Source organism: Lolium perenne, chromosome 1 (genome assembly GCF_019359855.2).
Source record: "Lolium perenne isolate Kyuss_39 chromosome 1, Kyuss_2.0, whole genome shotgun sequence".
In the NCBI taxonomy this organism is placed as follows: Eukaryota; Viridiplantae; Streptophyta; class Magnoliopsida; order Poales; family Poaceae; genus Lolium; species Lolium perenne.
In genome coordinates this window covers 249305024-249365971 of record NC_067244.2, presented here as the reverse complement: position 1 = coordinate 249365971, position 60948 = coordinate 249305024, and the positions used below count along the sequence as shown (strand labels likewise).

The window sequence follows — 60948 nt, the reverse complement described above, 5'->3', positions numbered from 1 at the left end:
GAAAGTGTGTATCAAGTATTATCAAGAGATGAAGCATCGACATCATAATTTGTTCTAATAATAGAATCATAAGGTAACTTCATTCTTTTTCTAGGGAAGTGTTCCATACCTTTCTTGAGAGGAAATTGATATTTAATATTACCTTCCTTCATATCAATAGTAGCACCAACGGTTCGAAGAAAAGGTCTTCCCAATATAATGGGGCAAGATGCATTGCATTCAATATCCAAGACAACAAAATCAACGGGGACAAGGTTATTATTAACCATAATGCGAACATTATCAACTCTCCCCAAAGGTTTCTTTTTAGCATTATCAGCGAGATTAACATCCAAATAACAATTTTTCAATGGTGGCAAGTCAAGCATATCATAGATTTTCTTAGGCATAACAGAAATACTTGCACCAAGATCACATAAAGCATTACAATCAAAATCATTGACCCTCATCTTAATGATAGGCTCCCAACCATCTTCTAACTTCCTAGGAATAGAAGTTTCAAGTTTTAGTTTCTCTTCTCTAGCTTTTATGAGAGCATTTGTAATATGTTTTGTAAAGGCCAAATTTATAGCACTAGCATTGGAACTCTTAGCAAGTTTTTGTAAGAACTTTATAACTTCAGAGATGTGGCAATCATCAAAATCTAAATCATTATGAGCTACAGCAATGGGATCATCATCCCCAATGTTGGAAAAAATTTCAGCAGTTTTATCACAGCGGTTTCATGAGCTTTAGCAATTTCAGTGCTTTTGTACGCTTTGCACTAGGAGTAGAAACATTGCCAACACCAATTATTTTACCATTGATAGTAGGAAGTGTAGCAACATGTGAATCATTATCATTACTAGTGGTGGTAATAGTCCAAACTTTAGCTACATTATTCTCTTTAGCTAGTTTTTCATTTTCTTCTCTATCCCACCTAGCACGCAATTCAGCCATTAATCTTATATTCTCATTAATTCTAACTTGGATGGCATTTGCTGTAGTAACAATTTTATTTTCAATATCCTTATTAGGCATAACTTTTGATTTTAAAAGATCAATATCAGAGGCAAGTCTATCAACCTTAGAAGCAAGAATATCAATTTTATCAAGCTTTTCCTCAACAGATTTGTTAAAAGCAGTTTGTGTACTAATAAATTCTTTAAGCATGGCTTCAAGACCAGGGGGTACACTCCTATTATTGTTGTAAGAATTCCCATAAGAATTACCATAACCATTACCATTAGCAGAAGGATATGACCTATAGTTATTACCAGAATTGTTCCTATAAGCATTGTTGTTGAAATTATTATTTTTAATGAAATTCACATCAACATTTTCTTCTTGAGCAACCAATGAAGCTAAAGGAACATTATTAGGATCAACATTAGATCTACCATTCACAAGCATAGACATAATAGCATCAATCTTATCACTCAAGGAGGAGGTTTCTTCGACAGAATTTACCTTCTTACCTTGTGAAGCTCTTTGCGTGTGCCATTCAGAGTAATTTATCATCATATTATCAAGAAGCTTTGTAGCCGCCCCCAAAGTGATGGACATAAAGGTACCTCCAGCAGCTGAATCCAATAGGTTCCGCGAAGAAAAATTTAGTCCTGCATAGAAGGTTTGGATGATCATCCAAGTAGTCAGTCCGTGGGTTGGGCAATTCTTTACCAAAGATTTCATTCTCTCCCATGCTTGAGCAACATGTTCATTATCTAATTGCTTAAAATTCATTATGCTACTTCTCAAAGATATAATTTTAGCAGGAGGATAATATCTACCAATAAAAGCATCCTTACATTTAGTCCATGAATCAATACTATTCTTAGGCAAAGATAGCAACCAATTTTTAGCTCTTCCTCTTAATGAGAAAGGAAACAATTTCAACTTTATAATATCACCATCTACATCCTTATACTTTTGCATTTCACATAGTTCAACAAAATTATTAAGATGGGCAGCAGCATCATCAGAACTAACACCAGAAAATTGCTCTCTCATAACAAGATTAAGTAAAGCAGGTTTAATTTCAAAGAATTCTGCTGTAGTAGCGGGTGGAGCAATAGGTGTGCATAGAAAATTATTATTATTTGTGTTTGTGAAGTCACACAACTTAGTATTTTCAGGGGTATTCATTTTAGCAGTAGTAAATAAAACAAACTAGATAAAGTAAATGCAAGTAACTAATTTTTTGTGTGTTTTGTTTAAGTGCAGCAAACAAAGTAGTAAATAAAATAAAGCAAGACAAAAACAAAGTAAAGAGATTGGGAAGTGGAGACTCCCCTTGCAGCGTGTCTTGATCTCCCCGGCAACGGCGCCGAAAACATGCTGTTGGCGTGTAGTTGACGTGGGAGATAGAAATCTTTGTGGTGTAACTTTTCTTCAGTTCCCCGACAACGGCGCCAGAAAACATGCTTGATGGCGTGTAACACACACGTTCGTTGGGAACCCCAAGAGGAAGGTATGATGCACAAAGTAGCAAGTTTTCCCTCAGAAAGAAACCAAGGTTTATCGAACCAGGAGGAGCCAAGAAGCACGTTGAAGGTTGTTGGTGGCGGGATGTAGTGCGGCGCAACACCAGGGATTCCGGCGCCAACGTGGAACCTGCACAACACAACCAAAGTACTTTGCCCCAACGAAACAGTGAGGTTGTCAATCTCACCGGTTTGCTGTAACAAAGGATTAGATGTATAGTGTGGATGATGATTGTTTGCGAAGAACAGTAAAACAAGTATTGCAGTAGATTGTATTCGATGTAAAAGAATGGACCGGGGTCCACAGTTCACTAGAGGTGTCTCTCCCATAAGATAAATAGCATGTTGGGTGAACAAATTACAGTCGGGCAATTGACAAATAGAGAGGGCATGACAATGCACATACATGATATGATAAGTATTGTAAGATTTAATTGGGCATTACGACAAAGTACATAGACCGCTATCCAGCATGCATCTATGCCTAAAAAGTCCACTTTCAGGTTATCATCCGAACCCCTTCCGGTATTAAGTTGCAAACAACAGACAATTGCATTAAGTATGGTGCGTAATGTAATCAATAACTACATCATTGGACATAGAATCAATGTTTTATCCCTAATGGCAACAGCACATCCACAACCTTAGAACTTTCTGTCACTGTCCCAGATTTAATGGAGGCATGAACCCACTATCGAGCATAAATACTCCCTCTTGGAGTTAAGAGTAAAAACTTGGCCAGAGCCTCTACTAATAACGGAGAGCATGCAAGATCATAAACAACACATAGGTAATAGATTGATAATTAACATAACATAGTATTCTCTATCCATCGGATCCCGACAAACACAACATATAGCATTACAGATAGATGATCTTGATTATGTTAGGCAGCTCACAAGATCCAACAATGAAGCACATAAGGAGAAGACGACCATCTAGCTACTGCTATCGACCCATAGTCCGGGGGTGAACTACTCACTCATCACTCCGGAGGCGATCATGGCGATCAAGAGTCCTCCGGGAGATGATTCCCCTCTCCGGCAGGGTGCCGGAGGCGATCTCCAGAATCCCCCGAGATGGGATTGGCGGCGGCGGCGTCTCGATGGGTTTTCCGTATCGTGGCTCTCGGTACTGGGGGTTTCGCGACGAAGGCTTTAAGTAGGCGGAAGGGTAGGTCAGGAGGCGACGCGAGGGGCCCACACAACAGGGCCGCGCGGCCAGGAGGTGGGCCGCGCCGCCCTGGCGTGTCGCCGCCTTGTCGCCTCACTTCGTTTCCCTTTCGGTCTTCTGGAAGCTTCGTGGCAAAATAGGACCCTGGGCGTTGATTTCGTCCAATTCCGAGAATATTTCCTTTGTAGGATTTCTGAAACCAAAAACAGCAGAAAACAGCAACTAGCTCTTCGGCATCTCGTTAATAGGTTAGTGCCGGAAAATGCATAAATACGACATATAATGTGTATAAAACATGTAGATATCATCAATAATGTGGCATGGAACATAAGAAATTATCGATACGTCGGAGACGTATCAATGATCTGCCTCACCTCCGAAATGATTGCCTTTCTTTCTGACGGGGTGCCTCTTTGGAAGAAATCGACGATGCCCCAGGTACACAACCTTCTTACATTTCTTCAAATAAGCACCTTCGGTCTCATCTAAGCAGTGCGTGCATGCATTGTATCCATTGTTTGTCTGTCCAGAAAGGTTACTAAGAGCAGGCCAATCATTGATGGTCACGAAAAGCAACGCTCGTAGGTTGAATGACTCCTATTTGTACTCATCCCATGCAAGTACACTTGGTTTGCTCCACAACTGTAAGAGTTCTTCAAATAATGGCCGTAGGTAAACATCAATGTCGTTGCCGGGTTGCTTTGGGCCTTAGATGAGCACTGGCATCATAATGAACTTCCGCTTCATGCACAACCAAGGCGGAAGGTTATAGATACATAGAGTTACAGGCCAGGTGCTATGACTGCAGCTCTGCTCCCCAAAAGGATTCATTCCATCTGTACTTAGACCAAACCTTAAGTTACTCGCGTCATCTGCAAAGTCCGGGAACTCTCTATCGATTTTCCTCCACTGCGACCCATCAGCGGGGTGTCTCAGCTTCTCGTCTTTCTTACGGTCTTCTTTGTGCCATCGCAACAACCTGGCATGCTCTTTATTTCTGAACAGACGTTTCAACTGTGGTATTATAGGAGCATACCACATAACCTTGGCAGGAACCCTCTTCCTAGGGGGCTCGCCCTCAACATCACCAGGGTCATCTCGCCTGATCTTATACCGTAGTGCATTGCATACCGGACATTTTTCCAAATTTTCGTACTCAGCGCGGTAGAGGATGCAGTCATTAATGCATGCATGTATCTTCAGCACCTCTAATCCTAGAGGGCAGAGAACCTTCTTTGCTTCGTACGTCTTTATCGTGCAATTCGTTATCCTTTGGAAACCTCCTCTTCATTATTTTCAGTAACTTCTCAAATGGCTTGTCACATATACCAGCCTCTGCCTTCCATTGCAGCAACTCTAGTGTGGCACCGAGCTTTGTGTTGCCATCTTCGCAATTTGGGTATAACTTCTTTTTGTGATCATCTAACATGCCCTTTAACTTTCGCTTCTCGTTTTCAGTTTGCATCTCTGTGTGCATCGGCGATGGCCCGACGAAGATCATCATCAACGGGCTCATCTCGATGCCTCTTCATCTTGATCACCTCCACCGCCTCCTCATCTTCATCATGCCCTGTTGCGTATCACCGTAGTTAGGGTACATATCATCATCCTCTTCTTCTTCGTCGTCGTCTTCCATCATAACCCCTCTTTCTCCATGCTTGGTCCAACAATTATAGCTGGGCATGAAACCTTTCCAAAGCAGGTGGGAGTGAATGACTTGCCATTCAGGGTATTGCTTTAAGTTCCGGCAATCAACACATGGACAACACATATAACCATCCGCCTGTGGGTTTTCCTCAGCCACACGGAAAAATTCTTTCAGGCCCGAAGTGAACTCGGGCAGACGTCGGTCAACGTACATCCATTGTCGCCGGTTCATCTACATCAAATATTAAGTTTATCAAAAAACCATTACAAAACATCATAATATATATAGTGGATATTAGCACCGTACAAATGAAAGGGTAAAGTTGTTTAACCTTGATCGAGGAGGGAAAGAAAGAGGAGAAAGCTTAAGTGTCGCTCCGGCACCTCATCTCATTTTTATTTTGTGTAAAATCAAGCGAAATCATTCTCTCAGACATTTCATCGAGCACCTTGTGTGCATGCCAAAGAAATGCAAGGTAGCACTCAACACACACACCTTCTCCTAGCAAAAATGAAGTGAGTGGGTTGTTTGGCCGGGTAGCTGAGCTGAAATAGGGCTGGGGACCTTTAGCACCGGTTCGTGTTACGAACCGGTGCAAATGGTCTATCTTTTGCACCGGTTCGTAACACGAACCGGTGCTAAAGGTTCCTCGGCTGACACGTGCCTGGCGACGAACCTTTTGCACTGGTTTGTGTTACGAACACGAACCGGTGCAAAAGGTCTCTCGGCCGGCTGCGCACCATGAACCGGTGCTAATGACCCCTTTTAGCACCGGTTCGTGCCAAATCCGGTGCAAAAGCCATTTGGGGCAAAAAAAACCAAAGCCCTTGTTTCTACTAGTGAATCTCGAAAGAATGGCTGAAGGGCCGTTGGACTTGTGGATTGACTGGGCGAACCAGATCGGGGTACTCTTAAGCCTCTTCTTCCAGGTCGTCCTCCATCTCTTCGCCAACGTACGTCGGCGTAGTAGCTCGATTTGGCTGAGGGTTCCTCTTTGGCTGGCTTACCAGCTGTCGGACATGACCGCCACATATGCTGCCGGGCAGCTCCTCTACAGTAGCTGCGCACCGCAAGACCACCAGCTCATTGCCTTCTGGGCGCCATTCCTCTTGCTGCACCTTGGCGGTCCAGATAACATCACCGCCTATGCAATCGAAGATAACAAACTCTGGGCGCGACACTTGCTGACCCTTGGGGTGCAGGTTCTGGGAGCCGGATATGTCCTCTACAAGTATATCACCGGCAGTGGTATCTTTCTCACACTGGCCGCCATCTTGATATTTGTCGTCGGTGTTACAAAGTATGCCGAGAGGACATATGCGCTCTGGTTCGCAAACTTCAGCACCCTCCAGAGGTCTCTGAAGGTACTGGCACGCGACAAGCATCGCAAATATTTTTACATTGAGCATCAAAAATGGTGCAAGTGCAGTGACTTGGAGGAGGACGAGCTTGTCCTGCAGCGTGCTCATTCCTTGTTTCATATCTGCAAGCGTGCGATAGTTGATTCGGTGATCATGACTGAGGAGGATTCAGGGGTGGATTCTGAGGAAAAGAAAATAATCGAGGGCCTTAGGAAAAAGCCGGTGTACATGTGGAGGGTGATGGAGATGGAGCTCTCTCTTATGTACGACATCCTGTACACCAAGGCAAGCGTGACCCACTCTTGGGTTGGCTACTGCATCCGTATCATCTCGCCGCTTGCAGTGGCCGCTTCACTCGTGTTGTTCCAGTTGAGCAGCAAATATGGTTACAGCCGAGTTGATGTTGACATCACATACACCTTATTGGGTGGCGCATTGGTTCTGGAGATGAAATCGCTCCTTGGCACACTAGGGTCGATCGAGCTGGGTGTTTGCTTTCTTATGTGTCACGCAATGGGACTGGCTTCGGCATTCAGCTCTGCGCAATGGGAGATGGTGTCGGCTACGGCGTGCACTTCATTCTCTTCGCAGGTCCTGGCCTGGCAAGATGATCATGACAGGAACCACGAGGAAGTGGTCACGTACCATGGGGCAGCACAACATGCTGCGGTTTCGTGCCGGGCAGATGATGGACAAGAAGAGTCGCCTACTAGGTAATCTGTTGGGGATGCTGGGACTCCGTGACTGGTGGGAAAGGAGGTACTACTCATGTACTATCATTGTCTCAGATAATGTCGTGAAGCGTGCACAGGAGCTGATCGACTGGGTCTCACGCGATGACATAAACACACTTGGCTTGCTCAGGCATAAGTGGGGCAAAGTAGCACTGAATCACGTGAAAAAGGATCTGTTCAAGACGTTGAAGGGCTATTGTGGAGTTGACTTCCATGAGAGCATCATCATCTGGCACATTGCCACAGACTTGATCATTGCTGCAAGGGAAGCTGACCCCAAGGTTGAGACTGTTAGGGCGCTGTCCAACTACATGATGTTCCTCCTCGTCAACCGCCCCTACATGATACCAGGCCTTCCTCAAAACTGGCTGTACAAGCAAACCTGCAAGAATCTGGACAATTTATGCGATCTAAACTACCTCGTCAGATCCTCTGGCGACAGCTTCTGCACTGTGCTAAAGAAATTTTTCCAACCGCGTCAGCACTGGGAGTTGAAATTTTCCGGGCTTGAGAAGGAGCTCGCTGATCTCGTAAGGGATTTTAAGGACCCTACAGCCGCTGACTCTAAAAATCCTCGGCTCAAGTATGCGCGCAAAATTGCTTTGGCAATTGAGCATGAACGTGACGTAAAAGATAAGCTGGGTCTGTTAGAAAACCTGTGGATCGACTTCCTAGCATACGCAGCCAACCGGTGCAGCCCGGAGTCACATGCCAGGAAGCTTAGCAGCGGTGGTGAGTTCACAACCATTGTGTGGCTTATGATAGAACACCTCCGCCAAATTAAGGAAAAATAGGGGAAGATCCAGCCATAATTCATTTTACTAGTTCATGCGTCCAGAACCGATGGATAATGTTGATCATTCCTTGTAATCTCTCAGCAGCCCTGTTTGTGCCAACGAAATTATTGCATTTGGACTTTGAGTGACGTTTGTATGCGATGGAATCTCGAGATATGCTCTTGGAAAAGGCTACACAGGTCCTAAGGGCTGAAATCAGGACGGGCTGGTATTACCTCAGGTTTCAAACAAGCTTGACCTGATGGTTCCCTTAAGCAAGGAAGGCATACGCATACCTGTATCAAGGCTATCAATCTTGTATTAAGATTAAGCATTACTAATTGCATTTAACCCTGGCTTTCAGGATTGTTACTCCTGAGCACCTCATTGTGCAGGTGTCGGAAAGGCCTGAAGAACATAAGAGTATCTCCAACAGGCGCGGTGAGGCGCTGTAAATAAACCGCCGATATGCAGCGCGCGGTAGGAAAACAGGCGCTCCAACAGGCGCGGTAAACGGCGCGGCGCTGCAAAAAAATTTGGGCGCGAGGCGTTTTGCACAATCCGGAACGCCATATGTGACGCGTCGGCTACAGCGCACGGCAACGCTATGCGCACGCGCGAAAAGCCAACGGCAGAAAATTTCCCCTCCCCCGCGCCCGCGCCCTCATTTCCCCACCGCCCGCCGCCGTGAAATCTAGCCGCCTCCGGTCGATTCCGCCGCCGCGGCGTAGATCCACCTTGCCCGCGCCTCCTCCCGGCAGCGGCGGCCGCTCCGCCGCGCTGTGCCGTCAGCGACGCGCTTCTCCTCCGCCTCCTCCTCCCCGGCGCCGTCGTGTTCTCCTCCGCGCCACCGTCGCCATGTCGTCGTCTTTGTCTTCGAGCTTGCTAACAACATGGCGCGACCATGGTGCTCGCCGATTTGCTCGCAAGGTATGCACCTCCGCCGGCTGGCCTCTATTAGCATATGATTTTACTCGCCGATTAGCTACTATAGTTAGTTGTAGTTAAGTAATTTCATATGTATGTTTGTAGAGTTCATCATACGATTCATCGGATGACGAGTACGATCAAGAGGAAGAGGAGAACATATCGCTACTATTAGCATACCGCGCCGTTAAGAAGCCAAAATTTGGTGGATCGGTGTTTGGTAGACAGAAGTTGTGGAGAGAAAGGATTGAAGGGCATGAGAAGTTGATGCGGTCGTATTTCAATGAGAATCCGATATTCTCCGAAAGCTATTTTCGGCGGCGTTTCCGAATGAGTCTCAACTTGTTCAAGCACATTGCAACAGAGGTGACCAAGTATGATCGCTTCTTTGAGCAAAGGAGGAATGCCGCCGGAGAACTTGGTCATAGCACATATCAAAAGGTGACCGCCGCCTTGCGTATGTTGGCATATGGTATACCGGCGGATCTTATTGATGATCATTTGGCCATGGGAGAGAGCACTTCTATCTTGTGTGTGAAGCACTTTGTTGTTGCAATTGGCAATGTCTTTGGCTCCACATACTTGAGAGCCTCCAATGCTCAAGACACGGCAAGGCTTTTGGAGATCAACGCCAACCGGGGTTTCCCGGTATGCTTGGTTCCATTGATTGTATGCATTGGAGTTGGAAGAATTGTCCAGCGGCATGGCATGGACAATTCAAAAGGTACAAGAAGGATGCCACCATAGTCCTTGAAGCGGTGGCCGACCAAGAGACTTGGATATGGCATGTTTTTTTTGGAATGCCCGGGTCTTGCAATGACATCAATGTTCTTCAACGGTCACCACTAATGACAAGACTTGCAATGCGGGAAGGTCCATTGGTGGAGTTTGAAGCAAATGGCCACAAGTACAACTATGGCTACTTCCTCGTCGACGGCATATATCCAAGGTGGCAAACATTTGTGAAGCCGATTATTCAACCAAGAGGTAAGAAGTAAACCCAATTCCACAATGCACAAGCGGCGGCTAGGAAAGATGTAGAGAGAGCATTTGGGATTTTGCAAGCCCAATTTGTCATTGTTAGAGGACCAGTTAGATTTTGGGACCAAGAATGCCTTTGGTATATCATAACCGCGTGTGTCATCATGCATAACATGATTATAAAGGATGATCGCGGGAAAGATGTGGATCATACCCACTACGATTTGATGGGGGTTCCCGTGCAAGTGAGGAGGTCCGCACATAGGATTGCCCGGTTCATTGCCTCATACCATGCCATTCGGTGCAACGACACACATGATGAGCTTCAAAAAGATCTCATGGAAGAATGGTGGAATTGGAATGGACAACAGTAGTTGCATACTTGTTGTATTTGTTTGAAAACTATGTGTTGTATTGTCTCAAAACTATGTGTTGTATTATCTCAAAACTATGTTGTATTGTTGTATGTTGGACGTGTTGTATTTGGTGTGAACAATGTATTGTATTTGGATGGTACATTTTATTTGTGAATTTTATATGGTTGTTTGATCTTGTTCGATGCATACTTGTGTTTGTTTGTTGTTTGCGTCGCGCTCGCGTGCTGCAAAATAGAGCGTTCGGTGGCGGTGTTTTTTTGCGCGCCAACGCGCGCTGAAAAATGGAGCATCCGGCGGGGGAAAAATCGCTCCGGAGCGCGCCATCGGTTTACAGCACGGCGGCAGCGTGGTATAGCGCGCCGATTTATAGCGCACTTATCGGAGATGCTCTTACTGCTAGATTGTGCAGGTGTCAAAAAGGACTGAAGAACAATAGATTGTGCAGGTGTCAGAAAGGACTGAAGAACAATGTAATCTGGTTGCTGATCTCAACGGGGAAACATTACGCCGGCTTCGTCTGATGGGTCAACAATTGTCTTAAGCTTTCAGCCGACTTGTGTAGTGGACCACATCTTGGGATCATAGGAAGGAGTTGATTGATCAAGAAATCAATATTGATGACTTTTACTCAAAAATTGTGTACTACTCATGCCTGGCACAGGGTATATATATTCAACGTAGGATGTTTCTCCTTACAAAAGCACTGAAGATGGGCGACAAAATATGGACATCAAACCAACAGCGGTAAAACACAACTCTATTAAATAAATCTGATAACAGATCCAACGACAAATATTGAGAAACAAATGACGGATTACACATGTCTCATGAATAAATCCTGCGCTCAACAGGTTACTCAACAAGGCTATGACTCACAGAAGTTCAATTTCGACTATAACAGCAAACGAACCGACGACTAAAGAACATACTATAACAGCAAACAAACTGATTTAGCAAATGCTTAGGAGGCAATGCCTGCCCAGAAACTCTTGGGCATAGATAGAGATCACTTCTTCTCCTCCCGCTCACGGTTCCACTGCTCAATCTTCGCCCTACGCTCCTCACTGTTTTCCCTGACTGGGCTCCTTCCACGCCTCGGTGGGCTGCCACCATACCTGCGCCTGTCTCCACCATCGTGCCTGTCATACCTGCCACCTCCACCTCCACCCCTCCTCCCACCACGGTAGCCGCCATCGCCACCACGGTAGCCGCCATCGCCACCACGGTAGCCGCCGTCACCACCAACACGGTAGCCACCTTCACCACCACCTCCACGGTAACCACCACCATCACGACCATCACGGCGGAAGTCACCACCGCGATCACGGTTGTCTCTCCTGTTCTGTGGGCTTGGGCTGCGGCTTCTCCCGTGGCTCCTCCTGGAACGCCCCCCATACAGCTTCCTCCTAAGCTCTCTGCCAATCTGCTTCACATGCATGAAATTACAGTAGCCACCACGGTTGCAGCTGTTCTCCTCATACTGCCTACAGGTGGCCTCACGGAAGTCTGTCACAGGGGAGTACTCCACAATAATAGGGCGGCCAGAGTAAAAGCGGCCCTGAAGGGCATTGTGAGCAGCCACTGCCTGCTCTTCCTCCCTGAACTGGACATAGACATTGCCAATCATGTGGTCAGCAAGGTTGTCACATACATTCAGGGTCTCAACCTCACCAAACTTGCTCAGCTCCTCGTAGATGTCCTCATAGAAGTCCTCAAAGTGCTCCTGCATCTTCTCAGGAGCAATAGCCTGGCCTTGGGCATCAACTCCAGGGGTGATCATATCAGGTCGCTGATACATGTTAGCAAGCACAATAGTTGGTGATGTGGTTGGCCTGTTGTGCAGACGGGAGCAACGATCCCCATGACGGCAAGCTCCAATCTTGAAGTAAAAGGGGCAGTTGACCCTGTCCTTCTCAGTGCCAAATATTGAAGCCAAGTGCTCCGCCATGGTTTTGAGAGCACTTCAGGTGACACCTGTACAGAAACAAAATAAGAAACAACGTCAAAAATCATTATCAAAATTACAGGAAACCATGTGCTGACATAAACATGATTGGATTCTCGGCAAAAAAAGGGAGCAAGGAATACTGGAATACCTTGATTAAGGTCGTCATAGTGCATTACAGAAGACAAAATATGGAAGGGGATATATAGGATTAAACCAAACCAGGTTCACAAGACCTATGTATATCTTTTAATATCACCAACAGGTACAATTCCTGTGAATTTACCCCTGTAACACTCACTGTGTGATTGGAACATTATAAAGCTCAAGCTCTTGTACAAAAACCCTAATCGCAGTTCCTTTTTAACCTAATCTGCACACTTATTCAAAAGTGTTAATATTAAGAGAACAAACTGAATAGAAAGAAGGCCAAAAGAATTATTATCTACTAAAGGCCTCGTCAGGACAAGATCTTGCTCCTATATTGATCAGTTTTTTAACCTAAATCTGCACACCGCTCAAATCGGTTAAAGCCAGAAGGAAAGAGATGAATGTGTTTCTGCAACTAGAATGTTAGTGTTTCTCCCCCTGCAACTGCAAAAGAGACCAAACAACATAGAACAAAAAGAAAGAACTTTTTGCCTGTTGCACGAGGGCACTCCTGGGGTGGTGGTAGGCCTTGTTATATCCGCCCGACAAAGATTATTATTTGATCCGTTTTAAAACCTAATCTGCACACCGTTTTAGACCATTAATCTTTGATTGAAAAGAAAAAAACCCAAAACAAACAAGAAATAAGTACGAACAAGATCGGCATAGATGCACACATAATTTAGACTGATGCATACATGTTCACAAACCTCTTGCAATCCAGCAAAACATGCCTTAATCATAATTCCCAACTTGCTCTAAACGGAGGCTATTGGTATAGATCTGGCCTAAGAACCGCCCAGGTGTCCCGACAAACAAGCTCTACTATCCCCACACCAAAACGATTCAACAAAGCACTCAACAGCCATCAATAGCTGAGATTGGGCTTATTTTGATAAAAACAACAGCATAGCTTCAAATCCCTGACAAGTTTTAAGTATCTAGTGCTTAACCATAAATTGAATTTCCCTGTTAGTTAATATATCAACAGAATTTCAACATGGAATTTGGAAAACCGTAGATTCAGCTCCCATATTAGTTAAACTGACAAAATTTCAGCACCAACTTCTAAGCCATAAATTCGATTTCTCTATTAGTTAATATCAATAGAGTTCGGAGAGCCCTAGATTGATCCCAACATAAAATCCTGAGCCAGCAACAAATTTTGGCAAACGTGGGGGGCCTTATTAGTTTACTTCCACAAATTCCCAGCACAGAAGTCGCACAACCCTAATTCAATCCCCTAACACCTAATCCCAACATAATCCCGGCGCAAACTCCCCAATCTGCAAGAGAAGCGATATCCTCTATTTCCAGGAAAACTATAGTTTGCACAATCCCTAGCACATAGTTTGCACAACCCTAGATTCAATCCCCTAAAACCTAATCTAAACATAACCCCGGCGCAAACTCCCCAATCTGCAAGACAAACGATCTACTCTATTCCCAGGAAAACTATGACATCTAAAACCGCATCCGACATCTATCGGGCACAAATCATCGAAACCGACAACACATGAAATCCACCGCGAAACATAGATCGGTCGCTGAGATCGAGAACGGGGATAAACAACCTAGGGTTCGGGCGGAAGGGCACGCACCTCGGGAGCGAAGAACCGCGGCGCTTTCGACGATCGATCCTGCGGGCGTGCGTGCGCGGACCTGGTTGAGGCGGCGCGTTGTGGTGGAAGAGAGGGATCGGAGGAGGGGGAGGGCACGCGTAGATATAGGCTGGTGGGAGGGCACGGGAGGCCGGGGTGTGGGTGGTTTTGGGCCGTCGATTGGGTGCCGATGGCTGAGATTAGCTGGTAGATTTATCTATTTTTGGACTCGACTCGATTATGGATATGTACTTGAGTCGGTTAAGGAAAACTTACTCCGTGTCGATGATGGAAATCAAAGTTGAGTATGCCGCAGGAAAAGATAGGGCCGTGGCAGATTGGTAAACCGTGGCTCCTAAAAACGAGTTTACATGCCAGTTATTCAGCTCCGTTTATGTTGGTGCGGAACAAATCCCGCAAAATTAAGTTTTGCGGGTTGAGTTCGCGGGATTTGTTCCGCGCCAGCTTAGACGGAACCAAATAAAAGTTTCGCACTATCATTTTGCACATCAAATTTAAATATGACTGGAACATAGGTTAGACAAATGAATGTTTAGAACGTCGGAATATTCTTCACGTAAAATTAAAACAATAGTATAAATCAAATAATTAAACAAGTACTGAATGGTTTCGATAGCAAATAGTTGTTCATCTCACAGACAAATAAAAAGAAAATGAAATGAATGAAGAGGAGACATCACTTTCTTCCATGTATCTGCCACTAGCGCTCGATGAGATCAAGGGTGAGCTGCGTATGTGTGACCGAATCTTCAGTTTGCCAATGCGACTCAAGAAATGCTTGAATACGATTGGGGTTTCTTTTTTGTTTGCAAGAGGCTACCAACATTTTCATAAAAGAACTCCGAGTTTAACCATTTCTCATCTTCGATTATCATATTGTGAAGAATCACACAACATGTCATGATGTTTTTAATGATTTTTTTGTCCCCAAAAAAAGCAGGACCGCGAACAATGGCAAACTGATCTTGCAAAAGACCATGTTTACGGATCTCATCCGCGCCCTTTTTTGACGAAAACTAAAAACTAACCATTATTTTACAGTTTCCGCATGTTTACGGGATCCCATAGAGATGCTCTAATCCAAGGAACATTCTCAAAAATAATGGGTTTGTCTATTGATTTTTTTAAGTCTAAAATAAAATTACAACCCTAATTTAAAGAAAAGTGCAACTTGTATTGTTATACTAGAAAAGTGCAACCAAAAACGAGTTGCACTTTTTCCCACTATGGTAGCACACTTTCTTTTGGCTGAGACATAGCAAAACCGCAAAATAATACTTTCTCTTTTCACTAATGAAAAGGCCATTGAAGCCAATAAGGGCCCTGATATAGAAAAAATGGGAAAAGATTGTCCTTTTATTCTCCCCAAAAAGGCGATCGAGTTTGAGAAGGAGATACATAAGTTCCCACCCCCCTTGCATTGTCAGAATCCATGTACGATATTTGAAGCGGTTTGACCTCCATGCAACAGATTTTCACGAAATACCAATTGTCTTTCTTTCAAGAAGTTCCTTGCCTTATTAATGTAATAGTTATAGAATGTTTTTCCTTCTCCATCAGCCCTTTTTGGTTTAATTGAATAAGATTGGCCCAAGCCATACCTCTAATTATCGAGGATACGTAGATGGGTGCTGCTTTTATTTTCACCTTCGGTTCTTCTTATTAAATGTAAGACCTCTTGGCTAAAATATTTAAAAGGTCTTAATTAGTGAACGGAGCGAGTAACAGTAATCAAGCAAGAGGTCGTAAAACCCAAACAATTTAAATCATTCATCTAGCCATGATCAGGTTAACGGTTTCATATCTTCTCTTTCTTAATAGATGGCCCCATTTTGCTGGTCTCACAACGAGCCACGTCACCTGATTAAGAATCTTTACCTTCCCTCATTGTTCCCAGCTGTAGGCCACGTTTTTTATACCCAGACGACACGGCACGAGCCAAACCACAACAGCTTCATCGCCACACCCACGGGAGTCGGGAGGAGCTGACCGACAGTACCTGTCGCCAGACCCACGCGCCTCCACAAAATGGGCTCGCAACCTCGCTGGCCCACTCGCTGGACATTGTCCCAAAAGAAGATGAACATCTCTGTTCCTCTTCCTCCGCCACCACGACCGTTCGTCGTCGTCGTCCCCACGAGGCCACCAATGTGGAGCGATGGCTTAATAGTCATAAAAACGCACTAATCCCAACATTCAAAGAGTGGAAAATGCTCATTGGAACTCATCTGTCGTTGCCGTCCCTCCAGGTTAAAAATCAGGCCATGTTGCCATCCGCATCCGCATCAATCAAACGACCTCCAGGGTTGCATCTGGCCGCTCCCCGTTCTAATTCCTCCTTTAATTTTCCAATCCCTCAACCCTCCATATATATTCCCAATTTCGAGGTTGAGCTCCCGCTGGAAATATGCTCACAGTTCTACCCGTACTCCGGATTCAATTGGATTATGTCTCCTCTCCTGATTTCTTTGGATTTCTTCGCATTGTTGTCTGCTCGCGGGAGATTTCTTTGAGTCATTGACTTCCCGGTCTGTTGGCCATCATCACGTCAACTGACTGCTGATACTGCAGAGCGCCTACTCATTTCCAAGTCCCAATCTTAGATTCGTGCTGGAGTGTCAATGGATTGTTTTGCTGCCTAAGCAAGTATTGCAGGTCAAGTCATGTGCTCTGGTTTTGTCGCTACAAGGCATATCTGATCGTGGTGTCACTCACAGAGCAGCAACAGCCGATCTTACACAGGCCTCGAGTTTCTTCTACACAATTTATCTGAGTTAAATTTGTTGGTTTCTCTTCTAACATTTTAATCTTTCTCGCAGGATGCAAACTTCTTATAGATAAATTCGTCCCGTTTGGACCTGTACCGTGCAACCTATCTTTGGAAGTCTTGGGAATTGAGATATGAAGCGTTGATTTATCCATGCATTTAATTTGAATAGTGTTATGTCATTTAGAAGTAACAGAAGAAACCGTCCTGGTAAATAAGATATGGGAAGTGAGATTCGTAAAAAAGACAGTGGTAATCAGGAGTTGCTCAATAATGACTGTAGTACTTCCAATTGTTGTTTATCTGATCCCTACTGTGATTTGTTTTCATTGTCAGCCTTGCAGGTGCCTCGATGGGTCCATAGTGCAGGCAACAACTAAACGTGTGTTTGTATTCCATCGAATATCAATGGTTCACGCACGAGCAATCTCTCTTTCTTCCAGCAGCATAGGTTAGCAAGAAGATGTACTTTAGTCTATCACAGATTCGCTTTTTTTTCATCCTGATTTTTTCTTGCTGCATGATTATCAACACATACTTTCAGTCCATGATCGTTTGCTTCATACCTTGATACTTCTATAATTTTGCACAGCCTTTTCCATGATATTGGTGATCTGATAATGCCTCTACCTTGCTGCAGGGCTATTGTTGTGGTAAATTGGATTGATCATTTTATTATTACCTGATACTTAGTGTTGTGTCTCTTAAATTATATATCATGTTAACTTTATTTCTTATTCAAGTCAAGATGACTATGAAGTTCTTGAGGATTCCTATTGGCATGCTTCTGCCAACTCTGTGCAATATTGTTCATGCCATCCCTGGAAACGGTCCATCCCTGGATACTTCTTCCGTATCTTGATATTTGTTTGGCTTCACAAAACACATGCGCAACCCAATCCGAGTATCAACTCGATTGAGTTAATAAACGGTATCACACATGTATACTGGACGTGGCGCATTGGGGTCAAAAACTCATGTCAGAGGTTATTTCTTCCCATGTTTCTGAACATCTGATTTTGCTATCATTCATATACAAAGCAACTAGGTATGTAGCTGTAAAAACAGTAACTAGATATGCCAGGTCCCGTCTTTTAGGTCTCCAACAAGTTATGTAATCTCCCTGCAAAAAAAAACAAGTTATGCAATCTTATGCAAGGCAGATTTCACGGATTAACTGGCTCATAAATGTATTTTTCATATAGACTTTTTCTACTAATTAAACCTACGATGATGTGATTTTAGGAAGGAAAGTGCAGAAATGTGGTGTACAACCATCTGATTTTAGAGATAAGGGCGTCAGATTCTGCATGTTTTGGGCTCATGAGATGTAAACAATTGACATCGCTAGCTACTCCAGTTTGTATAATTGTTCTCATAGTTCCGAAATCTGGCATGCATTCAGATGCGTGTTATATTCTTTATCTTGAGAGCTACCTTTCATTTCCCATTTCTGTGTCCTAATTTGGTTCAGACATGCATTTTGCATGATTTAGGATGCTTTATTGTCTCTCTTTTTTATGTATCTCAGAACATGCTTCTTTGATCTGTAAAATATCTCAAGTGAATTTGGCACTCTTAATTTGAATGTACATATGTGCAAAACAGATTAGAAAGGAGCTCATCCTTAGTAAAAGAAAAAATATTCACTTACTGTGAGTCATTCGTAATCAACTTCAAAGAATCTTTGTTCTTGCCTGAAATCAGTGAAATCCTGTTCAAAGCAATCAAATGTACAGGTGCTGGTGACATGTGACTTGATCAGATGCAGTTAGAGGCAGTTTCATGTGACTGGTCTACAATGTACCACTCAATATTTGAGCTTATCATGTTCTTTTTCTTTAGTCCCATTAAATTATTTCTCAATTTCCCGCTGCAACGCGCAGGGTATCATCTAGTTAACTCTGTTAAGCAACTCATATATCGATACTTTTGACAGCCGCTCATAACCTGCCTCATTCCTCTCGGTTGAAAATAATAATAATGCAAAACCTTCGGATAGAAACAACATGCTTGCTGCATTCGTCCTCACTCCTCTAGGTTTACTGTACAGCATCCTGGGTTAAGCCAGGTTAGCTAGTGGAAGCTGGTTTCGAATGTTTGTTCACAGTACCTAGTGAGCAGCTCAACATCAGGCTGACCATACAGAATGCTACAAATATATCAGGAGGTCTACTCAAGAGGGAAACATGTTTCATCATCTGATTCCTATGTGGTATACAGCTCCCCAAGAAAAATCACCTAAGTAAGAGATACACTTCATGCTGGACCTATGCATATGTGCAAATCAACTCAGCATTCGAGTTTGTTTCACGTTTCAGTGGCACATCCAGACCTTTCCAGTTCGTTTCACGTTTCAGTGGCACATACAGACCATGATGGACAATCGCCCTCCCTTGAATTCAGTCCTCCCTTCACTTCAACACCTAACAGTAAAAAGAAGGCAAATGAGATTCAATTAGTATCATTCAAGGGCACACCTGGCACTCAACACTATTTCGAGAGGGCAAAGGGACATGTCCACATTGACAGAAACACAAGCAGAACATGATATCTAAGTTCAACCTGCTATAAGCATTGCGATTGCAGGAAGGCCAAAAATAGCGGTGTTTTACAATTCTTATCAGGTAACTGGCAAAGTGGCAACCAAGTTCAACCATCGTTCGACGAATATGTCATGAGCCATAATGGCAACTAATTTGCTTTGAACAACACAAGACATGAGAAAAAAATCATCTCAGCCTACTCAACTAGATGAGTATGCATACTTGTGGCGTGGCCAGTCTCAATTTAAAGTAAAATCAACTAATATCCTAGCTAGGAAAAGGGAAACTTCCAGTTTTCCATCAATTCATATACTCTCTCCATCCACAAAAGGATGTCTCAACTTTGTCTAGATTTGTATGAATCTACACCCTAAAACACGTCTAGATACATATAAATTACATAAAGTTGAGACATCCTTTTGTAGATGGAAGGAGTAGTAACCACAGAAAGCATAAAGTTGAGACATGCTTTTGTGGATTTATATAAAACAAGTCTAGATACATATAAATTTACTCCCAGAAAAGATTTGATTTCAACACAAAAGTTAAGGATTAGAATGCTTAACGACCATAACAGGATTAGAATGCTGAACGACCATAACACCATCAAGTCTACACATATATTTCCTTATCAATCACACAGTGCAATAAATAAAAATTATGACGAACATGAAAAACCCAACATGTTTACAGCACAAAACACCTGAAATTTTATTCTCCTGCATAATGTGGTTAAAGGAGTGCCCCAAGCTTAATATATAGCAATGACTCTTCATAACTTATTACAGAGATCGGCTCATCAACCTACTCCCTCCGGTTCAAAATAACTGCCCAAAAATAGATGTATCTACACACTAAAATATGTCTAGATACATCCATTTTTTTATTTTGAACTGGAGGGAGTATTAAACTTACGACACAAGTAGAAACAAAGTCATGATAGTTAAGTTCAAAGCTGCTATAAGCATCATATTTCCCAAAAGGCCAAAATTAGTTGTTCTTTCACAAATTTATCAGATTAATTGCAAGCAAGTTAAACCATAGTTATACCAATAGTCCAATACTGCATAAACCAGAAACACATCTGATTTAAACTACAGAAGACATGACACAATCCTCAGCGTACTCAACTAGATAAATTGCATACTTGAGGCATGACCAGGCCCAATTGAAAGTAAAATTCAATTATCTCTTATTCAGTTTTCCATCTCATAGTAATCCGAGAAAGCATCCTGAGTTGTTTGTTACTCTCAGAAAAGATTAGATTTGAACACAAAAGCAGAGTACAAATTTAATTTGTTGCATCAACTCTAGCAACAACCAGCATAATGTCGATTAACAACGTATCATACTAACACATGAAGCTGAATTTCTGACAATTTCTATCAGATATCTTTACCAGCCATCCCTACTGAATGCTCATACATTTGAACTGAATAAGCAATTATTGCAAACCTTCTCTGTAAGTGACGAGCAAAATGCTTCGCGATACAACAATCTCACTGCCTCGGCCTCCTGCGGAGTATGAACACATCGGATTCCTCAAAGGCGTAATCCGGGTCGAGGTGCTCACGCGGCACCTTCTCGATCACCGGGAAGGCGGCGGGCACAGCTTCCCAGAACGCCTGGTGTGCCTCGGGGGACCGGATCTGGTAGCCGAGGAGCACGACGCCGCGCTCGGCGTCAGCGAGCGCGTCCATGGCCGCGACGAGGTGGGGCACCGACTCCTGGACGTAGACGACATCGGCGGCGACAACGAGGTCGAACCGGCGCGGGGAGGCGAGCTGGGCGAGGTGCGCGGGGCAGTTCCAGTGGAGCTGGGCGAGGCGGGGCGCGCGGGCGAGGTGGCAGCGGTTGCGGCGGAGGTTACGGCGGAGCGCGGGGAGCACGGCGGCGATGTCGGTGAGCACGAGGTCGGCGAGGCCGAGGCGGGAGAGCCCCATGCCGGCGGGCCCGCATCCGGAGCCGAGCTCGATGGCGCGGGTTCCCGGGAAGCGGAGGGCGTCGGCGAAGGGGAGGGCAGGGTCCCTGAGGCAGCGCTCGGCGAACTTGACGAGGACCAGGGAGGAGTTCCAGACGGAGGTGCCCACCTCGAAGGAGTCGTTGTCCTGCTCGAAGCTCAGCACCGCGCCGCCCACCGGGAGCTCTACCACCGGAGACGCCGTGAAGCGCATCGCCGCCGCCGCCGCCGGGAGTGAAGCGAAGGGGTTTTGCTTGGGCTGGTCTGTGGAACTGTCCTGAGGTCGTAGAAGCTTGAACGCCCTTGGGAAAGTACACAATTATAGAAACACCCCTGTTCATTTACAGATCAAACCTTTATGAGCTTTGTCTCATCTTCTTGTGTAGAGTGTTGGGGGTTAAACTGCAAAAAGAAGAAACACACCACCGAAGCCGAAGCGCACCGCGAAACCCTCCCCCAATGGATCCCAAGGCGGCGGCGAGGTCGAAGCGCTCGCACACGGTGCACGGCCGCCGCACCCACCAGACCCCCGCCGCGGCGGCGGCGCACAAGCAGAAGCGCGCAGCTGCAGCCAGCGGCGGGTCCTCCACCTCCGCCCCTCGCAGCCGCAACCTCCCCTCCAACTGGGACCGCTACGAGTCCGAACCCGAGGCCGAAGACCCCGCAGAATGGACCGGCGAGGTGGCGCCGCGCAGCAAGGGCGCCGACTTCTCCTACCTGCTCGAGCAGGCGCGGGCCCAGCCCCGCGAGGACCGGGGCCTCGCCGCGGCGGGCCTGCTCGCCTCCCAGGATTCGTCATTTGGTAAGGCAGCCCCGCCGAGCTTCGTCTGGGACTTCTAGTCTCACCTATCTGTACATTGACTAACCTCATTCAGTTGATCGTCTCAACCATGCTTAGGCCAATTTGGTGATCCCTGCGATCCTTCCTCTAAACATGATTGAAATCGTACTATGAACACTTTAAGAAAATCTTCTTACCTCCAATGCCAACTTAGAATCGAGTATGCCAAACATCAGAAGGTATCCTTTGCATTTCAGTAGGAAACTAGTAATTACATGCTCCGATTAGCACTTGAGTTGAGCAGATGTCCTGTGTTGGTCAGGTTCAGTGTTAAAAATTACTACCAAAATAATCACTGGTCACCGTTTAGTTCCATTGGCAAATTGATATGTGGATTCTCAGATTCATTTCCGTGCTGAACATAACAGATGTTGAGTGAGAAGTGGCCTATTGTGTATGATGAGATTGCTTTGTTCTCAGTGCTGCTAATGCTGTTTGATATTTACTGTTTGTTTTTAGGTTTTATGCAGGCTTCTACCTCTATGCTTGAAGCTAGAGGGGAAGGGATTACGTCCTGGTTTGAAGACGATAATTTCATTTTAGATGATGACCTGGCACCTGATTTTGAGGTACAGACCTGATACTATGCCTATGCTCTATGCCATCTTTGTGAAATGTATTATTCTGCGCAAATTTGTACAAAACAGCTTTGGAGCTTATTTGGGTATGTGAGGTTTACGCCCAATATTTGCCTTTCCATACAAAGCCCTTAGGGTCCGATACTGTCTGAAAAGTTGGTATAGATAATTTACTGGGAGCAAACTCTTTTTTTCAAAAATGCTTGGGATCATGGCAGGAGTAGCCCTTGGTCCCTTTGTCGAGTGTCTTGTCAAAGTTTGTGGAATGAAATTTTTCTTGATCAAATAAACAATAGATAGTGCATTAGATTATTGAACAGAAAAAGGATATGAAGTAATGCGCAGATCTATTAGGATTGCTAGAGCCTTGTGGTTGTTGACTTACCATCCATATAGAAATCCTGGAGCCATTGTTGTTTAGGATTTGGCGCCTTCTTCCCTCCAGTACCATCATTTCTTTTTCATATTCATACATGATTAAATTTTATCCTCATTCCAGGTGCCGTTTCTCTCCATGGATCTCCATGCATTGGCCACCCAGCTTTCGAAAGTTAAGCTCTATCAGAGGCTTTTTATAGAAAAAGATCTACTGCCTGAAGATCTGGTACATTCCTGGTTTATGGCTATCGTATTCGGTTACACAATTGCCTTCTCTTTTTAATACCTGAACTGCAATATTAGGTTCCAGTTGGTAATTTGTAAGTAACAGTCTATACTCGGTGTTTAATTTCGGAATATGCTAATGCAGTACATTAATATAGGCAGGTCTTGGCATCATGTGCAGTAGGAATGTTGACAGATAAACTCATGACAACATCTGTTATCATGGAGGTGTAAACAGATTTATGATGTTTTTGAATTAGGAGAGGTCCAACTGATATAAAACTAGAGTGGATGATGAAGTCTAATCCAATCTGTACACAAAGAAATTATGCAATCCTAGTCCATATTTCCTGATAAACACAACCATAAACAGATCCATTTGTTATGCAAACCTAATTTTCCATAGCTGCAATCAAAATATATGCCTTTGTTTTCTTGAATGTGACTAGTAGTTGCCAGCTCCTAGCTAGTGCTGATATCCGGCTGCTTTGTTCTGCGATAATTTATTCCACCCATCACTCAATTTTCTGCCACAAGGACATGGTAGTTCAGTATCTGACCTTTTGACTATTGTGGCCACTGCTTGCTCCTACATTCGCTATCATGGGAATTTCCCGCACTACATAAATCTATCATCATGGAAGCAATAAAATGTCTATAAAATTTTAGTTGATGTCTTTTTTGTTGGTGGATGGCAGTTTTTTTTCCTTCATTGGATAAGCGGACATTTGATCTCTATTTATCTGTTTAAGCCACTATATTCGGGATTGTTAACCCCTCCATCCTTAATTTATCTTGCATGGTTCATAATATAATTTGAGGTGGATAATGGTGAACCTGCTACTGTGGGTTGTCGTTGTTCATCGAAGCAAATGACCCCCCCCCCCCCCCCCCACCCCCCTCCATTGCCTGTGTCATATAGGGCCTACTTTATTAGTATTAGTAAGTACCACGTGCTTTGCATGTTGTGGCATATGAGTAGAATAGTATAGCTTCAAAAGAGAAGATGTAAGGAAATATATTACAAACTGGGATCCTTACAGTTAAGTTGTTTCATATATATGAAGTAGATGTATTCTCTTTTACGAAGTAACACAAATTTAATATGGATAGCTCAATATGTGCGCGAAAGAATTAAGGTTTTGTTTTACGCCTACTAACTTTTATTGAATTTGATTTCTTACTCTAGGTGAGTTTCAAATAGGAGACAAAAGTGGTCGGTCAAACAATTCAGAAAAATATGGAGATTAAAACTTATTTGAATATAACCATGTCAGATGGAGACATTTAGATTATCAATATTATTGATTATTGTATATCTCTTTCATTTAGCACGTATCTCTTTTTCATTTAGCACATATCTATAATCGGTAAGTTCTTGTCCCACAAGAAAGATGAATTTTGATGGTTTTTTAAGAAACCACCATCACTTTGCTATTATAGATGAAATTGGCCGCAAGAGACCCTGTGTGAAGGGACAAACTGCCCGGGTAACTCATGTTCACGCGGCAAGAACGCTCGCTGGTCATAGCTCTGACTCCAAAAAAAAAACTCGGCTCATAGCACCCATGTTGCAAGTCTTTAGTGATTGCAGTTCTCTAAAAAAATCGGCTAGCTCCTAGGACGTTCACACACGCACGCTTGGGCTAGACTTCTACACTGATTTTGGGTGCGCGCAAGGACAGGCGAATCCAGCGCATTTGGACTGTTAGATAATTCCCGGGGATGCTTGATGAACGGCAGATGATAGTTTTGTATTGCAAATGAACAGCTACAATAGCTTCATAGGTGTTTTGGTGGGAAGCTGGGAGGAGGGTGGTATACCCCAATTCAAGACGGCTATACTATAGTATTGTAGAGATATATTTTACCTGACATTTTTTTTAAACATGCTTGTATGCTTGAGCCTCTTTCAAATTCTTTCAGCTTGACTCGATATCCTCTGTTCATCTGTTTTGTATGCTGATTCATCTTATTATTAGGATGTTGCTTCTGAAGACGAAGACAATGAAATAGTGATACAATGTGACACAACGTTGGAGACTGATGCTAAAGAAAGTTTGGTTCAACATAACCTGAAGGATATAAAGCATGCGAAAGGTAGTCACATCCACGCCAGCAACATTCATTCTAATGACCAAATGAATACAATTATCATTTGGATGTTTTGCAGAAGAAGAAACTACAGCATCGCCCAAAATTAGTGCTCAACTTGATACTGTTCCAAGTACAGGCCATAGCAAACAGTCGAAGCTTGAGATGGTTGCTCCAGAAGAAGAACTTGACATGCTTCTTAATTCACTTGGTGGGACTCACCTTTCTAGCTCCAATGTAGATGAGTCGTTTGGAAACCATTCAACTTTGGAACATATGGAGATCAACAAATCAAATGAGAATGTCACGTCTGGCACCTCGTCCAAATTGCCGCCACTTTCAGCTCTTGATGATGATCTAGATACCTTGCTTTCCTTACCTGTCCAGAATGAAGGTTTTGCCGCATCAAGCTTAAATTCTCAACCAACTTTTGACTCTGACAACAACATTGACTTCATACATGCCAAGCAGATTGATGTAACCTCTATTGATGATTCAGTGGATGATTTGCTTGCAGACTTCCCGGTCTGCTTGAATGACAAGAAACAAACTACACCTGCACAGGCACAGCAGAACAGCTCAAATTCCCATGTGCCTCATTCTGGTTCCTCAAATGTCTCGGATGATTTTGATTCATGGTTTGATTCGTTGCAGAAATAGAAGAAACACTTTTGAAGGTAAAGAGCTGTCAGTTAGCTTCAGGGATCCTTTATCCGGAGACAAAGACCTACTGACTTTTGTTCACTTCATGTATCTAAGTAGCAAACCTTTCAGAAAGCTGTTTTTCAAAGCTCCCATGTACCCGTCGGTATGGAGAGACATGGAGATACTGAACTGGGTATGACAGTCTAAACCTGCTTCCATGTGTTTCACTCGCCATCATCCGCATGTGTTGATTTGGCGCTAGGTCTGTGTCATACTGACCAGGAGTACAGAAGACTGACTTGCTGTGAAATCTCAAACTGTCAATCTGTACCTTCATGATCTGTACTTAGTCACATCTTTGTAGTATGTTGAATTGTTAACTGGTTGAAATTCTAACCGAAACAAAGCTAGTGCACTGTATGCACTTTTCTGTTGCATGGCCACTTTGCCCCAGTTCTACTTGTTCTGGGGTAATCGTTACTGATTTCTATCTTTCAAGCTACATGCAAAATTGTAAATCCTCTTGAGCTCGACGGCTCAAGTGGATTCAAAATCATTCAACTGCAGAGCCTGTAACAGTATTAATGTTGTTTTCAACGATTTGGTTGATTTCCCTATGTTGTGTGCAATCAACACAGTAATTTGGTAAGAATCAAACATATTCTGTCACATCGAGGACCAAGAGGTCTATTCATAGAGATGATTGGTCCAAACAAAAACCTTTTCTGCAATCTTGTTGCCCAGATCTTTCATATGATCTCAAAAATGAAATACTGAAATGCACTTATCCGTACAAAGGGTTTCATTCGTTAATAGTACAGTACCATTCTCTGTGTGCGGCCTGCTTGTTTGGCTTCATCATCACTCATTTGTTTTGTCGTGGTGAGCCTACCTCGACACCCTGCCCATGTCGAAATCCAGATATTATGATTCCGAGGCTGGCTATACACACAGTTTGGGGTTTGGCTCTTGCATCACTCGAGGGGTTGTCTAGCTAGGCAGCGGCCACACCATCAGTTGCTTTCATGGGCCAACTGCATGACAGCAGCTTAGCACTCTTTGCCCATCCCATGACTTCATCTCCGTGGTCGGATAAGACGCTTGAACCCGCCATTTGAGGTCCGCTCGCCACGTATACTGGAACAATACAATCCATTCTATTCCGCGGTCTTATCTCTCGAATTTACAACAGATAAATACGCAATTTTCTATGGTATTTTGCAAAAAGTAAGCATGAACTGACACGAGCACGACGACATCGACGCCTCATCTGCCTAGCATCTGGCTTCTGTTCCACTCAAACGTAAAAGAAGATCCGTGTTCTTTTGCTGGGGTATTGGATGCCCCAGAGCAAGATGTGATAGGCCAGACTCGAACCAGTGGTTTGGCAGAAGGAACATAAAGATCCCACTGATTGGATTGGCCAATGGAACATATTCCATTAGATTGATGCTCAGAGCACACACAGCCGATCGAGCCGTAGTTTGCAGCCAAACCTTATGTAGTATAACAAAGACCAGGTCCTCATCACATGTTTTTTTAGCCAAAGTCTTCCACTAGGATGGGCTGGAAAACATAAAAGGCAGTGATGCTTAAACCAACTTACGTGACGTATGTGAGAGGTGCTTTGACGAGCACATGTGCGGAGGTGGTGACATCGACCAGGAAGAGTACGTCCTGGCCAACCGCTGGCTTCTTGTCAAACATGTTGATGTCAGGGTGCGATCTCCCCGGATCTTCATCCCACGTCGTACCGTGGCCTTCGTCGTGCCACGTAGGTGCGGGAGACGGACGGTGTGCACGTCGGAGTCTGTCACCTGATTACATCTAGCTACCTGTTTTTAATAGGGTTTAGACTCGACCTTAGCCTGACGTCGATGGATTAATTCGTGATCACGTCTCCTGGTTGGTTGGTAGTTTGCTTGTGCTGAACTTGAATTTGAACTCAGGCGCCGTGTCATCTCCTTGTCGAGATGAAATTCAGGTCGTCATGCCTGAAAGTATCTCAAGAAATGTGCCAGAGTTTCCCAAGAACTTTCCACGATCAGAAGCGAATTTAGCAATTGCTCGAGAGAAAAAAAATCCACGCATATGTACCATTTTTTCAGGGCTTCAGGCTTTCAGCATACTCGCTCTAATCATCCGGAGATTATTGACTTTCAGAATTCCTCCAATCTTCTAGAAACTCTTGAGTTGTTTCAGTTTAAACTCCACCGTCGTCTCCTCTCTTTTTCACCTAATACCTTTTCACACCACGTGATTCTCGAGGTTGCACCCTGCGGAGCTCATCTGGCTGAATCTATGCGAATTGTGACGTGCTAACTTTACCAGCTCATGCAGCGATCTTTTTAGCTCAGGGGAATTTCAACGATCATACCGCGTGTCATTTCCCCGCTAGGAGAAAAGGTCAATTTTGGGTGATCGGAGCATGCGTTAGCCACTACGTACCCACGTCAGACTCCAATCACAATTGGTCAAATGCTTCTTTCATATAGATTTGTGCTACTGCTTCCCTACGTCATCTCCATCTGCTCCTCGAAGAAGTTTATCTCCAGCTTGCTTGAGTCACTGCCTTGATTGAACCAACGGGTTACTGCCACGGACTACTGCCATCTTTGCATGGTTCACCATCTTTGCAGCTATCAGCTTACCTCGCATAAAACACTAGTGCTGGGGAATTTCCTTGTCCCGCCATGAAGTTAACTAGTTATATACTACCTCCGTTATATAATGTAAATAGTTTTAGCAAACTAAAATACTTATATGTGAAGTTGTAACACCCTAGCCACCCCCGGCCGGGCCTGTTACCCTAGCAACTCTTTAGGACATCTAGACTAACCCCACAAACCAACATTAATCTTTTATGCATATTTTATCCTCACTCGTGCGCACCCGTGATGACTTTCTGGTCGGTCACCCGTCCTCAAATTGCTCCGGACCAAGCAAACTTAACATCAGAGTTCTTTGTGGATGAGTTTTCGAAAAAAAAAAAAGTCACAACTTATTGATATGAGTATCATATCAATCTTATTGAGCCCTCGGTCAGGATGTCACACTCACCCCCCCCCCCCCCCCCCCCCCCCTAAAAAATCAACGTCCTCGTTGATTGATCCCGAGCCAGTGAACTTCCCCTCTTGGCACATGTATGTGCGTCTAGTGCAGACACATGTGCCATGTCATATGCCACGACGGGTCACACCAGCAATGTGCCACGGTTTATGCACCTGTTACACATGGCAGCTTTTTTAGAACATCTAGACTAGCCCCTCAAATCAACAGTAGTCTTTTCAGCGTACTTTGTGCTCACTCATGCACACCCGAAAATGACTTCCCAGTCGGTCACCAATCCTCAATTGCTCCGGGCCAAGCACCATGTATTAACTTCAGAGGTCTTTGGGCATGAGCTTCCAGAAAATATTCTTGTGAACATGAGTATCCTATCAATCCTATTAAACCCTGGGCTAGGATGTCACAGAAGTCTTAAGAAGCTGTTGTGGTTGGCATAGGTGTCCCGCTAGCCAGGGATGGCGTAACAGCACATAAAAGGATTTCAAACTTTGCTAATTTGACGATTGTATTTCTTTACTTTTTATTACTACTCTATTTAGCAAGAATTTAAAATTTTATGAAGTATGCCGACTCTAATTTGAACCTTCTCCGATCAGCACATCCAATTTTGTCCGACGGGATTATTCTTCTTGTTTTGAGACAAACCGGTCCTATCCTCTGAGTTAGTTAGCCAGTGCCATTCCGGCCAGTCTGACGTAGGGTACCGACGTGCATGATTTTGTTTTGGTGCGTATTCAACGGCAACAAAGGAAAAGAAACACCCAAGGTCCATTTCGTGCGGGTTTTGTCCTTGACAACTCATGCCATGTGCTGCCGCTTCTTTGTTGCCCCACCGGCCGAACAATATGCATATACGGAAATCCTATCCACAGTTCCATACCGTAGCCAGCCAGCGATCTATATATATATTTCTACATAGTACGTGCCGGCCGTTTAGTTGTGTCTTGTCATTTTTGCAGAGGCCGACATGCCGACGTGTGAGGCTTGCTTACCTCGCTCGTTGCCCGTTCCGTGCAACCGGCCCACTGAACGAACGATGGGGTTGTCTTCTTCCCAGCTCCAATTAGCTTAGTGTACTAATGAGCTGAAACCCTAAAAAGAACTAATGAGCTGAAAGAAGAAGTATTACAGGGATAGAGAGGAGGCGCTCCAAAAACCTAATCTAGGATCCCCCTCCCCTCCCCTCCCACCCCCACCCCTCTTCCCCGTTGGCGACACTGCTGGTCCGCCCTGCTTTTCGGTAGCCTTGGGGCCGTGTCGGTGTGGCGGACCACGGTTTCTCTCTAGCGGGAGGTTTCCGTTTCTTTTTTTTATAGATATTTGCGGTGTCTTCTTCATGATGTTGAGGTGACGGCTACATCCTAAAGTCAGAATGAGGTCCTTTCCGTTCTATCCCCGTTTCGACTGTGCGCCTAGTGCCGACAGAGGGTGTCTTGAGTTGTCATCCCGATAGATCTCCTAGGATCCGATCGATGTTTGTGTCAGTTCATGTTTCTGGCTCCTCCGATCTATGGTTCTCATCTTTAGCGATGATTTCTGCTCTAATACGTTGGTTCTTGGGGACTTAGCAGTTAGCACGACGACTCCTCGTCCGTCTACTACAACAAGCTCTACTACGACAAGCCATGTCTGTCTTTGGCGGGTGAGAGTGAGAATGGCGGCGCGCCTTCGGCTCACTCTACTACTTGTAGTCTTCGCTGGGTGATCTAAAAATCTATTTATAATTTTTATTACTTTTAAAGTTCTTTGTACTTATGTTGATGTTTATTAATTGGTCGGTGGATTTTTCGCAAAAAAAACAGGAAATTAATTAATTGTTGTACTTTTAGCACTTTGAAAGACAGCTTGTTCGCAGGATGGAAAAATGGAACTTGCAAGAAATCGTGGTCTGTTGTTTGTTGCTATTATATTATGTGATAAAAAGAAGAAGAAAAGCTAGCAGTGACAAGGTGTGCGAGGCTAACCGACGACCAAACGTCCTTGTTGCACTAATTACATCCACCATGACCATGCGATCGATCTGCAGGCGCCAGCTTAGCTATAGCTTGAGTGTTCTGGTGGCAAACATGAATATCAGGAAAGAGACCAGCTGCAGCAAACAACCACCGGCCACGGATTACAAGTGTTAATGAACAGTGCCATTTCATGAAAACAATATCAACAGAAGAACAAGAGCTGCTGTACAAAATGATAGTGCAAATTTATAGTACATCTCTCATCACTCATCGATGTATTTACAAGCGTGTTCGATCGGAAATAAATACGAAATAGTAAGCAGCATAAACCACAACATTTCCTAATTTTTTCATCCCCTAAAAGAATTTTAAGCCTATATCTATCTAGCTATCTCAAGTAGCAACACCGTACCATTATTGATTCCAAGCAAGAGAATCGGAGATTGAACATCACCGGTTCACTTTATCTCTCGGGAATCAAACGGAGAAAAGAAGAAAGAGATGGAGAAGATGATCAAGTCCTAATCAAACGGCTAGCTGTACTAATAATATCATTACTCCGTCCACGGATCATGCATGATGCATGGATTTGTCTCAGAGCCAGAGCGCGCCGGCGCTCTTGAGGATGGGCACGAGCTCGCCGGAGATGTGGACGGCCATGAGCCTGTCGAGCCCGCCGAGGAGCCGCCCGCCGACGAACACCGCCGGCAGCGCCGCCACCTCGCCCTCCGCGCTGGCGAGGGCGGCGAGCTCGGCGTCGTCGGCGATCTCGTGCACGGCCGGGTTCACCCCGAGCCCCTGCAGCAGCCGCTTCACCACGTGGCTGAGGCAGCACCCGCGCCTCCCCACCACCACCACCGGGCTCTCCGCCACCGCCCTCCTCACCGCCTCGCCACCGTCCCTCGCCCCCGCCGCGTCCACGAGCCTCGCCTGATCAGCCGCACCGCCGACCTCCGGCTCTGTGGTGGATGCCATCGCCTCCGCCCGCCGTGGCCACGACGGCAGGCTCCCGGCGCTGTACGGGATGGCCTGGTACATCTTGCTCGGCTGCCTACTCGAATTCTTGCTTCGCTACCGGCCTTTTTCCTCTCGATCGATCGATCGCTGTCTCGTGCGCGCGGTTGCGTTGAGTCTCCGTGGTGCGGTGTGGTGTGATGGGCAATGGGTGTTGGGAGAGGCGGGTAGATATATAAAGGGCGGACGGTGAGCTCATCGGGGGAGGGGGGATGGCGTCATCCACCGTCACCGGCGAGCGAGGGCCCACACGGGGAGGAGAGGACGACGGCGACCGCGGTTTTCGCGCGCCAGTCGCGGCGCGCGCGGAGGTAGTAGTGCAAGTGCGGCGTACGCGGGAGGCGCGCGTGACGTGCCGGCGCGTCAGCCGCGGTTGCGGTTGCGCCGGGGAGACCGCGGGGAGGTTGGAGGGCCCGGCAGGGTGACGGGAGGATACGTGGCTGGTGACGATTGCTGGGGTGGCTGCTTGCGGGGTGGGCCCGGGGACGGCTGCCACACGAGGTCGTCGTGGAAAAATTTAGTATACGTGTGTGTGTGTGTGGATCAGGAGATTGCGGAGATGTGTCTTAACATTGATCCGTTTGTCACTACACCAGGATAGATCTTGAGGTCTTCCTCGCAAGAAAAACTAACACAGTACTGTAATTCTTGAGGCCTGCTTGAGATTTTATTCTTGTAGATTTACGAACATTATGAAGGAAACTTATTACAGGTGTACCTTATGTTGTGAAATGTAAATCTGTAAAAGTTAGAACAAAAATATGACCACGTTCAGCTTGCACGGGAAGCACATGGCGAGCACCGCAGCGATCTCCGCGAATAAGGTCAACCTTTGTCGCCCCTAGGTCTGGGGTACTGCTCTGCTGTTGTTCCTCTTCCTGGTTGGCCGTGGTGGTGAGGGGAAGGGGAGGAGTAGTTGCGGCATCAATGGATTTGCGGGGTGGTGGGGGTCTTCTTCCACTCCGGCGCCTTGGCACGGTGCTGGACGGTCACCAGCAAAGCTCCCCGGCGAGCTTCAATGGAGGAAGAAGTCGGAGTTCCCTGTGATGGTGAGCCTCCTCTTCAATAAGCGCAACCACCTTCTGCACGGTTTGGAGGTGGTGGTGGGGCCCATGGAGTATGTGACCTCGGCAGCAGATCCCAAATGATGGCATGTTTTCGTCGCTTCTATCTTCGGAATTCGGCCAAGGATGGCCCCTGCTATGCTCGGTCTTCGATGCTCGAGCTTCTTCTTCCTGCTTGAGTGGAGGATCGTCTCCGACTTATATGTGGCGGCCATCGCCATTGCTTCCCCAAGTGATTTCGTTCCCAGTGGCGGCAAGCTCAGTCGTGATAGGTCAACGATCATCGACAACACGTCTTGTTTCGATCACATTTCTATGATTTTCTGTGGGTTGTTGTTTGTAAAAGAAAATGACCGCACTGTTATATTATTTTTCTAAGGTCCTTCTTGAATTTGTATGCCCACGCTGATAAAAAAAATATTATGTACTTCCTGGTCTCTACATACTTATCGCAGGTTTAGTTAATCTAGATATATTTTAGTCCATATCGTATCTAAATTCGTGACAAGTTTTTAGGATGGAGGGAGAGTGGATAAATGTAGGCCGAGCTACATGTATCTCTTTATTTTTAAAATTTTGGAAATCACATTTTTAAGTTTCAAAAAAAACTGAAAAAAATCCTAGATGTAGCCAACGATGGAATCTACAAACATGCACAATCTCAATGTCAAATCTTAGTACTTTAGGCTACACAAAAATGACAAATATGTGGATCTGAGAATAGTGAATATAGTACATTTCAAACTATAAAACCTGTCAGATTTTGTCATTTTACGTAGTCCACAATACAAAGAATTTCAGATTGAGATTTTGCACGTTTGAAGATTTCATCATTGTCAACATCTAATTTTTTTTCAGATTTTTTAAAAACTAAAAATATGATTACCGATTTTTTGAAAATAAAGGGCTACATGCACTACGGGAGAGATGGAGTATGCCGACGGCCGCCAGCCGTCGGCACAGCCCAGAAGGCCGTTGGCACAGGCTATGCTGATGGTGACCGTCGGCGTAGCGTGATGCGCGTGAGACACACGTCCGTTGGGAACCCCAAGAGGAAGGTGTGATGTGCACAGCAGTAAGTTTTCCCTCAGAAAGAAACCAAGGTTTATCGAATCAGTAGGAGCCAAGAAGCACGTTGAAGGTTGTTGGTGGCGGAGTGTAGTGCGGCGCAACACCAGGGATTCCGGCGCCAACGTGGAACCTGCACAACACAACCAAATTACTTTGCCCCAACGTAACAGTGAGATTGTCAATCTCACCGGCTTGCTGTGAACAAAGGATTAACCGTATTGTGTGGAAGATGATTGTTTGCGAAGAACAGTAAAGAACAAGTATTGCAGTAGATTGTATTTCAGATGTAAAGAATAGGACCGGGGTCCACAGTTCACTAGTGGTGTCTCTCCCATAAGATAAATAGCATGTTGGGTGAACAAATTACAGTTGGGCAATTGACAAATAAAGAAGGCATAACAATGCACATACATATATCATGATGAGTACTATGAGATTTAATCAGGGCATTACGACAAAATACATAGACCGCCATCCAGCATGCATCTATGCCTAAAAAGTCCACTTTCAGGTTATCATCCGAACCCCTTCCGGTATTAAGTTGCAAGCAACAGACAATTGCATTAAGTATGGTGCGTAATGTAATCAACACAAATATCCTTAGACAAAGCATCGATGTTTTATCCCTAGTGGCAACAGCACATCCACAACCTTAGAACTTTCTGTCACTGTCCCAGATTTAATGGAGGCATGAACCCACTATCGAGCATAAATACTCCCTCTTGGAGTCACAATTATCAACTTGGCCAGAGCCTCTACTAGCAACGGAGAGCATGCAAGAACATAAACAACTCATATATGATAGATTGATAATCAACTTAACATAGTATTCAATATCCATCGGATCCCAACAAACACAACATGTAGGATTACAAATAAACGATCTTGATCATGATAGGCAGCTCACAAGATCGAACATGATAGCACAATGAGGAGAAGACGACCATCTAGCTACTGCTATGGACCCATGGTCCAGGGGTGAACTACTCACACATCGATCCGGAGGCGATCATGGCGATGAAGAGACCTCCGGGAGATGATTCCCCTCTCCGGCAGGGTGCTGGAGGCGATCTCCTGAATCCCCCGAGATGGGATTGGCGGCGGCTGCGTCTCTGGAAGGTTTTCCGTATCGTGGCTCTCGGTACTGGGGGTTTCGCGACGAAGACTTTAAGTAGGCGGAAGGGCAGGTCAGGGGGCCACACGAGGGCCCCACACAACAGGCCGGCGCGGCCAAGGCCCAGGCCGCGCTGCCCTAGTGTGGCGTCGCCTCGTGGCCCCACTTCGTTTCCTCTTCGGACTTCTGGAAGCTTCGTGGAAAAATAGGCCCCTGGGCGTTGATTTCGTCCAATTCCGAGAATATTTCCTTATTAGTATTTCTGAAACCAAAAACAGCAGAAAACATCAACTGGCTCTTCGGCATCTCGTCAATAGGTTAGTACCGGAAAATGCATAATAACGACATATAATGTATATAAAACATGTGAGTATCATCATAAAAGTAGCATGGAACATAAGAAATTATATATACGTTTGAGACGTATCATAGCGTCGTCGGCACAGTTCTGGTCGGGGACTGCCCAATCACCGTCGGCACAGATTGTTGTGCCGACGGTTGTACCGTCGGCATAGTATTTCAAAATTTTCAAATTTATTTTCAAAAAAATATTCAATTTTTTTTTGAAGAAAAATAATTTTTTTATTGTTTTTCACTTTTCTTCTTCTACTTTTTTACTTGTTAACCTTTCACAATCACACTTAGTACACTTAATCTTAGGTCAAATTGCACTTGTGGTCAAACTTCCCAGTTGGTCACCCATCCTCACACTACTCCCGGCCCGCCACGCTTAACTTCTTGGTTCTCTTCGGATCAGCTTCCATGAAAAGAAATGACACCTTGATTAATATTACCATATCTATCATATTATCCCTTTGATCGTGATGTCACACCTCTATATTTTTGAATTCTAAACAATTACTTAAGTAAACAACAATGAATATATATAAATAATAATAATATAGAATTTGAAAAACAATTAAATGATTTTATTTTATTTTGTCTTTTTATTTAATATGGAATAATTAATATCATTAAATGCGAATTTGGCAATTAATATGTCTAAATTGATCAGAAAAATGAGAGGAATACAAATATGACATCCATATCATCTTTTGAACCTACAAAGTTAACTTACCCAAAAATCATGAGCATTAGATCAAGTGCCTCTAGTTTAAATTTGACTGACTTTATCGAAAATAAGGTGGGACACGGCCTCGGCATGTCATAGTTTCCCGAAACAAGGTCATATTTGGCACGTATGTGGACCCTAGGATGGGAAGCAAGACCCCGGACGCGGATTTCTAATCCGACCCACGGACAGCCATCTTTTCATTTTTAGCGTGCCCAAACGGTTTTTATTTGTGAAGCAACTACATGGGGCCCATTTTAGTATGACGTGAAACCTCCGTGCGATGATAGTAGACCACCTACGCACCATCTATCACATGACATGTGCACGTGTTATCTTTTTGGAAAACCATGCGGCTTCCGGCGGTTTCCCGCCGAATCCGCTGGAAACTAACCAGATTTGAACTAGGGGTGAACTATCCGTCGCTCCAGAAATTCCGAAAAAATTGTTTTTAGTTCAACGACGCATCATTATATCTGCTAATTTTTGTCCATTTAATTTGTTCGTGAATGGGTGCACCCGCATCCCCGGTTCAGCGATACCGCATGTCCCAGGGGTCCTGTTTCGGCCAGATGGCAATTTGAACGAAGTCAAAAAATCCCACGGAGCCGCGTGACGTCATTTTATATGTCATAGTAACTATTAAGTTTGTTAAAACTGGGATACGACAATTATTTTGAAAAACCCTTCACGAAAAGGGCTATCACGTCCGGAGTTCTATGGATTTCAGGGGAAATAAGGTGGGAAACGGCCTCGGTATGGCATAGTTTGCCGAAACGAGATCATATTTGGCACGTGTGTGGACCCGAGGATGGGAAGCAAGACCCCGGACGCAGATTTCTAATCCGACCCACGGACGGCCATCTTTTCATTTTTAGCGTGCCCAAACGGTTTATATTTGTGAAGCAGCTAGATGGGACGCATTTTAGTATGACGTGAAACCTCCGTGCGATGATAGTAGACCACCTACGCACTACCTATCACATGACATGTGCACGCGTTAGCTTTTTGGGAATCCATGCGGCTTCCGGCGGTGTCTCGCCGAATCCGCTGGAAACTGGCCGGATTTGAACTAGGGGTCAACTATCCGTCGCTCCAGAAATTCCGGAAAAATTGTTTTTAGTTCAACGACGCATCATTATATGTGCTAATTTTTGTCTGTTTAGTTTGTTCGTGAATGGGTGCACCCGCACGCCCAGTACGGCGATACCGCATGTCCGGGGGCCCTGTTTTGGCCAGATGGTTTTTTGAACGAAGTCAAAAAATCCCACGGAGCCGGGTGGCGTCATTTTATATGTCATAGTAACTATTCTGTTTGTCAAAACTGGGATACGGAAATTATTTAAAAAAACCCTTAATGAAAAGGCTATCACGTCTGGAGTTCTATGGATTTCAGGTGAAATGAGGTGGGAAACGGCCTCGGCATGTCATAGTTTGCCGAAACGAGATCATATTTGGCACGTGTGTGGACCCTAGGATGGGAAGCAAGACCCCGGACGCGGATTTCTAATCCGACCCAGGAGCGACAATTTTTTCATTTTTGGCGTGTGTGAAAACCATGAAACCTCGAACATTATAGCTCATTTCTAAGAAGATTTGTTTAGGTATTTGAAATATTCCATTTTTTATTTTTCTATGATAGATCTTGTTTTTTCTTTTTCTGCAAAATTTGATATATTATACTTATTTTTCTCAATTAGAATGATTTAGTTATGCTTTTTTGAAGAATGTCGTGCAGAAATAGAAAAAAGCTATGCCGATGGTATAAGCCGTCGGCACAAGTCTGTAGTGAAAAAAAGGAAAAAAAATGTTGTGCCGACGGCCAGACTGGTCCTGTGCCGACGGCCAGAACTGTAACGACGGTGGTCGTCGGCACAACCGACCTGTACCGACGGCCATTTTAACGCCGACAGCCATCCTTGTCGCCGCGGTCCGGAGGCTTATGTGCCGACGGTCCCGATATTTGGCCGTCGGCACACACGACGGCCGTCGGCACATCTTTGCTCTCGCGTAGTGATGTAGAGTTTTCAGTGGAGGGGAGCACTATATAATTACTCGGTAGTCCACTGGTATTTGAATCAGTATTGCTTGTTCGCGTACATACGTCGACAAGCGCATGACGTGCCGCGCGGAGTCGATTGGTTGCTCCATCTCGATCAAGAAAGCATAATACCTGCAGGCTGGGATTTCGGGAACCGTCCCCGCGTCGCTCCCAGGGGGGCGGCTCGGGCGACTCTTACCCTAGCCCAGCCGCCGCCGCCTCCCCTTCCACCTCCTCTCGCCGCCGCCGGAGGATGCCACCGGGCGAAGGCCGCGCGGCTGACGGTGGCGGCGGGTCCTCCTCCTCTCGCGCGGGCGGTTGGGCAGGGGCCTCTCCCCTTCGCGCGATGGGAGCTCCGGCCAGATCGGCGCGGCGACCCTGGTTTGGCTCGACGTTCCGGCGGAGATGGGCGCAGGGGCGGCGGCCCTGGTTTCTTCGGCTGTGCGGCGGCCGCGGTGGCCGCGTGGGCGGCGCGGCGGCTGGTCCTGGGTGCTCAATCTGCGGGCGTTGGCGTCGTCTTCGGGTCTCCGCTTCGGTGTTGTTCGGCGCCCCCTCCTTCGTGGTGTTCCGACGGCGCCTACGGTGATCCTTGGCGGTGCTCTGTCGGCCGCATGAAGCGCTGCCTGGCCTCTCATCTCCGCGAGGTGCGGTGGATGTCGGTCGTGCTCGCGGAGCTCTCTGGATTGGTGGTGATGGTGGATGTGGCGCGGAGTCGGCGCGCCGGGTGGTGTTGGTGGTCTGGCCGGCCCTTTGCGGCGGGTGTGAGGTTGCGACTCTCTGCCGGGCGAAAGTCTTGTTTCTGGCTGCGGCTGGAACCGATGGCGGCGGCGCCTTTTTTGGCGTCGTGACCTCCTTGGAGGCGTCGTCGTGGTGGTGTTCTTGCGCCTCCGCCCGGGTGCTCCGGGGGAAACCCTGATCCCTCATGGATTGGGCGAGGGCGACACTTTCCTGTGTCGTTTTGCCTGCTGGGGTCCTCGCCTTGGTTGCTCCGTCGGCCGGAGGGAGCTGTGGAGCGGGTTGGTTGTCGGCGTCGACGAGCGGTTTGGCTTCCTCGACTCGGCGGTCAGGCGAACACGTCTTCGGTTTCGGTGTGCTCCGGGTGAAAACCCTGCACTGGCCTCGGCCGATGCCGGTGATGGCGGCGCTCTCGGACGTCGCTCCCCTCGTTGGAGGCATCACTGTGGAGGCCCTTCTCTGCAAGTTTGTTGTTCGTGTTGTCTGTCATGTCGGTTTCGTCCTCGGCTTGTCTTCCGCTAGGTGGAGCGCGACCCCGGGGGCCGGCGTGGTTGTCGGAGCGGCGGCTCCGTGTTTTTGCCTCCGCCTTGTGGCGTTTCGAGGTGTTTTAGGGTGTCGGCCTTGGCCACTGGGGTGGCTAGGCCGTCGGCTCGTGTGGTGCGCGGCCTCGGGGTCGGCGTGTTGTGTTGTGTTGTATCGGTTTTCGGCTGGTTTTCCTCATAAACTGGCCATTCTCTTCTCCTATATCAATGAATGGCAAGCCTCTTGCCTAGTTTCAAAAAAAAAAATACCTGCAGGCTGCAAACTGAGCGGGTGACGTGTGCGCGCATGCATGCCATCTGCATGACTCGCATGAAAGACTTCTTATTTTTAGAAGTGTACTCGCATGACGACGTGTGGGAGTACGTACGTAACTGCTAAATGGTCTAATCTGTCCCTGTGTGCCGGCCTAGACGTACGTACTCACGTATGAAGACGATGTCCATCGTGCAGCCTTCCGTATTATTTGACCGGCTCCTCTAGCTGGTCCGTAATTTCAGTATTCAGATAAGTCGCGACATGCATCAGTCAAGCTCCCTCCCTCTCCAGCCGCTCGTGCAAGCGGCTCAGGAGGGCACCCTCCCCCCAGAGAGCAAGGTGGGCGGGCTCCTCTCGTCTTCTCTACATGCGGAGAGTCAGCATTGCGGAGGGCCGCAACAGATGGCGGAGGGCGGTCAAGCAGCGGATCATTATTAGGTGGCCTAACCGCTTCGTTGAGCCGGGGTGCGAGGTGCAATGTGCTGGCCGCCGGCGGTGCTCATGCCCGGCAAGGAGGCGGTTAGTCTGCAGCATGGTACGAACTACGACGGAGGTCCTTCCGTGTTGGAAAATCATTCATTTCATTTATTCATTGTTCTGCCGTTGCTCTATCCTGCTTGGCCACGCAGGAAGTGGTAGATCGGCCAGCATCGCGTCAGGCTGCTAGGTGATGCTAGAGGTTGACCTCGACCCCCTAGCTTGCCATGTCATGTGCCCATCTCTCTTCGGTGGCGTCTCTTGAGGATGATGGCTCTTGTTTGTTCCGTTCGAGTGGACAACGGGATCGAAGTTAGGGCTGGGAGAAATCATTCGCAGTTGCGGACGATGGCGAAGCCTGTGGGCGTTGTCACCTTCTTGAAGGCGGCATTGAGTCCCTATCTGTTCCACCCCATCCCAGGCACCAGGTGAAACCCTTGCTCCAGTTGTTGGATCAAATGGTGTTGTCGCTTTGGTGGCATCCCCTCGTTGGAGGCTCCCGGGAGTCTCAAGATGGCAGCTGGAGTTAGAGGTGGACGCTACTTAGAGCGTGGATCTTCGGAGCGCTATGTACCTACACTCGCGCCTTCTTTAGGGTGGGTTGTACGTCGACATGTACCTCTCTAGAGTTAGGGTTGTTCTATGTAGTCCTGATTTGGTTGTCACGCGGTTTTGAGACCACGTGCCCTTACCTTGCTCCAAGGCGGGTGCTTGTCCTGTGCTTGTTTAGGTGTGTGTTGTTGAGCCAGAAGGCATCATGTGTTTGGGGTTTGTTCGATTTTCCTCGTAAAGTGAATCATGTTGCCCTCTGGTTAAGCTTAATACAATGGCACAACTCTGGATTCTCCAATAAAAGTCGGCGTGCATCAGGCTGGTTTGCATTGCGTCTACATCAACTATTGGTACGAACTAAGAACCACGTACGCACTGGTGGAAAAAGGGCCTTTGGTCGCGGTTCGCAACTGCCATTAGTCGCGGTTGCGCAACCGCGACCAAAGTATCGCGACTAAAGGCCCCCCCTTTAGTCGCGGTTCCTTACGAACCGCGACTAAAGGCCCGTCCACGTGGGCGCCAGGCGGCCGTCCGGGCGGAGGACCTTTAGTCGCGGTTCTTCTGGCCAACCGCGACTAAAGGCCGCCGCAGGTTTAGGGTTTTAGGGCCCCCCTAAACCTGCCCCCCCCCCCCCAAACATATTTTCTGTTTAATTTGTATATTGTTTTATTTCTTTTGTGCTTTATTGTAATTTTGAAGGAGTTTCACATATTCTACGGTACTACATATATACATGCATATGAATGTACAATTTCAAACAAATTTGAAACTAGAACAAAAAGAATTCAAGAGGAATATACAATATATATTCAATATCATCGGATGACCATATACAAGTTTGAACAAGTTTCCATACATAATTTAATGCATGTATAGTTCTACGTCCTCGCAATGGTGTTCTCCTTTAGGATGGAGGACTTCCCTCCTGAACCATCCAGCTAGTTCCTCTTGAAGTGGTCGGAAGCGAGCTTCTGGACTAAGCATCGACCGGAGGTTATTCCTCTGAGCATTGAGATCACTCGGAACACGCTCAGAGGTGTATCTCCGGATCATCTCACAGACATAGTATCCACACAGATTGGTTCCCGGTGGCTGCATATCGCTACCATTCTTAGCCTTTGACCGCATGAAATTTAGCTCTTTCTTGAATTCACCGACCTTTGTATCTACGAACGGTCTCCAAACCCTACGAGGCAAAGAAAATTAAATGAACAAGAGAGTTATTAGTTAATTACTTGAAGCTTAATTAGGAAATGAACGAAATAGGCCGATCGATATAGAGCGCAAATGAATGAAAACAATTACTTTTGAATCATTTGTCTCATGTCGGCCCACTCCGCCTTATCCATATCCAGAGAGTCGTGGATGAGACATTCTGATTTGTCAACTTTAATTACTAGCAGAATCCAGTGGAACTCATGGACACGATACATGCACAGTACGTCATGCATAACTCATCGATTAGCCGGCCACATACCATGCATGGAGTAAACAAAAGAGAATGTGCTCAAGACATAAACACTCACCCAAAATGGTAAGGAAATAGAATATCACTTTTGAGTTCCTGCTTATCAAGAAACCGCCACAGGTCTTTCTCCACGTCGGCGGGGTGATGCTTTAACGTATATCCATTAACGATGTGTGGGTCAATGAACCCAACATCATAGATGCTCCTTACTCTGCATTCCTTAATCTTCAATCTGCATGTATAATAGCGGACACAACAATATAGTTAGGACATATATATATATATATATAGTGCAGGCAATATGAACGAGATGGGGTAGAAATAAATCACTTACAGAACGTAGCAACCGATGATAGATTTGTCGAACTCGCGCAGATTGAAAAGCTGGAACAATTCACTCAGATGAATTTGTACACAGTATTGTTTGAAGTGATGCTCATATCCAACTTCCGCATAAATATAATCTTTGGCGTTTTTATGTTTTATGTAACCCTTGTACCAGTTCAGCAGACCTTTCATTTGTGGAGGTAGATCCTCTTCCTGCGCAGGCTCGACGAGAGGCCCATTCTTCACATATGTAAGTACTACCTCCTTCATTGGCGCCTCATCAAGGCCTAACAGCTTCACGAAGAGTAATACCTAAGTTGGCCGCTTGTTCTCCGGCACTCGTTACGGTCAATCCCTGTCTTTGCCGCAGCTTCTATGATTTCGGGGGCATCCGGACCGGCGGCTGTCACTATAAGCGGGGCAATCGATTGTTTACTTTGTTCCCCGAGCTGGGCAACAACTCGTTTCCCGCTTTGTGCACTTTGTAATTCCGCTTTATCGGCCTTCTCATTCTTCTCCTTGAATATGCGTGCCTGATTCTTTAGTTCACGTGCATAGTCGTCAGGCAGATTCTTCGCGGCTTGGGACGGTGCGTTCAAAAATGACTTAGCCCACTTCTTTTGCTCATCGTAAAATGCGGCTTGGGCTCGGGCTCTCTTTTCTTCTTGCAGGCCGCCTTCCATTTCTCTAAATCAGCAGCCGCGTGTGCGTCGACTTCCTCGGCACTACGTTCCCAAGGCCTCGTGGGGAGAGGCTTCAGTGATGGCTCCGGTACCTTTGTTTTCTTAGGTACGTAAGGGTTCGGGTTAATAATCCAGGACTGCTGCTTCTGCTTCTTCGCCGGAGGTGGATTGGGGGGCGGCGTCGCACCCGCCGGGCGGACTAGGGGGCGGCGGCTGCTTACCCGCCGGAGGTGAATTGGGGGGCGGCGTCGGCTGACGTGAAGGAGGTGTAGGTGAAGCACCACCACCACCACCTCCACCGCCGCCACCACCACCACCGTAGGGGGGTGGACTTGTTGGCGCCTCGCCTGGAAACTTGATAAACTTCTTCTGCCATAGAATGAACTGGCGCTTGACATCTCCAAGTCTTTTCGCCCCTTCAGGTGTAGCAATGTCAATGTCCAGGTCCTCAAACCCTTGGACTATCTCCTCCACCGTGACACGAGCATAGCCATCTTGAATGGGGTTGTTGTGGTGGAGTGCTCCAGTGGTAAAGCACCGCCGATGGCTACCTTCATGGACATGTTCCCGATAGTATAATACAGATGACATGCTTTCATCTCCTTTATATCGTCCACGGGGTAGCGAGGAGGCTCCGGTGCAGTAATTTCGACCACCAGAGGCTCCGGTGCAGCAATTTCGATCGTCGGTGCACCAGCCGGTGAGGCCTCCGTGGAAGCCACGCTGCTTCTGCTCTGCTGCTGGCTTCCGAGATCCTTTGGATGATCTTCATGCTGCGCCCGAGCTGCATCTCTTTCGGCTACTAGTACACTCACGGTTTTCTTCATCACATCCATTTCCGTTACCAACTGCGCCACAACATCTGCATCCTGATCCATCTTTCTCTTACGGCTTCTGTAACCGTACGGGTCATCGTTCTGGGGGAACCCTACTTTCCACGGAATGGGCCCCATGCCTCGTACACGTCCTCCGTGTTCAGGATTCCCGAGGGCTTTTGTCAGGGCGTCGTTCTCTCTGTTGAACTTGATCCTCCCCTCTTGAGCATCCCTCATTGCCTCAATAAGCTTTTGGGTGGGTTTAATTATTTTGCCCTGATAAACACACTCCCCTGTCTCCGGGTTCAGCGATCCCCCATGCCCGTACCACCAGCTTTTGGCCCTTGGGTCCCATCCCTCCGTACCTGGACGGATTCCTCGTGCCCTCAGCTCGTTCTCCATCTTCTCCCACCTAGGCTGCCAAAAGCGATACCCTCCTGGCCCCATAATATGATTGTACTCCTTCTTGGCCGCATTATCCTTATTTTTTTCGATATTTCAAGGAACTGCTCCGATTTCTTTTGCTTCACAAATTCTGGCCAATCATGTTGCAGTTTCTCGTATTGTCCTTTGAAATCCGGAGTCTTGCCCTGCTTGACAAAGTCATGGGCTAGATTTTGCTTGTATTTCCGGAATGCGTTGGACATCTTAGAAAGAGCGAACTGTTTGACTAGCTTGCACCTCTCCTTGTTTTCCTGAATCTTGTTACCCTTCTCATCGTATTTGCGGTATTCCGGAGGTAGAACGAAATGTTCCATAAGCTTGTTGAAGCAATCTTTTTTTGTTCTCTTATCGACAAAAGTGAAACCAAGACGTGCCTTCTTTGGCTCATTCCACTCCTGGACGGTGATCGAGACGTTGTCTCTAACAACGGCTCCGCATTGGCTGATAAACTTGGTGGTGTTCTTGCTGGGCTCCAGCGGCCTGCCGGTTGCTTCCTCGACAACCTCGATGGTGCATGTTTCGTTTGGTTTCATCGTCTTGGTTGCGCCACGCTTTGACGACGTACTCGATTTTTTCGACGATCCGGCCGAGGGCTAAAATAAGAAAGAGAGTCGCGCGCGTTAGTACACACATATTTATTCAAATCAGTTAGTTTGTATCACCAGAGGCTCAATGTATATATATACCTCGGCGCCGGAGGTGGTTGCTACTTCCAATTGAAGATCGTCGTTTATCGACGTTTCTTCGGCATCATCTTGCTGACGGCGCCCTTCATCTTCACCCTCAAGGTTCAGATAAAAAGAGATATCATCTTCTTCTTGTCCGGTCGGCACATATAGAATATCGCCTTTTATGATGCCGAACATATGGTCTTCAAGGTCCGGATCATAGTTGTCCAGAATCGGGTCAGCTCTATCGTCCGCCATATGTCAGTCCTGAAAACATGTAGTCAAAACAAATTAATTGTGTATATGCATTATCACATCTCTTCTACATATAAACAGAGAGGGCGACGAGGGAGGCGAGAGGGGGGACGCAGTGACCGCGTGACCGAGAGACCGGTGGCGGTGGTGAAAGGGGGGACGCAGTGACCGCGTGACCGAGAGACCGGTGGCGGTGGCGAAAGGGGGGACGCAGTGACCGCGCGCGTGACCGAGAGACCGGTGGCGGTGACCGAGAGGGCGGTGGCGGTGCCGAGGACACATAACCCTCGCCGCCCCCTCTCGATCCCAAAATAAAATAATTCTTGTTAATTAAGTTAAAAATTTTGTTAAGTTAAAATTTTGTTAAGTCTAAATTTTGTTAAGTAAAATTTTTCTTAAGTCAAAACTTTGTTAAGTAAAATTTTTGTTAAGTTAAATTTTTGTTATGTCAAAATTTTGTTAAGTCAAGATTTTGTTAAGTATACAAAATTTTGTTAGTATACAAAATTTTAGTTACAAAATTTTGTTAAGTCAAGATTTTGTTAAGTATACAAAATTTTAGTTACAATTTTTTGTTAAGTATACAAAATTTTAGTTACAAATTTTTGTTAAGTATATATACAAAATTTTAGTTACAAATTATCAAGTTTTACTTTTTTCTGTTAATTTACCGTTTTTGTTAAACTAATTAACTAGTTAAAATTAAAAAGAACAAAAAACACAAAAAAAGAAAAAAATCCGGCCCGGCCTCTCGATCTCCTTTCTGGCGCGCGGGCGGCGTCCTGGCGGCGTCGGCGGGCGGCGTCTGGCGCGTGCGGGCGGCGGCGGCGCGTCTGGCGGCACGGCGGCGCGTGCGGAGGCGCGTGCGGGAGGCGCGTAGGGCGGCGTCTGGCGGCGCGGGGAAGAACACGGTGCAGCGCCGCGCGCGCGCGACAAGACGGTGAGGGGCGGGGCGCGGCGACATACGGAGAGATGGCGTCGTCGCGCGAGAAGAGGCGGCGGCGGCGCGCGCGGCTGTCGTTGGCGGCGGGGCGGCGGCGCGTCGATCGGCGGCGTCGTTCGCAGAGAAATCGCGCGGAGAAGACGAGAATGGAGGCGACGGTTCGGGCGCGATTATTTATAGCCCCCTTTAGTCGCGGTTGGGGAGGCGACCCGCGACTAAAGGAACCTTTAGTCGCGGGTCGCCTCCCCAACCGCGACTAAAGGATATTTCGGCGGGTTTTTCAGTTCCCGCGCGCAGCGACCTTTAGTCGCGGTTGGCCTGGCCAACCGCGACTAAAGGTATTTTTGAAAATACTTTTCTTTTTCAAAATCACAAAAATCAGAAAAATAAAACTAATTCAATTCAAATTCTTAAAAATACAAATAATATATCAAAAAAATCAGAAAAATAAAACTAATTCAATTCAAATTCTTAAAAATACAAATAATATATCAAAAAAATCAGAAAAATAAAACTAATTCAATTCAAACTCTTAAAAATACAAATAATATATCAAAAAATCAGAAAAATAAAACTAATTCAATTCAAATTCTTAAAAATACAAATAATATATCAAAAAAATCATAAAAATAAAACTAATACAATTCAAATTCTTAAAAATACAAATAATATATCAAATAAATCATAAAAATAAAACTAATACAATTCAAATTCTTAAAAATACAAATAATATATCAAATAAATCAGAAAAATAATATATCAAAAAATTCTTTCTTCCCGCCACTTTCTTCCCGCCTCTTTCTTCCCGCCACTTTCTTCCCGCCACTTTCTTCCCGCCTCTTTCTTCCCGCCACTTTCTTCCCGCCTCTTTCTTCCCGCCACATTCTTCCCGCCTCTTTCTTCCCGCCTCCTGTCTTCCCGCTCCCATTTTTCCCGCCATTTGTCACTACATATAGGTAGCCCGGCTTGGCCAGCATTATCACATCTCTACAATCTCTCATCACTCTCTCATGGCTTCCACCGCACCCACTCTAACCTACCAGCAGGTGGAGGAGCTTTGCGCCTCGAACTACCCTTGCCCACCGGGCTACCGCGTCTCGCTACCGGAGCCTAAGCGCCGGCGGCGTGCCGGTCCCTCCCGTCCCTCAGGGTATTGCGCGCCGGGCGGCCATCACGAACCACTACTACCTCGACCTCACGCCGGAGCAGCGGATGAATCCCCGCTGGCATCCCGATAACCAGTATACTTGGGACGCCTTCTTCATCAATCGGCGTGAGAGGGCGCTCGCCAGGTATGAGGAGGACGGTATGCCTCCTGGAAACTTCCACGAGGCCGGTCGTCGGCTATGGTGGTACGGCCGGACTCTGCAGAGTGTCATGGACTACATCACGGCCGGCGATATCCCCCGCCTGCGCTACCCTTAGTTCGAGCCACGAGCGCCGCCCGACGACAGCGACGACAGCAGCGACGACGACGCCGGCAACTTAGAAGGCGACGACTACCAGTACAACGGCGGCGGCTATGAAGACTACGAGTATGCATATTATACGCCTAGGCAGGAGTATGACTAAATCACTCCAAATTTCATGTATGCAGGAGTATGACTTAGTCACTCCAAATTTCCTGTATCATCAGTGCTAACTCGAGTCAATTGAATCATTCGAAAATGGACACCAAACACATCACGGGTAATATAATTCACATGATTCATTCAACAAAGTTTGGTACAATAAATTATTACACATCATTTCTTCCCTTGTGTCCCTGCTTGCTTACGATTGTGCCGTATCCATGGAGCATCCTCATCATTTTACTTAATGCTTGGGTCGGTGTTTGATGTCTACGTTCCCCCTCCTTTCCTGTAGACAGTGTTGGGCCTCCAAGAGCAGAGGTTTGTAGAACAGCAGCAAGTTTTCCCTTAAGTGGATCACCCAAGGTTTATCGAACTCAGGGAGGAAGAGGTCAAAGATATCCCTCTCATGCAACCCTGCAACCACAAAGCAAGAAGTCTCTTGTGTCCCCAACACACCTAATAGGTGCACTAGTTCGGCGAAGAGATAGTGAAATACAGGTGGTATGAATAAGTATGAGCAGTAGCAACGGTGCCAGAAAATAGCTTGCTGGCGTGTAGTTGATGGTGGTAGTATTGCAGCAGTAGTAACACAGTGAAACAGTAAACAAGCAGTAGTAACGCAGCAGTATTTAGGAACAAGGCCTAGGGATTAGACTTTCACTAGTGGACACTCTCAACATTGATCACATAACAGAACAGATAAATGCATACTCTACACTCTTGTTGGATGATGAACACATTGCGTAGGATTACACGAACCCTCAATGCCGGAGTTAACAAGCTCCACAATAATGCTCATATTTTAGTAACCTTTAGTGTAAGATAGATCAAAAGACTAAACCAAATACTAGCATAGCATGCACACTGTCACCTTCATGCATATGTAGGAGGAATAGATCACATCAATATTATCATAGCAATAGTTAACTTCGCAATCTACAAGAGATCATGATCATAGCATAAACCAAGTACTAACACGGTGCACACACTGTCACCTTTACACACGTGCAGGAGGAATAGAACTACTTTAATAACTTTGCTAGAGTAGCACATAGATAGTAGTGATACAAAACTCATATGAATCTCAATCATGTAAAGCAGCTCATGAGATCATTGTATTGAGGTACATGGGAGAGATGAACCACATAGCTACCGGTACAGCCCCGAGCCTCGATGGAGAACTACTCCCTCCTCATGGGAGCAGCAGCGGTGATGAAGATGGCGGTGGAGATGGCAGCGGTGTCGATGGAGAAGCCTTCCGGGGGCACTTCCCCGCTCCGGCAAGGTGCCGGAACAGAGACTCCTGTCCCCCAGATCTTGGCCTCGCGATGGCGGCGGCTCTGGAAGGTTTCTGTGGGTTTCGTCGAACGCATCAGGGTTTTCGATCCAGGGGCTTTAAATAGGCGAAGAGGCGGCGCAGGAGGGTCGAAGGGGCGACGACACCATAGGGCGGCGCGGCCAGGGCCTGGGCCGCGCCGGCCTATGGTCTGGGGGGCCAGTGCCCCCCCTCTGGTCCTTCCCGGGTGTTCTGGATGCTTCCGGTGAAAATAGGAACTTGGGCGTTGATTTCGTCCGATTCCGAGAATATTTCGTTACTAGGATTTCTGAAACCAAAAACAGCAGAAAACAGGAACTGGCACTTCGGCATCTTGTTAATAGGTTAGTTCCAGAAAATGCACGAATATGACATAAAGTGTGCATAAAACATGTAGATAACATCAATAATGTGGCATGGAACATAAGAAATTATCGATACGTCGGAGACGTATCAGCATCCCCAAGCTTAGTTCTGCTCGTCCCGAGCAGGTAAAACGATAACACAGATAATTTCTGGAGTGACATGCCATCATAACCTTGATCATACTATTTGTAAAGCATATGTAGTGAATGCAGCGATCAAAACAATGTATATGACATGAGTAAACAAGTGAATCATATAACAAAGACTTTTCATGAATAGCACTTCAAGACAAGCATCAATAAGTCTTGCATAAGAGTTAACTCATAAAGCAATAATTCAAAGTAAAAGCATTGAAGCAACACAAAGGAAGATTAAGTTTCAGCGGTTGCTTTCAACTTGTAACATGTATATCTCATGGATAGTTGTCAATGCAAAGTAATATAACAAGTGCAATATGCAAGTATGTAGGAATCAATGCACAGTTCACACAAGTGTTTGCTTCTTGAGGTGGAGAGAAATAGGTGAACTGACTCAACAATAAAAGTAAAAGAATGGCCCTTCGCAGAGGGAAGCATCGATTGCTATATTTGTGCTAGAGCTTTGGTTTTTGAAAACATAAAGAGAGCATAAAAGTAAAGTTTTGAGAGGTGTTTGTTGTTGTCAACAAATGGTAGCGGGTACTCTAACCCCCTTGCCAGACAAACCTTCAAAGAGCGGCTCCCATTTTATTTTATTTTTGGGTGGCACTCCTTCCAACCTTTCTTTCACAAACCATGGCTAACCGAATCCTCGGGTGCCTGCCAACAATCTCATACCATGAAGGAGTGCCTTTTTATTTTAGTTTTATTATGATGACACTCCTCCCAACCTTTGCTTACACAAGCCATGGCTAACCGAATCCTTCGGGTGCCGTCCAACAATCACATACCATGGAGGAGTGTCTATTTTTGTTAATTAATTTGGGACTGGGAATCCCATTGCCAGCTCTTTTTGCAAAATTATTGGATAAGCGGATGAAGCCACTAGTCCATTGGTGAAAGTTGCCCAACAAGATTGAAAGATAAACACCACATACTTCCTCATGAGCTATAAAACATTGACACAAATCAGAGGTGATAAATTTTGAATTGTTTAAAGGTAGCACTCAAGCAATTTACTTTGGAATGGCAGGAAATACCATGTAGTAGGTAGGTATGGTGGACACAAATGGCATAGTGGTTGGCTCAAGTATTTTGGATGCATGAGAAGTATTCCCTCTCGATACAAGGTTTAGGCTAGCAAGGTTATTTGAAACAAACACAAGGATGAACCGGTGCAGCAAAACTCACATAAAAGACATATTACAAGCATTATAAGACTATACATCGTCTTCCTTGTTGTTCGAACACCTTACTAGAAATTATCTAGACCTTAGAGAGACCAATTATGCAAACCAAATTTTAGCATGCTCTATGTATTTCTTCACTAATAGGTGCAAAGTATATGATGCAAGAGCTTAAACATGAGCACAACAATTGCCAAGTATCACATTACCCAAGACATTATAGCAATTACTACATGTAGCATTTTCCAATTCCAACCATATAACAATTTAGCGAAGAGGAAACTTCGCCATGAATATTATGAGCTAAGAACACATGTGTTCATGCGAACCAGCGGAGCGTGTCTCTCTCCCACACAAGCATGATGTAATCCAATTTATTCAAACACAAACAAAAACAAAACCACACAGACGCTCCAAGTAAAGTACATAAGATGTGACCGAATAAAAATATAGTTTCAAGAGAAGGAACCTGATAATTTGTCGATGAAGAAGGGGATGCCTTGGGCATCCCCAAGCTTAGATGCTTGAGTCTTCTTGAAATATGCAGGGATGAACTTTCACTCTCCTTGATCATAGTATATCATCCTCCTCTCTTGACCCTTGAAAACTTCCTCCACACCAAACTCGAAACAAACTCATTAGAGGGTTAGTGCATAATCAAAAATTCACATGTTCAGAGGTGACACAATCATTCTTAACACTTCTGGACATTGCCCAAAGCTACTGGAAGGTAATGGAACAAAGAAATCCACCCAACACAGCGAAAGAAGCAATGCGAAATAAAAGGCAGAATCTGTCAAAACAGAACAGTCCGTAAAGACGAATTTTAAAATGGCACCAGACTTGCTCAGATGAAAATGCTCAAATTGAATGAAAGTTGCGTACATATCTGAGGATCACTCACGTAAACTGGCATAATTTTCTGAGTTACCTACAGAGAATTAGGCCCAGATTCGTGACAGCAAGAAAACAGTTTCTGCGCAGTAATCCAAATCTAGTATTGACTTTACTATCAAAGACTTTACTTGGCACAACAAAACACAAAACTAAGATAAGGAGAGGTTGCTACAGTAGTAAACAACTTCCAAGACACAAATATAAAACAAAGTACTGTAGCAAAATAACACATGGGTTATCTCCCAAGAAGTTCTTTCTTTATAGCCATTAAGATGGGCTCAGCAGTTTTGATGATGCACTCGCAAGAAATAGTATTTGAAGCAAAAGAGAGCATCCAGAGGCAAATTCAAAACACATTTAAGTCTAACATGCTTCCTATGCATAGGAATCTTGTAAATAAACAAGTTCATGAAGAGCAAAGTAACAAGCATAGGAAGATAAAACAAGTATAGCTTCAAAAATTTCAGCACATAGAGAGGTGTTTTAGTAACATGAAAATTTCTACAACCATATTTTCCTCTCTCATAATAACTTTCAGTAGTGTCATGAGCAAACTCAACAATATAACTATCACATAAAGCATTCTTATCATGAGTCTCATGCATAAAATTATTACTACTCCCAACATAAGCATAGTTATTCTTATTAATTGTAGTAGGAGCAAATTCAACAAAGTAGCTATCATTATTATTCTCATCAAGTGTAGGAGGCATAGTATTATCATCATAAAAATTACTCTCCATAGTAGGCGGCACTAAAAGACCAATATCATTATAATCATCATAAATAGGAGGCAAAGTATCATCAAAGTAAATTTTCTCCTCAATGCTTGGGGGACTAAAAAGATCATGCTCCTCAAAACCAGCTTCCCCAAGTTTAGAATTTTCCATATCATTAGCAACAATGGTGTTCAAAGCGTTCATACTAATATCATTGCTACTAGCATGCAAATAAGATTCCATGGGTTTTTTAATTTTCGCATTAAACCATTCATGTCTTGACTCAGGAAATAGAATAAAAAGCTCACAGATGTTGTCCATTATGCCTTACTAGTGTAAACAAGAAACAAAAAGTTGCAATTGCAGGATCTAAAGGAAATAGCTTTGAGTACTTACAACGCCGGAAAATAGCTTAGTAGCCGAGATACGGAGTGTGAGTACCTTTTACCTTTCCTCCCCGGCAACGGCGCCAGAAAATTCTTGATGCTGTCCAGGACTGGCGCGTGGTTGACGAGGGAGGAAATCCCGTTGTGTAGCTTTCTGGTCCCCGGCAACGGCGCCAGAAAAGTAGCTTGATGTCTACGTTCCCCCTCCTTTCCTGTAGACAGTGTTGGGCCTCCAAGAGCAGAGGTTTGTAGAACAGCAGCAAGTTTTCCCTTAAGTGGATCACCCAAGGTTTATCGAACTCAGGGAGGAAGAGGTCAAAGATATCCCTCTCATGCAACCCTGCAACCACAAAGCAAGAAGTCTCTTGTGTCCCCAACACACCTAATAGGTGCACTAGTTCGGCGAAGAGATAGTGAAATACAGGTGGTATGAATAAGTATGAGCAGTAGCAACGGTGCCAGAAAATAGCTTGCTGGCGTGTAGTTGTTGTTGTCAGAAACCCACCGGCGGGCAGCGACGGGCAACACCGTAGAGCCGGGAACAACCTAGAGCTGCGGCTGGCTGAGGTCCCTCCGAGCGACGGCCCGCAAAGCCTTCTGGTCACACGTCCGATGCTGATGCAAGGGCGTGCCACCTGACCTATACCTGGTCAGGAAGGTGATGGAGATGCCTCGCTTAGTTTCCTGCATGGCATACACGTAAACATTAAATACGAGCCTCGATCGGCTCTCAGGTTATCCTGTGAATCGGCTCAGGGAGCCGATCCACCCATGATTCGTACGAGGTGCACGAATATATGGTGGTCCTGCTTGATCAAGATAAAGCTAATGAGATCTACGACGATTTAGGGTTTTCACCGCATAATCGGATCATCCTACTCACGGTTGGGCCTCGCGGCCACGCACGGTGATCGTAAGCCGATCCTAAACAAGGCCTAAAAACCAACACGAAGTTGATCCCCGGAACATCCTGTTTAGGGCTAGCGAACGACACCCTATGTGCCGCTGGATCCTCCACCCCTTTGTAAGGCCTAACTATTGCAGATATTAAACTAATCCTTGTAGAACAAGGAGCAATCGTAACGGATCGGATCTACTAAATAATGATCAAGCGGGGTGCCGCCCCCACACCTAAGATAGGTGTGAGGGCGGCTAGACATGCAAGGGTTGCACTACGATAGCATGTTACGCGAAGAATTATGCTAACCCTAACACATCTATGATAACTACGCTGCTCGCCATCAACAAGGCTTCAGTACGAGCAACGCATGAACAACGTGGAGCTTGTGCTGTCTAGATCGCAAGATGCGATCTAGGCAGCATGTTGCCTACCGGTAGAAACCCTCGAGACGAAGGAGTTGGCGATGCGCCGAGATTGATTTGTTGGTTGAACGTTGGTTGTTGTTTATTCCATAAACCCTAGATACATATTTATAGTCCAGGGGACTTTCTAATTTAGGCGTGCACCTAACCGTGCACGGGTCAAACTCTATCTTCTAATCTAAGATGCGATCTACTATATTACAGATACAAGGGCAAACTAGCCCAAACTTTGCATATAAGGCCGATTCACGTATTTCTTCCGTATATAATCTTCAAGTCCATCTTGATCGCGGCCCACCTCTGACTCGGTCAAATTCTGGTGATAACAACGTATGAGGGCGGTAACAACCCACCCTTCACCTCTGACTCGGTCAAATTCTGGTGATAACACATGCCCCCCTGGTTTTGGAATTGATAATTCCAAAATCACTCTGCTTTTTCTTCGTCGGGTCATGTCGTGGCAGAACTGTCGCAGTATCCTTCATCATGATGCCTTGCCTTCTCAACTTCTCCGCGTGAACTCCCATTTTTGAAGAAGGTTTCGACGAAGGACCAGCCGATGACACCCCAATCGGCTTTTAAAACAGAGCATCTACCAGGCCAGCTGCCCCCCGAGCCTCAGTCAAGGCGAGAATAGCGGTGAGGATACACGGATCAGACAAAGGGTTTTGAACTCAGGTAATTCTGAGACAGCCACCATGCCGAGCCAGCCAAACTTGCCCCCATCGATCGCCTCATCTTCCGTTGAAAGCCGATATTGTAGACGAAACACCAACGGCTTAATGAGCAAAAGGCTGCCTTGCATGCCAAAACTGGCGCTTCTGACAGTACTGCCGAACTGGCGTAAAGGGTTGGAAGTCCTCGAAGAGAAAGTTCGGGCACCAAAATCGGCTCATTGCAGCTGAGGAAGCTCTCATTGTTCACTCCCTCAAGGAAGCAGAAGACCTTGAAGCTGAACTGAAGACCGACTTGGTGAAAATCCGCGTCTTGAACACGCAGCGGGTAGATCCTGTGTAATTATACTAGAGTCGATGGCTGTGCATCGGCTTTATTTCTTAGCTCTAAAGTCGATGTCCGTGCATCGGCTGTATACCATGAGAAAAATCATCTATGGAAGAACATTGCAAAACCAAATGACATTTGGACTGAAAGGGCAAAAGGTGGCATCTTCTGGATATTATCAACATAAAGTAATATAACAAGTGCAATATGCAAGTATGTAGGAATCAATGCACAGTTAACACAAATGTTTGCTTTTAGATAGAAGGAAATGGGTAAACTGACTCAACAACAAAAGTAGAAGAAAGGCCCTTCGCAGAGGGAAGCATGGATTGCTATATTTGTGCTAGAGCTTTTATTTTGAAAATAAGAAACAACTTTGTCAACGGTAGTAATAAAGCATATGAGTTATGTAAATTATATCTTACAAGTTGCAAGCCTCATGCATAGTATACTAATAGTGCCCGCACCTTGTCCTAATTAGCTTGGACTACCGGATCATCACAATGCACATGTTTTAACCAAGTGTCACAAAGGGGTACCTCTATGCCGCCTGTACAAAGGTCTAAGGAGAAAAGCTCGCATTGGATTTCTCGCTATTGATTATTCTCAACTTAGACATCCATACCGGGACAACATAGACGACAGATAATGGACTCCTCTTTTATGCATAAGCATGTAACAACAATTAATAATTTTCTCATTTGAGATTGAGGATATATGTCCAAAACTGAAACTTCCACCATGGATCATGGCTTTAGTTAGCGGCCCAATGTTCTTCTCTAACAATATGCATGCTTAACCATAAGGTGGTAGATCGCTCTTACTTCAGACAAGACGAACATGCATAGCAACTCACATGAAATTCAACAAAGAGTAGTTGATGGCGTCCCCAGTAAACATGGTTATCGCACAACAAGCAACTTAATAGGAGATAAAGTGCATAATTACATATTCAATACCACAATAGTTTTTAAGCTATTTGTCCCATGAGCTTGTATATTGCAAAGATAAAGAATAGAAATTTCAAAGGTAGCACTCAAGCAATTTACTTTGGAATGGCGGAGAAATACCATGTAGTAGGTAGGTATGGTGGACACAAGTGGCATAGTGTTTGGCTCAAGGATCTTGGATGCATGAGAAGTATTCCCTCTCGATACAAGGTTTAGGCTAGCAAGGTTGTTTAAAGCAAACACAAGTATGAACCGGTACAGCAAAACTCACATAAAAGACATATTGAAAGCATTATAAGACTCTATAACGTCTTCATTGTTGTACCTTTTATCATTATATCGAAGCCGATCGCTTGAACCGGCCCCCTCTTTGTCCTTGCCACCAGAGTGACTGCTTTCTTCTTTATCTTTGCCATGGCAGCAAACAGAATGAGCTACCATGTAGTTAATTTCCCGGCGCAGAGCTCTGGTCTGTTCTTCTGAAGGGGTGGACAGATCTACTTGGTCGAGGGCACCCTCGGCTCTTCTTGTGCTCATCAGGCAGCTCTGCGTACGTGACTGGGTCGCCAGCCATCTCAGCTGTGGATGTCGACATGGTTGCTGAAGAGCGTCCCACCGGGCGTGCCAGAATGTGTTGTCGTCAGAAACCCACCGGCGGGCAGCAACGGGCAACACCGTAGAGCCGGGAACAACCTAGAGTTGCGGCTGGCTGAGGTCCCTCCGAGCGACGGCCCGCAAAGCCTTCTGGTCACACGTCCGATGCTGATGCAAGGGCGTGCCACCTGACCTATACCTGGTCAGGAAGGTGATGGAGATGCCTCGCTTAGTTTCCTGCATGGCATACACGTAAACATTAAATACGAGCCTCGATCGGCTCTCAGGTTATCCTGTGAATCGGCTCAGGGAGCCGATCCACCCATGATTCGTACGAGGTGCACGAATATATGGTGGTCCTGCTTGATCAAGATAAAGCTAATGAGATCTACGACGATTTAGGGTTTTCACCGCATAATCGGATCATCCTACTCACGGTTGGGCCTCGTGGCCACGCACGGTGATCGTAAGCCGATCCTAAACAAGGCCTAAAAACCAACACGAAGTTGATCCCCGGAACATCCTGTTTAGGGCTAGCGAACGACACCCTACGTGCCGCTGGATCCTCCACCCCTTTGTAAGGCCTAACTATTGCAGATATTAAACTAATCCTTGTAGAACAAGGAGCAATCGTAACGGATCGGATCTACTAAATAATGATCAAGCGGGGTGCCGCCCCCACACCTAAGATAGGTGTGAGGGCGGCTAGACATGCAAGGGTTGCACTACGATAGCATGTTACGCGAAGAATTATGCTAACCCTAACACAGCTATGATAACTACGCTGCTCGCCATCAACAAGGCTTCAGTACGAGCAACGCATGAACAACGTGGAGCTTGTGCTGCCTAGATCGCAAGATGCGATCTAGGCAGCATGTTGCCTACCGGTAGAAACCCTCGAGACGAAGGAGTTGGCGATGCACCGAGATTGATTTGTTGGTTGAACGTTGGTTGTTGTTTATTCCATAAACCCTAGATACATATTTATAGTCCAGGGGACTTTCTAATTTAGGCGTGCACCTAACCGTGCACGGGTCAAACTCTATCTTCTAATCTAAGATGCGATCTACTATATTACAGATACAAGGGCAAACTAGCCCAAACTTTGCATATAAGGCCGATTCACGTATTTCTTCCGTATATAATCTTCAAGTCCATCTTGATCGCGGCCCACCTCTGACTCGGTCAAATTCTGGTGATAACAACGTATGAGGGCGGTAACAACCCACCCTTCACCTCTGACTCGGTCAAATTCTGGTGATAACAGTAGTTGATGGTGGTAGTATTGCAGCAGTAGTAACACAGTGAAACAGTAAACAAGCAGTAGTAACGCAGCAGTATTTAGGAACAAGGCCTAGGGATTAGACTTTCACTAGTGGACACTCTCAACATTGATCACATAACGAGCAGGATAAATGCATACTCTACACTCTTGTTGGATGATGAACACATTGCGTAGGATTACACGAACCCTCAATGCCGGAGTTAACAAGCTCCACAATAATGCTCATATTTTAGTAACCTTTAGTGTAAGATAGATCAAAAGACTAAACCAAGTACTAGCATAACATGCACACTGTCACCTTCATGCATATGTAGGAGGAATAGATCACATCAATATTATCATAGCAATAGTTAACTTCGCAATCTACAAGAGATCATGATCATAGCATAAACCAAGTACTAACACGGTGCACACACTGTCACCTTTACACACGTGCAGGAGGAATAGAACTACTTTAATAACTTTGCTAGAGTAGCACATAGATAGTAGTGATACAAAACTCATATGAATCTCAATCATGTAAAGCAGCTCATGAGATCATTGTATTGAGGTACATGGGAGAGATGAACCACATAGCTACCGGTACAGCCCCGAGCCTCGATGGAGAACTACTCCCTCCTCATGGGAGCAGCAGCGGTGATGAAGATGGCGGTGGAGATGGCAGCGGTGTCGATGGAGAAGCCTTCCGGGGGCACTTCCCCGCTCCGGCAAGGTGCCGGAACAGAGACTCCTGTCCCCCAGATCTTGGCCTCGTGATGGCGGCGGCTCTGGAAGGTTTCTGTGGGTTTCGTCGAACGCATCAGGGTTTTCGATCCAGGGGCTTTAAATAGGCGAAGAGGCGGCGCAGGAGGGTCGAAGGGGCGACGACACCATAGGGCGGCGCGGCCAGGGCCTGGGCCGCGCCGGCCTATGGTCTGGGGGCCCAGTGCCCCCCCTCTGGTCCTTCCCGGGTGTTCTGGATGCTTCCGGTGAAAATAGGAACTTGGGCGTTGATTTCGTCCGATTCCGAGAATATTTCGTTACTAGGATTTCTGAAACCAAAAACAGCAGAAAACAGGAACTGGCACTTCGGCATCTTGTTAATAGGTTAGTTCCAGAAAATGCACGAATATGACATAAAGTGTGCATAAAACATGTAGATAACATCAATAATGTGGCATGGAACATAAGAAATTATCGATACGTCGGAGACGTATCAGTGTTCACTTTGAAGGGCGGAATTTCAGCAAACATATTATAATCTTCTGACATGTCTGTCTTGTCCTCCACTCCCACGATGTTTCTTTTCCCTGAAAGAACAATGTGGCGCTTTGGATCATCGCATGATGTACTGATCGTTTTCTTATCTTTCCGTTTCCTCGGTTTGCTACTCATGTCCTTCACATAGAAAACCTGAGCGACATCTTTCGCTAGGACGAATGGTTCGTCAAGGTAACCAAGATTGTTGAAATCCACCATTGTCATTCCGTATTGCTGGTCCACCTTTACCCCACCTCCTGTTAGCTTGAACCATTTGCACCGGAACAAAGGGACCCTAAAGGAGGTTCCATATTCAAGTTCCCATATCTCCTCTATGTAACCATAATATGTGACCTTTTGCCCATTCTCGGTTGCTGCATCAAAGCGGACACCACTGTTTTGGTTGGTGCTCTTTTTATCTTGGGCGATCGTGTAAAATGTATTCCCATTTATCTCGTACTCTTGGAAAGTCGTTATAGTCGAAGATGGTGTCTTGGCCAACATGTACAGCTGATCTACAACATGATCGTCACTCATTAAATGTTTTCTCAACCAACTGCCGAAAGTCTCCATGTGGGCCTTCCTAATCCAGGATTCAGGCTTCCCAGGGTTGTCCGAGCGTAAAATATTCTTGTGTTTCTCAAAGTACGGAGCCACCAAGCTGGAATTGGTCAGAACTGTGTGGTGTGCTTCGGTCGGAGAATGGCCGTCCATACATATCGTTGATTTCCTTCCGATCGTGCCTTTTCCACTTAGTCTCCCTCGTGCCGCGATTGAGGAAGACCAATCGGCTTAAGGTCGAACAAAGTCAACACAAAACTCAATTACCTCCTCATTTCCATAGCCCTTGGCGATGCTTCCTTCTGGCCTAGCACGGTTACGAACATATTTCTTTAATATTCCCATGAACCTCTCGAAGGGGAACATATTGTGTAGAAATACAGGACCGAGAATGGAAATCTCATCGACTAGGTGAACCAGGAGGTGCGTCATAATATTGAAGAAGGATGGCGGGAACACCAACTCGAAACTGACAAGACATTGGATCACATCGTTACGTAACCGTGGTAGAACTTCTGGATTGATTACCTTCGAGAGATTGCATTGAGGAATGCACATAGCTTCACAATGGCTACTCGAACATTTTCCGGCAGGAGCCCCTCAAAGCAATCGGAAGCAATTGCGTCATAATCACGTGGCGTCGTGAGACTTCGTGTTT

General features: G+C 45.7%; 5 protein-coding genes and 1 long non-coding RNA gene across 7 annotated transcripts; 3 read left to right on the top strand and 3 right to left on the bottom strand.

Annotated features, from left to right (window-relative positions):
• Positions 1-6131: 6131 nt before the first annotated feature.
• On the top strand, positions 6132-8172 carry LOC127339574 (uncharacterized). The gene is made up of 2 exons (XM_071824904.1): positions 6132-7117; positions 7236-8172. The coding sequence occupies exons 1-2, from the start codon at positions 6138-6140 to the stop codon at positions 8170-8172; spliced, it is 1917 nt and encodes a 638-aa protein (XP_071681005.1). The 5' UTR covers positions 6132-6137.
• A 3007-nt stretch (positions 8173-11179) lies between these two features.
• Positions 11180-14274, bottom strand: LOC127327575 (splicing factor U2af small subunit B). Its single transcript, XM_051354351.1, has 3 exons — positions 14136-14274; positions 12536-13115; positions 11180-12413 (listed from the first exon to the last, which is right to left on the bottom strand). Exon 3 carries the CDS (start codon positions 12385-12387, stop codon positions 11446-11448), a length of 942 nt encoding a protein of 313 aa, XP_051210311.1. The 5' UTR covers positions 12388-12413; positions 12536-13115; positions 14136-14274; the 3' UTR covers positions 11180-11445.
• A 1868-nt stretch (positions 14275-16142) lies between these two features.
• LOC127327574 (uncharacterized) lies at positions 16143-19143 on the top strand. Its single transcript, XR_007868619.1, has 2 exons — positions 16143-17374; positions 17564-19143. It is a non-coding gene; the product is annotated as an uncharacterized lncRNA (long non-coding RNA).
• Positions 18923-21728, bottom strand: LOC127327573 (uncharacterized). 2 transcript variants are annotated; one of them, XM_051354349.2, is made up of 2 exons: positions 20925-21728; positions 18923-19340 (listed from the first exon to the last, which is right to left on the bottom strand). In XM_051354349.2, the coding sequence occupies exon 1, from the start codon at positions 21641-21643 to the stop codon at positions 20969-20971; it is 675 nt and encodes a 224-aa protein (XP_051210309.1). In that variant the 5' UTR covers positions 21644-21728; the 3' UTR covers positions 18923-19340; positions 20925-20968. The 2 variants fall into 2 exon arrangements, with proteins under 2 accessions (XP_051210309.1, XP_051210308.1); XM_051354348.1 differs by having other exon boundaries at positions 18923-19349; positions 20925-21727.
• An 82-nt stretch (positions 21729-21810) lies between these two features.
• LOC127327571 (uncharacterized) lies at positions 21811-26627 on the top strand. Its single transcript, XM_051354346.2, has 5 exons — positions 21811-22231; positions 22730-22839; positions 23348-23452; positions 25434-25551; positions 25625-26627. Exons 1-5 carry the CDS (start codon positions 21889-21891, stop codon positions 26203-26205), a joined length of 1257 nt encoding a protein of 418 aa, XP_051210306.1. The 5' UTR covers positions 21811-21888; the 3' UTR covers positions 26206-26627.
• A 4795-nt stretch (positions 26628-31422) lies between these two features.
• LOC127327570 (monothiol glutaredoxin-S9) lies at positions 31423-32397 on the bottom strand. Its single transcript, XM_051354345.1, has one exon. The coding sequence runs from the start codon at positions 32250-32252 to the stop codon at positions 31809-31811; it is 444 nt and encodes a 147-aa protein (XP_051210305.1). The 5' UTR covers positions 32253-32397; the 3' UTR covers positions 31423-31808.
• Positions 32398-60948: the final 28551 nt, after the last annotated feature.

Excerpts from the sequence above, each read along its gene's own strand:
- LOC127339574 (XM_071824904.1), top strand. The coding sequence starts at position 6,138 with ATGGCTGAAGGGCCGTTGGACTTGTGGATTGACTGGGCGAACCAGATC. Across the intron at positions 7,118-7,235 it reads TCGCTCCTTGGCACACTAGG|GTCCTGGCCTGGCAAGATGA; the intron begins GTCGATCGAGCT and ends TTCTCTTCGCAG.
- LOC127327575 (XM_051354351.1), bottom strand. The coding sequence starts at position 12,387 with ATGGCGGAGCACTTGGCTTCAATATTTGGCACTGAGAAGGACAGGGTC.
- LOC127327573 (XM_051354349.2), bottom strand. The coding sequence starts at position 21,643 with ATGCGCTTCACGGCGTCTCCGGTGGTAGAGCTCCCGGTGGGCGGCGCG.
- LOC127327571 (XM_051354346.2), top strand. The coding sequence starts at position 21,889 with ATGGATCCCAAGGCGGCGGCGAGGTCGAAGCGCTCGCACACGGTGCAC. Across the intron at positions 22,232-22,729 it reads CTCCCAGGATTCGTCATTTG|GTTTTATGCAGGCTTCTACC; the intron begins GTAAGGCAGCCC and ends GTTTGTTTTTAG. Across the intron at positions 23,453-25,433 it reads ATCTACTGCCTGAAGATCTG|GATGTTGCTTCTGAAGACGA; the intron begins GTACATTCCTGG and ends TCTTATTATTAG.
- LOC127327570 (XM_051354345.1), bottom strand. The coding sequence starts at position 32,252 with ATGTACCAGGCCATCCCGTACAGCGCCGGGAGCCTGCCGTCGTGGCCA.